Below are 70,716 nucleotides of genomic sequence, written 5' to 3'. Positions count from 1 at the left end.
ATGCAGTGACGCTGAAATTATACTAGCGCACTAATCAATCAGCAACATGAACCTAAATTACATTGGCGTAGCTAAGGGGGGGTTTGAGCTACCCCCCCCCGGAAAACCCCCCAAAAGAACGAAGGATCCAAAAAGTTAAACTTATCAGGTATAGCCTTAAGCATAAAGTACACTCGTAATCAATACCGTGCCGCGTTTTTAAGGCTGAAATATGGAAATAAATTACAGGTTTTTGTATACTATAAACCGGTGTGGGTCAAAGGTCAGCTTGCGCGAGGTATCCTGTGCATGGCATAAAAAACGTCCACTTTTTGGTTCGAGAGACTCGCCCCTTTGAGCAGGGCTGACGGCGGGCCAGCTAAATACAGGATGAAGCCTTGCCGCGAGGGTTGTTTTTAATAGGAGTGTTTATGGAGGAGCGCAAACGCCCAACTCCTGCAGCCCTGCGAGAGAAGCCGATACGAAATACCGCAATCATTACCCGCTAATCGAAGAGTGTGAAATGCAATGAAGCGGTGGACATATCCTTTTCTTATCATCTTCATGTCCCCCTCCCCCCTCCCTCTTCACCCTCTCTTTGCGAGGGCCATTCTTTTTGTGGCTCTGTAGCTGTTGCTGTTTCACTTACAGCGTTTCATCCTCCCTCTCCCCGCTCCAGTGCTTTCTTTTGAGAAGCTAACTTTATTTGGACATAGCAGAAGCAGTTTTTTTTAATTAAACGCCTCTTGTCACCGCTACGGCTTGAAGGCCATGCCAGGGCTGCTCTGCCATTATTATCCCTCGCCTTCTTCTGCTTTTCTCCGTCTGCCTCTTCTGCGTTTCTCTGTCTGCCTTTATTTGGACATAACAGAAGAATGGCCACAATAACGGGCTGCATTAAGCAGAAATGTGAATCTGTTGTTAAAAGAAGACAGAGAAAGGCCGGTATTGAACCGTCTGTGGAGACGTGAGTGTCCTTGAGAGCAAAATGAATATTTCGGCCATCTTTCCGTCAACACACGTGAGACGGTAAGAATGCAGACACACACACACACACACACACACACACACACACACACACCATCGTCTCTGGTCGCTCTCACTTTGCTCACTCCCCACGCCTGCCAGTTTTGTGTTTTTCCACAAGCCGCTGCTCTTCTTCACCATTTTGCTCGCCTTCTACGAATCCTTTGCATTTATTTCTTCATCCCTCGCCCCTCTTTTCCCTCCACCTGCAATGCAGCAGCACTTCCAGAAAATGATGATCTGTAAGCGGGTCCCACAGGAGTCGTCTCATCCAGGCGCTCCTGGCGCCCAGTTGACCAGCCAACCAGGACCTCTATCACCTGCCGGAATAAGCCAGGAATGACCGTAGGTTTCCAGAATCACGGAGCTGGAACATTGGGCCCAGCTGACCAACCAAGATGGAGTAGGCATTCCACTGAAAAGGAGGCTGAGCAATTCCGTAGGGATCACTCTGATGAAAGCCACAGTGGAGCTCAGTTTGTGAGTTACACACACACACACACACACACACACACACACACACACACACACACACACACACACACGATACTTTTATTCACAAATCAGCCATGCAATCTATTCCCCGAGACCTTAGACCTGTGGTGTTGGTTTTTTCAACCTTCAGTAAATGATGGCGCGAAGTGTCGGAAAGCCATCTTTAAAAGTGTCACACTATAGGAGCATCCGGGTAGCGTAGCGGTCTATTCCGTTGCCTACCAACACGGGGACTGCTGGTTCGAATCCCCGCGTTACCTCCGGCTTGGTTGGGTGTCCCTACAGACACGATTGGCCGTGTCTGCGGGTGCGAAGCCGGATGTGGGTATGTGCCCTGGTTGCTGCACTAGCGCCTCCTCTGGTTGGTCAGGGTGCCTATTTGGGGGGGAGGGTGAACTGGGGAGGGGGGGAATAGCGTGATCCTCCCACGTGCGATGTCCCCCTGGTGAAACTCCTCCCTGTCAGGTGAAAAGAAGCGGCTGGTGACTCCACATGTATCGGAGGAGGCACACTGCCTCCTGCAGCCCTCCCCGGATCGGCAGAGGGGGTGGAGCAGCAACCGGGACAGCTCGGAGGAGTTGGGTAATTGGATGGGTACAATTGGGGAGAAAAAGGCAGGGGGGGTGTTACACTATATAATATATATATATATATATATATATATATATATATATATATATATATATATATATATAAAACCTTTTATATATTATATTACGTTATGGTGAAGTAAGGGATGGGGGTTACTGTTATTCTTTTTGTTGTTATTTTTGTAAACTGAAAACTAAATCCTCCTCTCTGCCTACCTGCACAAGCTGGAATTTTATTTGTATAGCCCAATATCATAAATTACAAATTTGCCTCAAGAGGCTTTACAGCAACACAACATCTTGTCCTTGGGCCCTCGCATCGGATAAGGAACAACTCCCTACCAAGCTACGCATGGCGGACAACGAGAGTGTTACCGACTACATAATAAGGGCGGAGAACCTCATTACGGCTCTGAGAGATGCAGGCGAGACCATGAGCAATGGACTGATCGTAGCCATGATACTAGGCAGGCTACCAGACTTCTTTAAGCCGCTAGCCGTCCACATAACACCAAATGAAGATAATGTTAAATTGGCAGATTTTAAAAGAAGACTACGGGTCTATGAAGAGGCGGAGAAAATGAACACGGCAAGATCTACGGATAATGTGATGAAGACATGTGCAAGGCAAGGCCGAGGCCCCACCAAGACGCACGCTAGCAACAGAAAAGACGAAGATGCCAACGTGACCTGTTACAAGTGTGGAATAAAAGGGCACAAGGCAAAAGTTTTTTTTAGAAAAGTGTGGTGCAGTTACTGCAAAAATAACAAACACCAAGAATCCCTGTGCAAGAAAACGGGGGAACAAGATGGTGTCAGAAAAGTCATGGAGGAACAAAATAGTGACCAAGACCATCTCTTCAAGGCCAAGCACACAAACAACGACAGACCACCAGACAACGTGAAGATGCAAGGCGTCATGGTGGATGCAGGAGCAACATCCCACATCGTGAACAACATCGGAAAGTTTAAAAGCTTCGACAACTCATTCCAGCCTGACACCCATTCAGTGGAGTTAGCCGATGGGACCAAGTGCAGTCGAATAGCACAACAAAGAGGAACGGTGATGATTACGTCTGCTAGACAGCACCGGACGATAGCACAGAGCACAGCTACGGGATACACTGTACATGCCTTCATACCCACATGACATCTTTTCAGTGGCAAGAGCAACAAATGGAGGGGTGACAATCACTTTCAAGAAAGGGGGCAGTCGCACGGTTACCAAGGACGGTAGCAGGTTTGACATCCACGAGAGTGGAAATTTGTATTACTTGAGGAGAATGTTGACCAATGTAAAGGGTGTCGCAACATGCAAACGTGGCATGAAAATGTGGGTCATCGTAACCGCGAAGATGTACAAAAGTTACAAGGTGTAGTGAAAGGTATGGAGATAACAGGAAGTGCAGTCAGACCAGCTCAGTTATGTGAAGTGTGTACACAGGGCAGATTCACCCAGACGAGAAATAGGGAGCCAGACAGAAAGGCTAAGAAACCCTTAGAAGTAGCCCACCCTGACTTAGCCGGTCCCATGCCAACACCGAGCATAGAAGGGTACAGATATGCTCAGTGTTTTACAGATGACTACTCGGGTACCGTGTTGGTGTATTTTCTAAGGTCCAAGAGTGATACAGTGCAAGCCACAGAAAGGTTCTTAGCAGACATAGCACCTTACAGAGAAGTCAAGTGTATCCGTTCAGATAACGGCACCGGGTTTACAAGATTCATCGCAAAAGGCTACAGTCAGAAACCAGGAACTGACTACGAGGAGACATTCTCACCTACAGCCGATATGACAAGTGTAAGAGTGGTCATGCAGAAGGCAGCACAGGAGAACTTAGCCTTACACCAGATGGACGTTAAGACAGCCTATTTGCATGCACCAACTGACTGTGAAATCTATATAGAGCAACCAGGAGGTTATGAGAAAAAGTCAGAAACGTGTGAAAAGCTCGTATGCAAGTTGCAGAAGTCTCTCTATGGTCTAAAGCAGTCAGGCAGAAACTGGAACGCTATGTTACATACATGTTTGAGTGAAAATGGTTTTGTACAGAATCCCGCTGATCCCTGTGTGTATACAAGAGAAAAACATAATGGAAAGGTAATCTTGGAATACTGTCCTACTGAGCAAATGATTGCTGATGTAATGACAAAGGCAGCCACCAAGCTAAAGCTAAAGACATGTTTGCTCAAGACATGTTTGGCCCTTAGAAGTGCAAAGAGTGTGTTCTCATTGTCAAGGTAAAGAAGAAGCCTCATTTTTTGTTGTTTTGTTTTCCAGGTAACCCAGTGAGCTAAGAGCGAGTGGGGGTGTTAAGTGTTGTTATTTGGTGGCGCCCTTACTCACTGTATTACGGTACCAGCCGTATTATTGTTCTGTCTAAGGCAGTGTTTCTCGAATGGGGGTACACTGACCCCTGGGGGTACGTGGGGGTACTGCAGGGGGTACGCGAGAAACGTTCCAAACGTGTGAAAGTCTTTATCATAGTCATGAATAATTCACAAATGAATATACCAATATAATAAATTCAATTAAAGTCCATATTTTAAAGTTCAATAATCACCTTTCTGCAACATTGATGTGAACAATGTTGTTTCCAACAGCAGCGAGCACAATCACGTTATCAGTAGGCTAACGTTACGTCGACTGACGTCGTTCACTTTGACTCTTGGAATGAGAGCTTTCGATTTAATGTTAGCAAGCAAAGAAAATGGATAGGTGGTCGAATGATGTTGCGTTTACACAATTTACACAATGCAACATTGAAAGAGGATAAACAAAATTATAATGGACATAAAATTAATGAAGATTCACAATACATATATTATAAAAAACAATAACAATAACATTGCATATTATTTATTTATTCATTTTATTTTCTTTCTTTTTTTTCTAAAAATGTTTTGGGTTGGTCAGGGGGGGTACTTGGTTGAACAAAAATCTAAGCGGGGGTACCGTAGCCCAAAAAGTTTTGAGAACCACAGGTCTAAGGCTTCACAGTACATTCAGATGTGACGTCGCCACGCTCTCTGTGTGCGACAGTCTGTTGTAAGCTGGTTGTAAGAGTCGGCAGCAGAGAGCCGAGGCCTGCTGTATTTGCCTAAATCAATATGCCTCACGTTAAAGGCTAAAGAGAAAACCGAGCCAAGCTTTGCTTATCCTCCATACGCAGGAAGATTGCGCATCCCAGCTCAACATGTGCCGTTGATGCACACACACACACACACCAAAAACTTGTTTAGGTGCAGAGTCAAAGTCAGAATGGATCAGAGAAATAGGAGACTCAATAAAAAGCTCCGGAACAGACTCATTCCACCACAATTAACCTTTCGACTCAACACTCCTCAACAGAACGGCAAAAAATGAAAAGCTCTAAAAAAAAAGTTTTAAACTGTATGTTGTCGGATTTCAAGCAACAAGAGTTATCCAGAGTTTCAAGATAATACTCAATTTCCCCTCAGGGATAAATAAACTATTCTGATAGAACTACTGAGGACTACCGAGTCTGGGACCACCCAGCTGCTCTATGTCTGATCAATACGAGGAAGTCAATACACACTCGCAAATCTATACTTGTGGGGCCTCCTCACTGACTACATTCATTTCTCAGCCCTTAACCCTAACCTTAACCACGCAAACTACATGCCTAACCCTAACCCTTACCCTAAACTTAACCTAACCCCAATTCTAACCTTAACCCTAAAACCAAGTCCTAACCCTAAAATAGACCCTTTTCCTTGTGGGGCCCCATAAAATGGCCCCACAAGGTAGGGGGTTTCTGGTTTTTCTATTCTAATGGGGTCATTTGGGCCCCATTGGGTAAGAAAAACGAGCACACACACACACAAACACACACACAGCTCCAAGTAGACAGAAAGACAAGCAACTGGGTAAGTAAAGCAGAGAAAAGACGAAGAGGCTCAGACTGGGTGTTAGAGAGGAAGGTTTCCACCTGAGCCAGACGAGTACCATATCTAGCTGATAATGACTCGGATGTTTTATAAAGCTATGAGTAAAAGTTGGGGTTGTAAAAGAAAAAAAAAACCTCCATATCAGAGGGAGAAACCAGGAGCAGGCCTCCTAACCCATTTGGCTCAGAAGGTGTGTCGCCTCCAGAATGCTTATGTTGGGGATCTCTGCTGCACGACTTCATGAGGCTTATTCTTGAATTTCCACTGAATAAGGTGCATCAGACATTGTTGTTGTGGCTCTCTCCAGTCGTACCCGTCCAATTACCCCACTCTTCCGAGCCGCCCCGCTCGCTGCTCCACCCCCCCCTGCCGATCCGGGGAGGGCTGCAGACTCCTCCGATACACGTGGAGTCGCCAGCCGCTTCTTTTCACCTGACGGTGAGGAGTTTCGCCAGGGGGAGGATCACGCTATTCCCCCCCCAAACAGGCGCCCCGACCGACTAGAGGAGCGACCAGGATCACATACCCGGCTTCCCATCTGCACACATGGCCAACTTTGTCTGCAGGGGACGCCCGACCAGGCCGCAGGTAACACGAGGATTTGAACCGGTGATCCCCGGGTCGGTAGGCGACGGAATAGACCGCTACGCTACCCGGACGCCCCTGCATCAGACATTTTTTTTTTCCAAATTTATTTCCCTTTTTTCTCCCAATTTAGTGGCCGATCGATCCCTATTTTTAGTTCAAACGCCCACCCTCGTACCGCCTGCGTTCGCCAACCGCATCTCTCCGGCCGGCGGTCTCGAAGGAGACGCCTCGTCATGAAAGTGGCGAGGCGAATCCAGGCCGAACCACTGCTTTTTTCCCCCCCGACACACACAGAGATGCATTCATTTGACAAACACAAGCCGACTCTGCCGCCCCCCCCCCCACTCCCGAAGACAGCGCTGCCAATTATCGCCGCTTCACCGAGTCCGGCCATAGTCGGAGCGCCAGACATTTTTCATATCTTTACAGTAGAAAGTGAAAACTAATGTCTCCCAACTGAAACCGATACACTTCTGCTGTACTCACGACTGGGCGATGCTGCACTAACGGCTCGAGAGCCTGGCGGTAGGGGGCTTTCGGGTGGAAACGAAACCTCGAAACATGTGGACCTTCATTTCTGATCCTCCCCAGATGAAGCTAATCAGTAGTGACTTGGCAAGAGCCTTCTTAAGCCGGCCACTGTGAGCGGCCTCTTGGCTACGGTAGTCTCGGGCCATCATTCAAACCTCCGACACAGCCACCAAGGGCTCTTGACTCTCTCGCTCTCGCTCTCTCTCTCGCTAATAATGCAACACCACAACTCCTTCCACACACTCTTCGTGCTCTTGTCAGTATCCCGTTCACGCATGCACACAAACACACTCATTCCCGGACAAACACACACACACAAAAGGAAATGACAACGAATAATTCCATTTGCAGATACTTCACACTCTATAAGTGTCTCATATATGCTCACCGCACACACACACACACACACACACACACACACACACACACATATACAAACACAGACTCAAATAAAAAGCATCAGACAGCCATCTGGGGGGACACGCCATAAAGGTTTTATGGGGCTAGAAAGTGAAACATTATCTGTCTAGCCTGGGCACCATGATCCACCTATCTCCCGGCTCTTGTTTATGACCGGGCTTCCTCTTTCAAGGCCCCCCTCCCCCATCCCCACCTCTCTCTCTCTCTCGGCCCCGTCTCCCCTCCCTCTGTTTTCACCTCCACACTTTTGTGCGTTTCACCCCATCCCCTCTTCCTCTCTTGACCACCCCTACCCTGTATTGTCCCTATCCCACCTCCCCGTATGCTCCCTGTCCCACCTCCTCGCCTTCTTTTTTCTTTTTACCTGCCATGGGTCCATTTTCTATACTCTCCTCCTCCTCCTCCTCCTCCTCCCCACACACTCACGCCCTCCTGTTTTCTCTTCCGCTTGTCTGGCCCTCTCTAGATAAATATAGATAGATAGACGTGTGTGTTTGTGAAAATAGACAGCGAGAGAGAGAAATATAAAGGGGGAGAGAGTGATTGGGAGTGTTTATTTAAATGCTTGGATGCGTGTGTGAGTGTGCCCATATATGATAGTGTGCGTGTGTGTGTGTGTGTGAGAACATGTGTGCTGCACGTGTGCATGTGTCATGGTGGGATTGTGGCAGTGATTCCCCGAGGGTAGGGCCTGCTGCTGCCACTGTACTGCAAGAGATGTTGCTCCATATAGGTACAGGGGACATACTAGACACAACATGCTTTGCATACCAACACCTGTACACACACACACACACACACACACACGAACACACAAACACACACCCCAAAATGCATCATTTATATCTCGACTGCTCAGCCATACATACTCTACGACGCAAGGATGTCATCTATATTCCCATCACGGCCGTTACATCAAACCGCCGGCAAACACCGAACGCACAACCACACGTGTCCGGGGCCTGTTTTTCTTGTGTAACCAGCGTGTGGGCCAGGACTCGCTCCGGGCTACTAGTCTGTCCTTGAAAGGCAGAGCAGGCGCAGACTGCCCGAGCAAATAATTACCCCTCAGGACCGACACTCCTTCCCCTCGTCTATTCCCTTCTAATGTCTGCTGGGGGGAGGGGGGGGGGGCGATGGCGTGTGTGTGTGTGTGTGTGTGTGTGTGTGTGTGTGTGTGTGTGTGTACACCCATTCTAAATGACCTGGGCGATGTTCAATACTATCGAACAGCATTCTAATTTCTCACCGGTGAGGAGACGTACCGGGGCGTTGAGGTGAGGTCCACGTGAGTGGATTCCATGTGTGTGTGTGTGGGGGTGGGGGAGTGGGGTGGGGTGGGGGGAGGGGTGGTGGTGGTGGTGTAAGGTGTTTAATCTCAATAAACCCGGCTCCCTTTCAGTTCAAAATGTCCCTCCTTTTCACGCCCTCCATCTTCCAACACACCGGGTCAATAACCGAGCCGCACACAGACGTCATTCCCAGCAGAACCCGCCTGTCGTTGTGTGTCATTGTGTGTGCGCGTGTGTGTGTAACTCTATCTGCATTCAGGGCGTACGTGTCTCAGCTCCAGACCGACTACCTCGTCCCAGTTCCCTTAACAACCACTTCCAGGTGAGATGAAAGCGCGAGACAAACCCGACACCGGCCCGTCCGCCGCCTCCTTTCTCTAATTAATTGGTCTTTTTTTAAGGCAGGATGCAACGACGCACAACACAACGTGGATTAAAGGGTCCAGATTTAGATCCTGGACTACGTGCGGGGTAACGCTACGCGCGCTAGCCCAGTCAGCCGCAGCACGCCTGCCTGCCCCGGCACTTCCGCCTCTTCGAAATCCCCCTTTATAGTCCCCCGTTTCCCCGCCGGCACCCCTGCGATGAGCCCCCCTTCTCCGTCTCCCACTCTCTTCTAGCTTCCGTTACTCCCCTCCTCTCTTGTCCGTTACCCCGATTCTCCCATCTCTTTGATACCCCCACCCCACCCCCCACCCTCTAGGACGTACGTCTTCGTCGAAGGCTGGTGTTAATTAGTTTCGTCTTGCCTCTGTGACTAGTTGGGGTACCGTGGGAGCGGTTTGGAGGGGGGGGGGGGGATTGCGCGAGACTGTAATTAAAGACGGGCGAAGAATCGAGACAGAGGTATGGATAGAGAGAGAGGGGGGGGGATAAAGGAGAGCAATGGGAACACGTTGGAGGGAGATCAAAAACAACATTTCTAAATCCTCTATTTGTGCGTCGTACCAAGACCCGGTGACACGTGCGCGCTCGCTGGCTGGCTGGCTGGCTCACGCGGCCTGATTTCACGTTGCAGCCGAGACTCTCCGCCGCACCCTCGTCTGCACCGACCGGGAGAGTGACACAGTTTTAAAGCCATGTTTTATTTATTTTCCCGGGAGTTGGAGAACACAACGCGTTAAAGAGAGAGAAAGGCAGGGGCGTCCGGGCAGCGTAGCGGTCGGTTCCACCACCGACCGACTCGGGGATCGGTGGGTCCCCAGACCAGCCTCCGGATTGTGGGCCACTTCAGGCAATGATGCGGCACTGACGGCCTTCTTCTGGCCCTGGCAAAATGGATGTGAGCCTGAAGTGGCCCACATGTATAATAGCAAAGATGGCCCAAACATGCCAAATCACATGTGGGCCTTTTTTTGGCAAAGATGTGGTGCTCTGGGCAACATGTGATCTGGATGTGACCCTGAAGGTGCCCGTGTCGTAAACGGTGAATATGGCCTAAATATCATAAAACAAATATGGGCCACCTCTGGCAAATATGTGGCACATGCGGCATTGCTATGGCTTGGTTCTGGCCCAGATCTGGCAAACAGGAGCGGACCGCCCAAGTGCCATCATTCCACGCGGTATGTGGGCCGGATGAAAGTGTCGGGTGTGGGACGGGTCCGGGCCACAGCAATTTTACTATCTGGGTCGAATCCCCGTGTTACCTCCGGCTTGGTCGGGCATCCCTACAGACACAATTGGCCGTCATGCGTCCTGGTCGCTGCACTAGCGCCTCCTCTGGTCAGTCGGGGGCGCCTGTTCGGGGGGGGAGGACTGGGGCTCATAGCGTGATCCTCCCACATGCTACATCCCCCTGGTGAAACTCCTCGCTGTCAGGTGAAAAGAAGCGGCTGGCGACTCCACACGTATCGGAGGAGGCATGCCGTAGTCTGCAGCCCTCCCCGGATCAGCAGAGGGGGTGGAGCAGCGACTGGGAAGGCCTGGAAAAGTGGGGTAATTGGCTGGATACAATTAGGGAGAAAAAAGGGGGGATCCCCCTCCCCCCCCCAAAAAAAAGCTAGAAAAAAAAAGCACGTGTATGTTTCCAGTAAATGGGTGTCTGGTATGTGCAACCATTTCAAATATAGCTTGGAAGGCAAAAATTCGCAACACCCCGCAACAACACCTAACCAGCCAAACCCAACCCAGCAGCCCGCACTACACTACACCACTGCACCACACCAAACAGCAACCACACAACCTGCACTTCTCGAAAGCAGGCGGGCTACGTAAGTGTGAACCAAACTGTCCAATTACTTTGACGCATTCTGGCTGACTGTTGCTGTGGGATTGAAAAGAGCCCCGAGCCCCCCCACCCCACCCCACCCCACCCACACACACACACACACATATGCACACATCTCAGACAGCATAATGGCAATGGTCTGACATGCCAGCTCTGGTTCTTGTAATTGCCCAAGAGAATATAAAGAGAGAGAGAGACCGAGTCAAACAGGGAAGATGGAGACTCTGATAGAGAAACAGACAAGTGCACACGGGGTAGGACAGAAACGATGGATAGGAAGAAAAAGAAATGAAGTGAGAGAGGGAAAGCAGGACGGGAGGGGAAGCACAGTGAAGCAGGGAGGAGGAGGAGGAGGAGGAGGACGGGGGGGGTGTAAATTGCAGTTTTTAAAAGCATTTAGAAGGCTTTGCATGTGTTTATTGGCTCCAGAGGACTGCGAGGATGATGTGGACGATGATGAGAACAGCCACCGCCGAAAAGAAATTACTTCCCCGTTATCTGGCGCGCGCCCAGCATGGGCACGTGTGTGTAATGTGCCTCTGATCAAAGACCAGAGGCACATTACACACACGCACACACCGGCCTGCGCACACACAGACACGCACACGTGGGTCCTCGGGCGACGGCGGCCATTGTTCTGCGCCCGACATTTGACCTTGGTGTGTGCACCTGTTAAACTCTTGCCAATAATTTCCACTGCAGCGGGACAGACACGAGTTTATGGGGATGTTCGGCTGTTATATGACCCCCCAGCAAATCATCCCCCCCCCCCCCGCCCGGCAACAGCAAATAGCCCAATGACAACCTGATTCCGTCAAGCGATATCTATCTGCTATAAAAACCCCCGTTCAAACAGTTCAAACTATCGATCCGCGCGGTCTGAGATATAAAACTAAGGCGCACGCTGCATCGTAAAGACCGCCGTCTGGTTTGGACTCTCGTTATGTCGTCAGGGAGAGGAAGGAAGGAGGTCACTGAGAAAACATGGCTGTCATTAACAAAAAAACAACAACAAAAAAAGGGTAAGTAAAGCACACTTTTTGGACCGCATATATTGTCACTCCTCCCAAATATGTGCTAAGCTGGGGCTGGTCCGCAGTGTTTCCCAACCCGGTCCTCGAGGACCCCCTTTCCTGCAGATTTCCTTTGCAACCCTGCAACCCGTTTGTAGTTATCCAACCAATTAGCAGTGGATTAAGTCAGATTTTTTTGCACATCTTGCATAACTAAGTGCTGTGAGATGATTGGTTGAGTAAGTACAAGCAGGGCTACCTATGCAGTGGTGTCCATTCAATGAAAACCTGCAGGATAGGGGGTCCTGGAGGACTGGGTTGGGGAAAGACTGGGTTAGTAGATTGATAGAGGCAGAAAAACAGTTAAATCTACAAATACACAGAGGTGACCAGGTTTTGGGCCATTTCCCACAGCCGAGGCCCCGGAGAATGCATCCGCACACGGCAGGAGATAATGCATACTCTAAATTATTGACGGAAATGAAAACATCTTTATCCCCCCCCCCCCCCCCAGTGCACCCTCCCCCTACACTCACATTGTCCTGGCGTAATAGCTCTCTAATGGTACCAACGTTCAAGTTGGTCCCTCATTGATTTACTTCTCTGCAAACAAACACCCACCCGGGCTATACACACGCACGCGCACACACAGACACACACACACACACACACACACAATTACACAGACACACACACCGGCATGCACAAAACGCACACCCCTGAGAACTACATCTAAAGCTCGGCTTCAAATCATGAGCCTGTCGGTTCTCCCAGGCCCCGTTGCAGGGCAGGTGGCACGGTAGAGAAATGCTGACTCTGTAATTCATCTGCCCTCTTCCTCTCACCCCCTCAGCCCCCTTCTGTCACTCCCCCGACCCCCCCAAACCTGTCTCTTCAACCCTCCCAACCTTCTCCCAACTAGCATCTCTCTACCCCACCTCCCCACCCCCCCCCGTCTGTCTGTCTGTCTGTCTGTCTCTCTGTCCAAATGTTCCTCTACCACTTATTTTTCAACCAGCCTCACACAAACCACACTCTTTGCAATATCCTCTGTTGCCCCCCCCCCTCCCACTTACCCGTTTCCATTTTTTCCCTTCCTGTGTATCTCATCCTTCTCTTACAAACACTTTACATCTCTGAACTATTTCCCTTTTTTTTTCCAGCTCCACGCCGCAGCTTCTCTGTTCTCCTAGCTTTTATTTATTTATTTATTTATTTATTTCTCTTTCCTCCTAATTGGGCAGTGTGAGTCAGATAATGTGTGTTGGTGTTTGTGAAGGATAGATAGATAGATAGATAGATAGATAGATAGATAGATAGATAGATAGATAGATAGATAGATAGATAGATAGATAGATAGATAGAAGACATAAATGATAGATAGATAGATAGATAGATAGATAGATAGATAGATAGATAGATAGATAGATAGATAGATAGATAGATAGATAGATAGATAGATAGATAGATAGATAGATAGATAGGGTAGATAGAAAGATAGATAGATAGATAGATAGATAGATAGATAGATAGATAGATAGATAGATAGATAGATAGATAGATAGAAGACATAAATGATAGATAGATAGATAGATAGATAGATAGATAGATAGATAGATAGATAGATAGATAGATAGATAGATAGATAGATAGACATAAATGATAGATAGATAGATAGATAGATAGATAGATAGATAGATAGATAGATAGATAGATAGATAGATAGAAGACATAAATGATAGATAGATAGATAGATAGATAGATAGATAGATAGATAGATAGATAGAAGACATAAATGATAGACAGACAGACAGACAGACAGACAGACAGACAGACAGACAGATAGACAGATAGATAGACAGACAGACAGACAGACAGATAGATAGAAGACAAGAAAGGAGAGAGAGAGGAAGAGGGGGAAATAGAGCATTTACGGCCAAACAAAGAGCAGGCCTTAATAATTTACTCTGCCCTGCAGCTACGAGCCAATCACAGCTCATTGCTCCCACAGAAGTGAGAGATAGAGACAAAGGAGAGGGAGCAAAGGAAATACGGAATGATGGAGGGGAAAACGGTCCCCATGTCGGCACCGCGAGACTCCCTCAATCGTGGCACGCATAAGTCGAACCGTAAAGTGGGCTGAATGCTGTGACAGCTTCACATTCATAACGCCATTTTTTGTACTCATGGCTGAGGAATCCACTCCCGTTAATTATTAAAAACTGATCATGTTAATTACAGCACCGCCACGACTACGTCAGCCGACACCGAGCTGGGCCACGTCTGCATAAACGATCATTCACAAACACAAACGCACTTCGTTAGACTGACGAGCAGCGTTCCCCATCACAATGAGATTTATCTTTCCCTAGACAGCGGTCGCAGTACGACCGCCGCGCCCGCGTCCGCTTTTCTCTGTTTCCAGATAGTCGGAAATATTCATAATCAAGGACGACGGCTGACTTGACTTGGTGACAGCAGATTTAGTACAAGAATAGCTTGTTCAGGCTCCCATGTGGAACACCTTTCTTGCCGATAAGCCGCTTGCCACACACACACACACACACACACACACACACGCACACACACACACACACACACACACACACACACACACACACAAACAGTAAGAGAGCCGCAGCGCCGGTTTCCTGTCTGGTTCGTCCCCGGTGCGAGTGAACTAGATAATGACCCACAATTTCATTCTTTGGATGAAGCAGCACTCTGGCCTCATCCAGCGAGCACTCGTGATTGGTTGGCCTGAGGAAGGTCACCTCGCTCCGCTCCTCACCCCACCACCACCGCCCACCCACCAATCATCGATCTATAAACCTCTGAGACAGGAGAGAAAGAGGGAGATGGGGAGAGGGGGAGACCAGGGCCAGGCTGACAGAAGAACAGAATGAGACGTGCCAAAGAGCCGCGTTAAAAAGGCCATCAAAAGAATGCAAGAATAGTTTTTCTAGCTGGCGACGTTTTGGAAAAGTCGGTGCAATGCTAGCCACTGTCTCAAACCAATATTTATTTATTTTAAAAAAATTATTATTTTTCTAACTTTATTTTCTGATTTTCAAGTTTTTTGGAACAGGCTCAAGGGGAAAAAAGAACTACGCAGGGACGTCTTATTCCCATTCCACATAATAACCACGTTTTTGAAGGCAATATAAAGTTGTACACGTATATCTGTATAAATATTGCCGTTACAGCCAGGTAATACGCTCAATAAAAGGGGAAACCTTCAATAAAGTCGGTGAAAGGACTCCAGGACAAAGGGACGTTTTTGCGGGTTTTACATATTTCATATCGGCGCTTTTCTGAAGGTAGAAAGGTCAGCACCCTCCTCAACCGCTGCAAAAAATGATGGAGCTTTGTTTGACTTCCAGTTAAAAAGAGTAAGTCTGCGAGCTAGCAATGCAGCAAATGCCCTGCAAGGTTGTGACCTTACAGTTAGGGGGCGGTATGTTTACAGATTTGCCAGAATACATTAAATATACATCCCCAGTAACTGTTGAGAGAGGGGCAGAGGTGGACAACCCGGCTTCAGAAAGTCGAAGTACTAACCATGTATTTGCTCCACCCATGGACTAAACCAGCTGATTTCACTAATTAGTTCTCCTACCTGGCTGAAGTGTTGTGCTAATTAGAATCAGCTGTTTTAGTGCATGGGTGGCGCAAACACATGGTTAGTACTTCGCCTTTCTGAAGCCGGGTTCTCCCCCTCTGGAGAGGGGCATGCCCAGAACATGTGTCCCACCGAGGCTGGACTATGGCTGCCCCTCGGACACCCAGGGTAGGTGGTGGGAAAGAGTCTGGCAAGCTTGTCCCCTGAGTAGTGAAGACGGTGAAGCACCTTAAATTGAATTAAACCGTGTCGCATACACAACGAGGACGTGTGTATACGAGTTAAGCTGTCCCGCCACGCCTCTTCAGAAAGCTCTACACCAAAATCTCTCTCCCATGCAGTTTTTGTTTTGTCCCAGGATATCCGTTTTAATCCCTGTATCAGTGCGTAGATTATAGAGACCGGTTTTTTTTCCCAAAGGGATCTGGCTCCACAATAACATCTAACTGGCTCCTGGGTGGCAGATACGGAAATGAGGGAAACACTTTCTTGGCAAAACTACAGATTTGAAGGTATCTATAAAAAAAATGGGATCTGGGTATGTTATGGTCTTTGGTAAGTGTTTCAAATGAGGTGAACTACATCGCAGAGGAACACAAGTCCATTTCTATGCCAATGTTGAGATGCGTTATCTAACACAGATGATGAGAAGAACTGATTATTTGCTACTGGAAGAGGCCCGCTAGCATGCTTTAACCCAAAATGCCTCCTAAACTGTAGCCATATCCCAAAGTGAAGCTTTAACTACCGGGTTTATTTGTATGTTAAGATTATGTGGTAGTGGAGAGGTGAATATCGGTAGGGGATTGGATAAGACTTCCATGTGAACCCAGTCTGTACCGTTTAGTCTTATATGAAAATGCCCAATGTTTTAGATTGGGCATTTACATATAAGTTTTACAATGTTCGCAGCCCAGTAGTAACAAATAACGTTAGGCAAGCCTAATCCCCCTGTCTCTTTAGGGACCTCCAAGTATATTTTTTTCATCCTGGGGTTTGAATTGTTCCGGATGAATGATGAAATTAACCTATCTAGTTGTTGAGAAGTTGTCTTAGGTATGAATACTTGAAAAAGATAAGAGACATCTGGGTAAGACTGTCATTTTAACTATATTAATGCGGCCCGCTAATGAACTTGGCAGCGTTGACCGCTTTTTAAAATCTTGTTTTGTTCGTTCTAATAGTGTTTTAAAGTTATGGTTCTATAACCTCCCCATTGTATGGGTGGCTTTGATTCCTAAATATGTGAATACATTGTGTTCAGGTTTAAATGGAAAGCTGGAGTAGTCTCTATCTCTGTGGTTAATTGGAAAAAGCAAGCTCTTTGAATTGTTTATCTTATAACCTGACAGGCGACCAAAGTTATCCAGGGTAAGTAATAGTCTTGGTATGAATTCTACTGGGTTGAACATATATAAAAACAGGTCATCTGCATAAAGTGATACCTTATGCGATTTACCGCCTCGTGAGATACCTTTAATGCCATCCTCTGTCCCAAGAGCTATAGCGAATGGCTCAACTGCCAAATTGAACAGGTAAGGAGAGAGGCTGCAGCCCCTATGGAGCGAAAAATAATCAGAAATAATATTATTCGTCCGCACTGCGGCCGTCGGTGAGCAATACAATATTTTAATCCATGCTAGGAATGATGAGCCAAAGCCAAACCTTTCTAGAACAGCAAATAAATATTGCCATTCGATGCGATCCAATGCCTTCTCAACGTCTAAAGAAATCACTACTTCTGTCTGTTCTACAGAATGTGGTGTGTACAGTACATTGAATAGGCGGTGCTTTGAGGGGCTGATGGATGAAAAAATGAGAAAGAGAGAGAAGGTTGGTTGATGTGGGGATAGTGAATCAGGAAGTGTGGTGGGTTAGCAAAGAGGAAGTGAGGGCAGCTACTATGAAGAAGATAAAGAGTAGAAAGGCAGTTGGTCCAGATAACTTACCTGTGGAGACATGGAGGTGATTGGGAGGGATGGCAGTTGACTTTTTAACCAGACTGTTAACACAGTCTAGTTAAAAATGGATAGATAACACAATCTTGGAAAGTGACAGGATGCCTGAGGGTGGAGAAGAAGCATACTGGTAGCGATTTTCAAGGATAAAGGCGATGTGCCGAACTGTAGCAACTACAGAGGTATAACGTTGATCAGCCACGGCATGAAGATATGGGAAAGAGTAATAGAAGCTAGGTTAAGAGGAGAGGTGACGATTAGCGAGCAGCAGTATGGTTTCATGCCACGAAAGAGCACCACAGATGCCATGTGTGCTTTGAGAATGTTGATGGAGAAGTATAGAGAAGGCCAGAAGGAGTTACACTGTGTCTTTGTAGATTTTGAGAAAGCATACGACAGGGTGCCGAGAGAGGAGGTGTGGTATTGTATGAGGAAGTCGGGAGTTGCAGAGAAGCATGTAGGGGTGGTGCAGGATATGTATGAGGGAAGTGTGGCAATGGCTAGGTGTGTGGTTGGAATGACAGATGGGTTCAAGGTGGAGGTGGGATTACATCAAGGATCTGCTCTGAGCCCTTTCTTGTTTGCAATGGTGATGGACAGGTTGACGAACGAGATCAGGCAGGAGTCTCCGTGGACTATGATGCGGATAACATTGTGATCTGTAACGAGAGTAACAGCAAGAAGCCTGGAGAGGTGGAGGTATGTACTGGAGAGAAGAAGAATGAAAGTCAGTAAGAGCAAGACAGAATACATATACGTGAATGAGAGGGAGGACAGTGGAATGGTGAGGATGCAAGGAGTAGAGGTGACGAAGGCGTACGAGTTTAAATACTTGGGGTCGACTGTCCAAAGTAACGGGGAGTGCAGGAGAGAGGTGAAGAAGAGAGTGCAGGCAGGGTGGAGTGGGTGGAGAAGAGTGTCAGGAGTGATTTGCGACAGAAGGGTACCAGCAAGAGTTAAGGGCAAGGTTAACAAGATGGTTGCGAGACCAGCTATGTTATATGGTTTGGAGACAGTGGCACTGACGAAAAGAGGAGGTGGAGCTGGAGGTGGCAGAGTTGAAGATGCTAAGATTTTCACTGGGAGTGATGAAGAAGGACAGGATTAGGAACGATTACGTTAGAGGGGTCTATTAGAGGGACAGCTCAGGTTGGACGGCTTGGAGACAAAGCAAGAGAGGTAAGATTGAGATGGCTTGGACATGTGTGGAGGAGAGACGCTGGGTATATTGGGAGAAGGATGCTGAATATGGAGCTGCCAAGGAAAAGGAAAAGAGGAAGACCAAAGAGGAGGTTTATGGATGTGGGGAAGAAGGACATGCAGGTGGCTGGTGTGACAGAGGGAGACACAGAGGACAGGAAGGGATGGAAACGGATGATCCACTGTGGCGCCCCCTAACGGGAGCAGCCTAAAGTAGATAGTAGTAGATTCTATAGCATTTTTTAAAAAATGTTTTGGCTATACCAAGCAACCCACACACCCTTGCAAGTCTGGGCCCATTGCCTTTGAAACGTTTGAATCTGCCATTAAAAAAGCCCCGCATAGAAGGTAGGCCATCCCCTCAGACAACTGGGAGCTATTTTCAGCAGAAGTGCTGGATGAAAGAAGCAAGAGATGAGACTGTGAAAAGTAACCCAGCGATCAAGTGACTGTACAGAAGGGGAGAGGAGAAGAAGCTCAGTGGCAGACAGGGAGCCTCTCGGTCTTAGTGACTCAGCATTTATCATTTGGTAGTCTAATTACATGGGGGGGCATTTAGAGGACGCTGACACACCAGTTTATTACCTTCTAATTGGCCTTCAACTCTCCATGTTTTAGCACCAGGGGGCATTTTAGTGTGTGTCTGTGTGTGTGAGTGATTGAGAGAGAGAGAGAGAGAGAGAGAGAGAGAGAGAGAGAGAGAGAGAGAGAGAGAGAGAGAGAGATGGAAGTACCAGAGAGAAATTGATGAAAAGCTCAGATGACGCAGAAGTATTTGTGTGTGTGTGTCTGTGTGCATACATGTGCGTGCAAGCGCATGTGTGCGTGCTTGTGTGTGTGTCATTTAGTGTGTGCACAAATGTGAGCTATCAGAGACCTAATGCTAATCACCGTCGTTTAATCATTGCTCTTAGTCTGACAATGGCACAGTGGCCCAGTGGTTAGCACTGTTGCCTCACAGCAAGAAGGTCCCGGGCCTCGAACCCCAGGCCGTCCCAGGTCCTTTCCGTGTGGAGTTTGCATGTTCTCCCCGTGTCTTTGTGGGTTTCCTCCCGGAGCTCTGGTTTCCTCCCACCATCAAAAAGACATGCATGTGAGGGTTAACACTCCTGCCTGTGCCCCTGAGCAAGGCAATGGAAAGAAGAACTGGAGTTGGTCCCCGGGTGCTGCAGCTGCCCTCTGCTCCTATACAATAGGATGGGTTACATGCAGAGAACACCTTCCATTATAAGAATACAATCCCTTGTGAGAATACAATGACAAAAAAAAGAGTCTTCTTCTTCTTCTTCTTCTTCTTCCAAGAAGGTCCAGCAGCATCTTCACTTCCTGCGGCGTCTGAAGAAGGCAAGTCCCCTCCCCCCCATCCTCATCACATTCTACAGAGGCACCATAGAGAGCATTCAGACCGGCTGTATCACGGTCTGGCATGGCAACTGCAAGGCCTCCGACCACAAATCCCTACAGCGGATAGTGAAGACAGCTGGAAAGATCACAGGAGCTGCTCTCCCATCCATCCAGGCCATGTATGACGCACGGTGCACCCGGAAGGCTCTCAGGATCGTGAAGGACCCCACCCACCCGTCTCACATCCACTTCACCCTCCTACCCTCTGGCAGGAGGTACCGGAGCGTCCGTGCTGCTTCCACCAGACTATGCAACAGTTTCATTCCTCAGGCTGTGAGGTTCCTCAACAGCCTGAGCACTCAGACCTTCCACCAAATGACTTTTTGAGCTTCTTACTCGCCGTCCGTGTCAGGTGTGCTTGTGATGTCTAGGTCCGTGAGGTGATTTTTGTTTTTAATGCACTTTTTGTTTTTAATATTCACTGTGCGTTATTTGTTTTTATGTGGCACTGTGGTCCATGTGAAACATAATTTTGTTCCCTTGTATGTATGCAGTGGCGTCGTAGGGGGGGGGGGGGCTCGGGAAGCCTGGAATTAAAAGTTTGTTTGGGTTTGCAAATTTGTATTTCTAACTGATTAGTGTCATAACTTCAGTTCAAATTGGCTCAATCCACGGGCTGAGGGACTTAAAGAAAATAGCGGAGGCTCTCTGAGGCCCCTCTCACCCCTTACAAAAGGTGCAAAATGGTTTAGTCCAACCCTCACGAGCATCTCTCGATCCAGCTCATCTAGTCCTGTCGCGCATGACTGCCGATACAAGCACAGAGTCATGTCTTTCCCAAAGAAAGCAGAATCTGAGCTCCAGAAAAGAAAAGAAAAAAGGAAAGGGGGAGAAGGCAAAATGAGGGAAAATAACTGTTGAGCTCTGTTGCAAAAGACTGCTAGACGCTATCCCGGCAAAAAGACGTGTGATGCGTGAGAAACAAAAGCGGGAAGGGGCCCACCGAGACTGCTTATGTATAGGGCCCAGAATTTTGCACTGTGCCCCTGTATGAGACATGAGACATGCATAGTATAAGGTAATGACAAATAAAAGCAGTCTATGTCCAAGTTCGTCTAATGCATCATTCTAATCATTCCTTTGAAAAAGTTTAAAAATACACCACAGATAACTCAACGATATATATAAATAACGCTGAATAGAAGGGAAAAAAAACATCACAATAAACAAAACACACCTATACGTACAACTGTCTCTGGCTGAGGTGTGTGCCAGAGCACCGGACCAACCATTTCCCATTACAGCATCAGAGAGAAGGCCAAATTGATCCCCATCGCACAAGCTTTGTAGTAGCTCGACGTGACAGGAATAAGCACCTCGCACCACCAGCCCGAGAGAAAGACAGAAGAGAGAGAGAGAGAGAGAGAGAGAGAGAGAGAGAGAGAGAGAGAGAGAGAAGGAATACATTCATGTACACGCACGCCCCGAAATGAGCAATTCACGGGGACGGTAATATTCATCTTCACCAGCCCACACAAACACGGATAAAAATCCATCTCTCAAGCTGTCAGCTAGACGTATCATTCAGCCGAGTGTTACACCATTTCTGGGAGGCATCCTTCTATCCATCCCTGCTGTGAACAACACAACCCGTGTCAAAAATACCATCTCAGATAGGTAGAAGAAGAGAAACTGCACAGAAGTGGGGTCACAATCCATACTATCCCCCCACCGTGAAGCAAGCGGCCTGTCCTTTCCTCACTGACGGGCGATTCCCAATTGCTTAAACGGATTAAGGGATCAAAAACCCAACTTTGAAAGACTGTATTCCTCTCCTCGGCGTACACAACAGCCATCCCTCGTGTGGAAGCGGCGCCGTTTATTTGCTCTGTGCGGAAAAGGTGCAATCAGAGTACATTGATTTTCACTCATGGTGAAAAGCTTTTATTGACGTGGCATTTTTCTCCCCAGAAGTGTGGTGGTGGTGGTGGTGGTGGGGGGGGGGGGGTTACGGCAAGGGGGATTGAGACGGTAGGAGGAGAAGGCGGGGGTAAAATTGAGGAAAATCAAGGAAGTGAGACTTCTTCACCGAGGCCCAGCTCCTTGTTAAAGTCAAACCTCTTAATGCCTCGCGCCGCCCTCTGAAAGCCCGGGGAGATGTGGTCGATTTGACGAACCCTGAAATTCAAGGCAAACCTAACGGGGGGGGGGGGGGGGCGTTTAAGAGACCCGTGATGTTTCGCTCAGTGAAAGAAACAATCATGCGAGGGGCGGGAGAGAAAGACCAAAATTAGAGGAGCGGGGGGAAGTGGGTTTTAAATCTGGAGAATTTTCAAAGCCCCCGGGATGCGGACGGACGGACGGACGGACAGAGGTGATCGACAGATTAGCGCACGAGATTATAAATCTGGGAGCCTTCGGCACCTTTCAGGGTTCGCTCGTAAAGCATCATAATCTCTTCGTAAAGCGTTATAATCTCCCCATAAAGAGTCGTAAAGCTTAGCGATGGCTACACCTCTGGAGAGCCAGACGGCGCCTATGTGCTGACATAGCACTAAATCACCTTGCATTGAGACACCCCCCCCCCCACCACCACCCCAACTCCTCTCCTCCTACTAATGCCCTCTTCCTTTGTTTCTTATGGAGGGACTTGCTCGCCACTCTTCCCTCTTCCTCCTCTCTTTCCACAAACCTCTCACTGCCTCTGCTTGTCTTCACGCTCGTCTTCCTTTTTTGCTAGCTTGAAATATGCGGTCATTTTTGTCTGTCTGTCTGTCTGTCTGTCTGTCTGTCTCTCTCCTCTCTCTCTGTCTCTCTTTCTGTCTGTCTGTCTTTCTCCTCTCCTCTCTGTCTCCGCCTCACTCTCTGTCTGTCTCTCTCCATCTGTCCCTCCTCTGTCTCTCTCACTCTGTGTCTGTCTGTCTGTCTCTCTCCATCTGTCCCTCCTCTGTCTCTCTCACTCTGTGTCCATCTGTCTGTCTCTCTTGCTGTCTGTCTCTCTCTCCTCTGTCTGTCTGTCTTTCTCCTCTTCTCTCTGTCTCCGCCTCACTCTCTGTCTCTCTCCATCTGTCCCTCCTCTGTCTCTCTCACTCTGTCTGTCTGTCTCTCTTGCTCTGTCTCTCTCTCCTCTCTCTCTCTGTCTGTCTCTCTTTCTCCTCTTCTCTCTGTCTCCGCCTCACTCTCTGTCTCTCTGTATCTGTCTCTCTCCATCTGTCCCTCCTCTGTCTCTCTCACTCTCTGTCTGTCTGTCTGTCTCTCTTGCTGTCTGTCTCTCTCTCTCGCTCCTCTCTCTCTCTCTCTCTCTCTCTCTCTCTCTCTCTCTCTCTCTCTCTGTCTCTCTGTCTCTCTCTCTCTCTCTCTCTGTCTGTCTGTCTGTCTGTCTGTCTGTCTCTCCTGCTCGCTCTGCCTGTCTCTCTCTCTCTCATGCACTCACTCACACGCAATACACTTCACACACACACACGCACACACACACACCCCAACAGCCACACCCACTCACTCACATCTTCTCGTCGTCTACACACCAATGTTAAAGGGACGCTAGCGCATAAACAGTGCAAGACAAATGAGCTAACAAGGTCGGTTGGAGACACACAACGCATCTCCTCCTTCACACTACGCAGCTGCCAATAATGTCAGATGCTGAGTAACTGCCTGGCAACCGTTCGGCTCCCCTCTAGTGCAGACATTAACACGTATGTCATTCACAGACCATCCATCACCCGCCCCGCGTAGACAACACACGCAGTACAGACAACCCTGACCAGTAAAACCTTCATGAGAGTTGTCAGCAATAAAATGAAATAGAAAACAAACCGGTTGGTTAGCAGGGTCAGTTCTGCAATGTTTATGTGGGCATAGTTTTGTGGAGATGTTTTGATACTTGGTGCTGTGGACTGTGGAAGAATTGCAGTGTTGTGCCTGGTTACCACTCTTGTTTCTTTCTTTCCTCAGTTCTGCCTATCATCATAGATTTGTACTTATCTACCTATCTACCTACCTATCTACCTACCTACCTACCTACCTACCTACCTATCTATCTATCTATCTATCTATCTATCTTCCTACCTATCTACCCATCTATCTATCTATCTATCTATCTATCTATCTATCTATCTATCTATCTTCCTACCTATCTATCTATCTATCTATCTATCTATCTATCTATCTATCTATCTACCTATCTATCTATCTATCCATCCATCTATCTGTGTCAGGACCAGTGTTGGGGAGTAACAGCATACATGTAGCGGCATTATGTATTTGGAATAAAAAATAGGAGTAACTGTATTCAAGTAGTTACAATTTAAATGTATGGTAATCAGAATACAGTTACATTCTTGAAATTAATGGATTACTTAATTTTTTTCCTTTGGTGCCATTCTTATTTTAAGAGGACTGCGACACAAAATGCAGTGAGAGTGAAACCTAAATGTTAGTTCAACAGTAAAACAGTACGCTATATTTTCATCTTTGTCTGAGGTTTTTCTTTCCAACAGCTATGGAAATAAAGAAAAGGACATGGAAAAGTTCTCTTCTTTCTTTCTTTTTTTTACCAAATCAAAAATCATAGATCTTTTGTGTTTACATACTCTTCTAGCCCTTGTTAATATATATTTAAGGGGATCAAAAGCATTCAGCCAGTTGACACAATAGAAGAAACAGAATAGTCTACTCAAGTAAGTAGTATTGTGTGAATGCTACATATGCTGTTACACAAAATGTAAGAAAATATTAAAGTAATCCAAAGTATCCAGAACACGTTACTCACATTAAGTAATCTAACGGAATACGTTACAGATTACATTTCATGGCATGTATTCTGTAATCTGTAGCGGAGTACATTTTAAAAGTAACCCTCCCAACACTGGTCAGGACTAGCAACATGAAGGTCTCTATAAATGCGTTAGCCATTAAAGTGTGGGGAGCAAAATCCTTGTCCTTTCATTCATCTTAGCTGGAAAGTCGTTATTTTCATGGTGGAAATATAATCAAGTGTGTGTGCGTGTGTGTGAGTGTTTGTGTGTGTGTGTTTTCAGAATTGACTGAGACAAATGTTAGCAAGCTGACTGGTTTCTCCAGGGTTGTTTGGGACCGCCGCCACAAAATTCCACCACAAACTCTTCACGCTGAGAGTCTGCAAGCTGGAAGACCCGGGTCTTCCAGCTTGCAGACTGGAGCTGAATTTCAACCGACATACCGTCGGCCACAGATCCTCAAAAAGAACGAAACACTCACTTACTAGCCTACAATACACACACGGACACACACACACACGCACAACCTCTGGAGCTATTATCTTTATTTCACAGGGTGATGGAATCACTGCTTCACAGCATTGTTCTGCAAGCCTGCACCACTGCACTGTGTGTGTGTGTGTGTGCGTGTGTGTGTGTGTGTGTATGAACAGAGCGTGGGTGTTGATTCAAAAATCACGTAACACTATTTAAATACCAGTGAACCCAGTTATCCATGGTCTTCATTACATCCTCGTTGTGTGCATCTTCACAGCAGCCAGCGATTACGTGAGCACGTCCGGTAACAAGGCAGATGTGGGGCCTCAAATGTCAGCCTGCGGTACTGACCCTGGTAACCCGTTTGTGGCCTCCTCTTACGTAGCTCCTGCGCATCTAAATCCACAATCTCGTCACGCTGCTACGTCAAAATGTCTGAACTCGCTGCGTTAGATTGTGGAATGAGGCGGTCTCCCTAAAGAGACCACAGTCCTTCCTGTGGGACACCACGGACGGGTACAGCGCCACATTAGAAAGATCCTCATCGTTCCCAAGATTCAGTACAGCAACGAGTCTCCATATAGTAACAGCTGAGAAACCCCTCTTCGTCTCCAAAACGCTCTCTCTCTCTCACACACTCACACACACAGTGTTAGATTCTACAGCCTGGAAGAGGAAGTCGAGTTATTGCCAAGCATGCGAGCCACGAGTCTGAATTACTGCAATGATTCACCCGCCGTTTCAAAAATAAGATGGAAAAATGGCATAAACGAGTTCCTCTAAACATCCGCCTTTCAATCTAAAAGCCGCTTTTTCCAGCCAACCAACCTCAGGTGGGTTCCATGTACTCCCAGTGCCACGGTGTTAGCCTACCTAGCAGAGCCCATTTCAGAGTCTTTATTTTCATTGAGTGTTCTTCCTCTTTTGGGTGTTTATTTGGGAGCCTAAAAGATCGACCGCTTTTCTAAATAACGGTTTAGCACCACAACCCAGATAGCAAGACTGCTGCAGCCCGGACCCGTCTCGCACCCGACGCTTCCATCCGGCCCGCATACGGCGTGGAATGACGGCACTTGGGCGGTCCGCTCCCGTTTGCCAGATCTGGGCCAGAACCAAGCCATAGCAATGCCGCATGCGGCACATTATTTGCCAAAGGTGGCCCATATTTGTTTTGTGATATTTGGGCCATATTCACCATTTACCACACGGGCCACTTCAGGGTCACATCCAGATTACATGTTGCCCAGAGCACCGCGTCATTGCCAAAAAAAGGCCCACATTTGATTTGGCACATTTGGGCCACATTTGCTATTACACATGTGGGCCACTTCAGGCTCACATCCATTTTGTCAGAAGAAGGCCGTCAGTGCCGCATCATTGCCTCAAGTGGCCGACATCACGCGTTGTTGCTTCACAATTTCCGTCTTCCGTTGCTTGCTGGTCGCATGCGGTAGCGTGCCGCGTTGCCTACAAGTGTTCAAAAAATCACAGGTGGCATCGTTTGTAGGCATTTAACCTGCGTCGCTCGCATTTTAGGGAATGCGCGGGGAAAAAAAGCGTCACGCAGCTTCAGCTGGCAACAAAAGGCTGAAAGTGAAGTTTCTCGGTTCGGCAGCTCCCACTTTTAATTCCATCAGCTGCCGGCTGGGCCCTGAGAGTGCCGAGCCGCCGGAGAGCAGAGATTAAGCTGCACCTGCCAGGTGGGCTCCTCGCTCTGTGTGTGCATGCACGTGCATGCGTCCGTGTCCTTGTACCTGTCCTGACAAGATAACGCCGTCCGCCGGGTACCCAACCGACACATCCAAAGCGCTGCACTCAGCCGCCCGCCAAGATCGGCCTCCACCGTTTTCCACCGAACGTCTAATGTGAGGGCCGGCATCTAGGTTGGGAGCACCGCCCCTTGTAAGTAGGGTCAGAGAGAGCTTCCTGCCTTCATAAGGATAGATGTGGGCAATCAGTGCCTCTCTTTATAGTCTGAGGCCTGGTAGCTGTGTGGCAGGACTACCTGGTCTGTGCAGGTGAGGGAGATTTGGGAAGAAAGATTGGTTGTGTTATTTTATTGGCAGTCTAACTAGTTTCCTTTTTTTCTTTTTTCTCCCTTTTTCTCTCCCCACCTGTACTTGGCCAATTACTCCACTCTTCTCCACTTTTCTTGCATGTAGATTTGTAGTGCAGCTGTGTCCCGACTGATCCGGATTGATGTATGCTCTATAGCCCCACGTTGAAGAGGAAGGCTGCAGATAAATCTGGTCTTTGTTTAACATCATCATATCATATTATGATATGTCCAGTCAGTTTTCACCTCTCCCCTGTTCGAGCCGCAGTAGGCTACTGAGCCAGTCATCTTTACCGGTGCCACTTTTTAAGCCGAGCCCTTATTGAGCAAGATTTAAAGTAGTGCTCTACTCAAACACGTGTTTTTCCTCATATTTATGTCCCCTAAAATGTCTAGCCTTGCCTATACTGACTTGTAGCTGCACCACGTTTGTCACTAGAGCGATGTTTTTCAGCTTGGGCTTATGATTTTTCCTTTCTCTCTCCTTTTGGTCCTTCATTGCAGCAATCATCCCTTCTTATATCGAACCTTTAGCTGGGAATTGAATGCTCTTTTTGAACCTATAAAATCTGCTTGTGTCAACACAGCTAATTGAAGACTATTACGGCCGGTGGGTTTATGCAGAGACATTACATCGGTCCTCCCCGTACACTGTGGCGCCACACGAAGATGGGGAGGAGGAAAGAAATGGTGTGGAAAGTTCTGCTAGGCCTTACACACAGCCATTTCCTTTACAGCTTGGTGTTATGTTCAAGTCTCTTGTGAGTGATCCAGTAAACTAAGTCAGAGTTACATCAGTGGTGTATGAGAACTTGGTCAGCACGGATTCCGATCTGATGGACCAGAATAGCAAATGCTGCAGACCAGAGGCTGAAGCATGTTCGACACAAGCGGCGTATCTTTTCCTTAGCTGGCTTCACTAAGCCTTACCACCGCAGTCACGCTTAAGCGGTGTCACAATGGTGGTTTTAAGTTAACCCGGGTTTTCCTAATCTGGATATGAGCACGTTCACGTGACAAGGGGGCAGTGTTTGGACCATGTGACCAATCGCAAACATTGTTGAAGTTGAAGAACTAATTTTGTTTTAAGTTCTCATCAACCTCATTGCAGAAAAAGTCTAGAAACTCATGGGCTGTGAATGGTGAGCAGCTAATAGACGGCTGCTTTTTAGTAAGTTTAGACACAGTGCTTTTTGCAGCAGATAAAGCACGCTTGTATATTCTGATAAACACTCATGCCAAGATAGGTAAAAAACTTCCAATTTTGATTTCCGCCATTTACGTTTCAGTCTCCTGCAGGATCACTTAGGAGCATGTGACTCGTTGTTAAACAGGGGTGTAGGTCTCTTTAGTCACCTAGCTCCGGTAGTGAGAGGTGCAAACTGAATCGAGGAGACTAGAGAGGGCCACATTTAAGTCACTAGTGAGATTTTCAACAGAGTCAGTCTCTACAGTGAAAGGAGCCAAGACTTCAGGCAGCTGCTGGCCAAATGCAGCTACACAGGATGGACCAATGCGGTGAGTGGCAATTACATCTGTGCTGACATTAACTGGACAGGCCAATAATGCTTCATATTTGATGAGAAAATTATCTGACTCAGCAGATGTGGTTGGCAAGACATTCAGATCAGAAACAGCTATCCCTTTAGATGAAACCAAATCAAGAGTGTTACCACTGAAATGAGGCGACTGTTGAACAAACTGAGCGAACCCAAAAGTATCAGCTAGTGCCAGAAAGGCTTTACCCTAGAGGATCAGCAGCCTTATTCAGATGAATATTGAAATCACAGAGAATTAGTATCTCATCAGCATGAGTAACAAGACCTGACACAAATTCTCCAAATTCTTCAAGAAATAGTGAGTAAGAGCCAGGAGGTCAATAGAATATCACAATTTGGACTGGGCCAAGTCTATTCATGGCCGAGGGAGATGGACCCAGTACAAGAGCCTCAAAAGATTGGAATTTAGAGTCAAGTCCGGAAGATTGAAAATAGATTTGTAAATTAAGGCAACACCACCACCCTGTTTATTTACCTGAGCCACACGTACATAAGTAATGGGGTCATTTGAAAAAAAAAATTCTCAGCTGGCCTAGCATACGTAGCCTGAAGTCGAGTGACATCTTTAGAAGACCTTATTATCTGAGATTCGTACTTGGCCAATTACCCCACTCTTCCGATCCATCCCGGTCGCTGCTCCACCCCCTCTGCCGATCCAGGGAGGGCTGCAGACTACCACATGCCTCCTCCGATACATGTGCAGTCGCCAGCCGCTTCTTTTCACCTGACAGTGAGGAGTTTCGCCAGGAGGACGTAGTGCGTGAGAAGATTACTCTATCCCCCCCAGTCCCCCCCCCCAAAACAGGTGCCCCAACCGACCAGAGGAGGCGCTAGTGCAGCGACCAGGACACATACCCACATCTGGCTTCCCACCCACAGACACGGCCCATTGTGTCTGTAGGGACACCTGACCAAGCTGGAGGTAAAACAAGGATTCGAACCAGCGATCCCCATGTCAATAGGCAACGGAATAGACCGCCCCACCACCTGGACGCCCCATTATGAGGCCACTGCCATATAATCAAAGAAGATGTTGACCTTTATGTACAGAAAATGGAAAAATGTATTGAGGCTCTATTAACAAGATGAAAATTTTCTCTGGTCTGTTTACATAACATTCATGGTCTAGATGTACACATAACAGACCTCAAACATGATCACAGGCTATTGGACACTGACATCATTTGTATTACAGCAACATGGCTGCAACACAATGCACCACATAATAATATTGCAATGCCAGGATGGGCATGTCATCATAAAGGCAGGTCTCAATCATACAGCAACATGGCAATTTTCTCTGGTTTACAGAAAGAACAACATGGTGGTGTTGACTTCTATCACAAAACCCACACCATTTCTATCATTCTAGATGGGCCATGTAGGCAAAATAATAATGGGTAACTTGAATGACAACACACTTGTTTCGAAATCAATCGAAAACTTCATTCAGCAACAAGGTTACAGTCGTGTCTGTGAATGTTCTCATTCATCCAGGTCATGGTTATCCAAAGGAGTTGAATCAAGTGCAACTGGAGTTGGTATATATCCGTGAAGACGTTTCGCCTCTCATCCAAGAGGCTTCCTCAGTTCGTGCCTTTCTGACTAGACTTGGATGAGAGGCGAAATGTCTTCACGGATATATACCAAGTCCAGTTGCACTTGATTCAACTGCTTTGGAAAAGGTTACAGTCAAACTGTAACCACACCAACAACAGAAAATAGGACAGTAACTGATCACATTTATGTAAAAGACATTGATCCTACAATTGTCAATATACAAGTAATGTCCACGTACTAAAGCTACCATGAATATATTTCTATGGATTTCTTACTTAATAAGTAGGGCCTGCAACATTCATCACAAAGTAGATTTTTCATATTTCACAATTTTGTGAAACCGTGCTATCTAGTGTCCAGTTGGCGCCACTAGCTCCTAAGTGGGACACGGGAAACTGCGTCGGGTTTCGTGTTAATAGGACTGATTGTCGTATCCCCCTCTTGTTTGTAATGGTGATGGACAGGTTGACGGACGAGATCAGGCAGGAGTCTCCGCGGACTATCATGTTTGCGGATGACATTGTGATCTGTAGCGAGAGTAGGGAGCAGGTTAAGGAGGTATTCGCTGGCAAGAAGAGGAATTAAGGTCAGTAGGAGCAAGATGGAATACATATGCATGAATGAGAGGGAGGACATCTGAATGGTTATGATGCAAAGAGTAGAGGTAAAAAAGGTGGAGGAATTTAAATACTTGAGGTCAACTGTTCAAAGTAATGGGGAGTGCGGAAGAGAGGTGAAGAAGACAGTGTATTCAGGATGGAGTGGGCCAAGAAGAGCGCCAGGAGTGATTTGCACCAGAAGGGTACCAGCAAGAGTTAAAGGGAAGGTCTATAAGATGGTAGTAAGACTAGCTATGTTATATGGTGTGGAGATGGTGGCACTGACAAAAAGACAGGAGGCGGAGCTGGAGGTGGCAGAGTTGAAGATGCTAAGATTTTCATTGGGAGCGACAAGAAGGACAGGGTTAGGAATGAGCACATTAGAGGGACAGCTCAGGGTGGATGGTTCGGAGACAAAGCAAGAGGGGCAAGATTGAGATGGTTTGGACATGTGTGGAGGAGCGATGCTGGGTATATTGGTAGAACGATCCTGAATATGGAGCTGCCAGGCAAGAGGAAGGCCAAAGAGGGCGTTTATGCATGTGGTGAGGGAGGACATGCAGGTGGCTGGCATGACAGAGGGAGATGCAGAGGACTGGAAGAGAGTTTGAAACAGATGATCCGTTGTGGTGACCTCTAACGGAAGCAGCCAAAAGTAGTGGTAATAGTAGTAGTAGTAGTAGCAGTGGACTGTTACCTTGTTGTGGTGGAGAAGCTTCCATGGTCCTGTGATCTCAAGAGCAATGCCATCTGGTGCTATGCTCCTGGTAGGGTCAACCATAGTGGTAAGGTCAAGGGGGAGGTCCCTGACAAACAGCAATCTAACCAACACCTCAACGGTGGAATGGGCAGAGAATGATGGCTGACTTTAGGGAAGCATCACAAAGCCTGGGAAGGCGGATGACGGCTGTAGCAGAAATGGGCCCCCCATTCGGGCGTCCGGGTAGCGTAGCAGTTTATTCCATTGCCTACCAACATGGGGATCGCCAGTTCGAATCGCCGTGTTACCTCCGGCTTGGTCGGGTGTCCCTACAGACACAATTGGCCGTGTCTGTGGGTGCGAAGCCGGATGTGGGTATATGTCTTGGCCGCTGCACTAGTGCCTCCTCTGGTCGGTCGGGGTGCCTGTTCGAGGGGGGGGGGTAGCGGGATCCTCCCCCGCTCACTATGTCCCCCTGGTGAAACTCCTCACTGTCAGGTGAAAAGAAGCAGCTGGCGACTCCACATGCCTGAGGCATGTGGTAGTCTGCAGCCCTCCCCGGCTCGGCGGAGGGGGTGGAGCAGCAACCAGGATGGCTCGGAAGAGTGGGGTAATTGGCCAGATGCAACTGGGGAGAAAACAGGGGGGAAAAGAACTGGTCCCCTAGTCATCTTGGACTCCATGCCACTGCATCCTGACCCAGATCTGTCAAGGACCGTGTGGTGGCTGTATGTGCATCAGTCTCCCCGCCTTAAACAAAGTCATGCACAGGCGTCCTCCATAAAGGGAATCTACCATAACATCACGAATTAAGTCCTATGGTGACCAGCAAGTGGCGTCGGGGGCAGGATTGTGACATCTGGAAGCCCCTAGTCATGAGCCGGCACATCAGGCGGTGGGTGCTAGATTCAGTCGCTGGGCGCTTGGAACGAGGTAGAACGAGCCCTTCGGTAGCTGCACCCATGACTGAGCAGCCATCTTTAGGATTCAGTCTGCTCACCTCACCTGGGGAAGGGGCTAGAAAAGGTGCCCTAAAAACAGCCTGCCTCAAACCTCCTGACTGGATTACCACATACAGAGGGATCACCACATGCGGTCAGAAAAACATAAACATGAACTTTAGAACCTGGAATGTGCGCACACTGATGGATAGTGCAACTAGCGACAGACCGGAGAGGAGAACAACGATCATCGCTAGAGAACTGAAGAGATGCTGGATTGAAATAGCTGCCCTTTCTGAACCCAATGGGCAGATGAAGGACAACTGAAGGAGGAGAAGGGTGGTTACACTTTCTTATGGAAAGGAAAATCTGCTGATGAGCCCAGGATCCATGGTGTTGGATTTGCCATCAGGAACCAGATCATCAGCCACCTATCTGAACTTCCTGTGGGGTTCAGTGAGTGTCTCATGACCATCCATTTTGGTGCTTGCCAACAACCAGATGGCAACAGTTGTTAGCACCTATGCTCCTACTTTAGACTCTGAAGCGGAAGTAAAAGAACGCTTTTACGCCTGCTTAGACGAGACACTGTCAAAAATCCCCAAGGAGATAAGATTATTCTCCTAGGAGACTTCAATGCTGGGGTCAGATGAGATTAACACCTCTGGAAGGGCACTATAAGAAAGGAAGGCATCGGGAACACCAACACCAATGGAGCAGAACTCCATTGGAACAGCAGAAATGAGCTCAGTATGACCTCACCATCACTAACACAAACTAAAACAAGTTCGAAAAAGTAGGTTTCGCAAATTTTCCAATTTTGTGAAAAAGTGCCACGTAGTGGCTGATTGGCACCACATTTTGCAAAGAGACTCAGGAAAGAGGAAAGTCACTCAGAGAGACATGGGAAACTACTAAGCAAAATTTTTGGTTTATATGTGTGATTGTTGCCAAGATAAGCAACACTTCCTGTTTTGACTGCAACGTAGAGGAAGATATTCCTTCATAACTTTTGCATTTTTCTTTTCTTTTTGGATTATCAAACTTCTTTTAATATATTTTGATCATCGGGGTCCATAGATTCTAGGTGCAAAGTTTTGTGCAGATTGGGCTTACAGCCTAACAGGGGTGGGCAATCTTATCCAGAAAGGGCCGGTGTGGGTGCAGGTCTTTGTTCTAACCAGCTGATCCCACTAATCAACCAGTAGAGCCTTTGCTGAGGAACTTGATTAGGAGACACAGGTGTGTAACTGCTTGGTTAGAACAAAGACCTGCACCCACACCGGCCCTTTCTGGATAAGCTTGCCCACCCCTGGAGGAGGAGTTTCGAAAAAGTATGTTTCACATTTTACAACATTGTGAAAGGCGCCACCTAGTGGCAGATTGGTGCCAACTTTTACGCATAGCCTCAGGGAGACCTGGGAACCTCTTGAGCCAAGTTGTGTGTTAATAGGAGTGATTGTTGCCAAGATATGCAACACATCCTGTTTTGACTGAAACCTAAAGGAACTTGTTCTTTTAAAGCTTTTGTATTTTTTTTGGATAATACAAATTCTTTTAATAACTTAACACGGGGGTTCATAGATTCTAGGTGCAAAGTTTCATGAAGATTGGACTTACAGTCTAGGTAGGAGTAGTTCAAAAAAGTAGGTTTCACATATTTCGCAATTTTCCGGGGAAATAAAGTTTGTTGGCAGAAATGGGCGTGGCCGTACATGTGACGTTTTTGAATGTGAGATGTACAATGTGGGAGGGTACGACTACATGTACGTAACTTTTATGGTGTATGCTGCAGTACCGCATTTACTGATGGAATAATAATAATAATAATAATAATCTGAGTGATAACAATAGGCTTCCCAGCACTGCCGGGTATTGGGAGCCACACTGCTTTGCAACGTGTGGCCCCCAGCCCCCTCGGCTTGGCTCCCTAATAAACAATTCAAGTTGTGTTGCGTTACTTTTACTTTTGTCCTGACTGACGGGGTCGAAAGTCACAATGCGCAACTGCCGTTCAAAGTCGAACTATACTGAAGATCATTCCGTTTTGTACAAAGTAGCACCTGGTATTCCTAGAACACACATGGAAGCTGTTGATCACAACAACAGTTAGTTTCTGAGTGTAACGTTATCTTTAAAAATTACATTTATCTGAAAAGTGTTACTTTCGACCCGGTTCTTCCCTACTCATCAGGAAAAGCCAAAGGGTTTTGTTGGTCTCGAAAAACTCTTGCCTTCCTGAGAGACCCTCTCATTAGCCACGTACTGAGGCCCATGGGATCATCTAGGAACGGCGATGCCATTTTCCAAGAGAACTGATTGGTCAGTAGGCAGTGCTTTTACACATGTTGATCTGTTACCTCGAACCTGATCCGGAGCAGGTTACCCCGGTAACAAGGATACCCCCGTCGTGACACCTAAAACCCAGGGTTAAACCTGAAGTTACCCCGCTAACCCCAAATCCTGCTTCATAGTATAGGCCTCGGCTGTTCTCGAGAGTGAATCGAGAGTGAAAACATCCCTGAGCATCTTACAGGTCAGCAATAGAGGAGTCTCATATGGTCTGACCTGAGGAAGACTACTCGGCTGCCTGGTGGGTTGGTGTCAGGCAGGTCTCCCATCCTGTTCATAACAGTAAAAGCCAGACACAATCTACCACGGGACACGATGATTACCCCCCCCCCTCTGTTACATTACCTCTTCATCACTCTTCTTCCTCCCTTTCTTCCTCGCTCTCTTTCTCAGTTTCAATTTCTCTCCCTCTGTTTTCGTTCCGTCTCTCTCAGTTTCTCTCTTCGCCTCATCTTCTTTCTCCGTCTCTCTCTCAGCTTCTTCCTCACAAACTATACAGAAGACAAAAGCAATGAAATGAGCGCAAAACCCTAAACGAGCATAACACAGAACTAAGCAGGGCAGTTCTCTTTATCTTTTTTGTCCAATTCCAGACTTACATTATATGAGTTAAACACACAGTCATCTAACCCTGGGCTCCGGGACACCGGGTATTTCACAGTCTTACCAGAAAAGACAAATCACCCACATGTGCTGCACATATCCTCCCAAATAAACTCAGCGCCTCTGTAGAAACATCACTCCTTTCTCGTCACTCACCCCCAATCTTAGGCTCACACCCACGCATGTGCACATATATGTACAGCATCGACCGTCTTCTGTTCACCTCCGTCCTTCTGAGAAAATAACAGGAAATATATGAGGAAGTCGAGCGGTGATGCACCGTGACTGTGGATCTCGTTTCATCACAGCCTGAAGACACGATGAGTATCACCCGGCTCTTACACAGCCCAGGACACCTCTGAAAGGCAGCGTGTGCTCGTGGTTGTAAATGTAAGTGTGTGTATGTACGCTGTGGTTTGGTGCGCTGCATGTGTATTGCGAGTGTGCGCTTAGCAAAGAAGGAAGTATTCGGCGGCAGCCACGTGTCACGGGTCAATGTCAGAGTGAGCACATTTGTGTTCCCTCGTCGCGTCCCCCAATGCTTCAGCTATGACAAAAGCAGCGCTGACCAAAGTCTTCGTTCTGGTGATCCTTGCCTTCATCATCTGCCTCCCAGAGTTCTTCACGTTTTACAGAGGTGAGTGACCCACACTTGGCATGGAGGTCCTGTGCGTGTGTGTGTGTGCGTGCATGTCTCTTATGTGCGTCCGTACGTCCACGCGAGTGTATGTGTGCGCACCTGCATGCACATGTGCGCAGCCTCACGTTGAGACGAGAACCTTCGGAGCTTTAGAGAAGATCAAATGGTTTGCACCGCCTCGCCCGCACTGCAGCTTTGGCGAACGATAACCGATGAGGACTTTCACTGCAGGAGCCTTTAAAAGAAGAAAAAACAAGTGTTCTTCATTTCCGCGCTCTTCCCTCTTCTGTCTCTCAATCTCATTTTGTTTCTCTCAGAGATTTCACATACGGAGGCATACAGTCTTGGAACGGCAGGATCCGTTCACCCGTTACATGACCTTAAAATCCCCTAGAAGGAATCGAAAAGCTTGTTTTCTCTTTGCGCACAACTCGTGCGTTCACACGGGTGCTTGCACGTTTACCTCGGCGGCACACTTCCTCCCTCTCCGCAACTCTGCATCGAAGAAGGTTGAACCAGTTCATCTGGATATAATGTTTATGGACAGATAACGTTTCATCACTCATCTAAGTGACATCCTCAGTCACTTCCTCAGACTGAAGATGGTTACTTAAGATGAGTGATGAAACGTTATCTGTCCATAAACATTGTATCCAGATGAAATGATTCAACCTTCTTTGATTCTCTTAACTGGATTATCGAGCATGCATCAAGACACAAGTCTGCATCCTTCTCTTGCCCCCCCCCCCCCGTCTCAGTATCTTAATGGATAGAAATGAAATTTCTCATTTTGGGATCAATGCTGTTAGACCCGGACGACCTAGGCCAGTGGTGCCCAACCCTGCTCCTGGAGAGCTGCCCTCCCGCCGGTTTTCACGCCAACCCCGATTTAACACATCTGATTCAATTAATCAAGGTCTTGGTCAGTAGGTATAGAATCAGGTGTGTTAAATAAGGGTTGGAGTGAAAAAACGGCAGGACGGTAGCTCTCCAGGAGCAGGGCTGGGCACCACTGACCTAGGCATAGTTTGCTCTCTTCGTTTTCCCTCTCCTCCTGACCTGAACTCAAGAACCCAAATTAGAAACAAACAATATCTCCATTCTGCAGCAGTCTAAGATTTCTCAATGGTGCGTATGTGTGTGTCTGAGGAAGAGGACGAGAGAGAGAGCACTAGACTCATAATGTGCCTTTCGCAGGCACACAGACACGGCGACACCCGAGAGCGGTGGTGTTTCGGTCATCTAATCTCATCCGTCTTTCTTTCCCTTTAGTTTCAAAGGTGAATTTCCTCTGCACTCCCTACCAGCACTCGGAAGAACTGAATCCAGCGAGGAACGGGGAAACAGCGGGGGCACGGGAGGAGGCCGAGCTGACCCGGAGGGGCGAATTTGACCCATGTCTGACTCTAGAAAGTGGAAACCAGAAGCCTTTCGGCACCAGAAGAAACTGGAGTAAAGGAATGGAAGTTGGGTCCAACTCCGGCGGTAGAAGTGATCCTGGCGTCGGCTGGTTTGCATGCGAGACAGACGTGGATATGATGGATCTAAACAATGACAGCTTGCTGCCAGGTGGGCAGATCACCAGCAGGGTCTTTTGTTGCTTTATCTCTCAGTCAGCAGTCTCTAACCGCATGGGATTGGGCACATGGGGCCGTGTACACAAAGGTTTTCACTTCAACCGAAAATCCCCCATCTGATTTCACTACCGAGAACCCGCCTTTGGTTGACGGCACGCTACTTTATGAAACCAGCCTCAGTGTAGTGCTCGGCTGCAATCAAACCTTGCATTACGTCACTCTCGATAGTTCAGGTTTGGAGACTGATCAGCCTTTTCAGGGCCCGTTTCAATAAGATCAATCAACCAATCAGTCACGTCAGCCGATCAAAGTTTATGTAACGTGGGTGTTCGCAGAGGGCGGCGTGGTGGCGCAGTGGTTAGCGCGGTCGCCTCACAGCAAGAAAGGTCCTGGGTTCGAGCGCCGGGGTAGTCCAACCTCGGTGGGTGGTCCCGGGTCGTCCTCTGTGTGGAGTTTGCATGTTCTCCCCGTGTCTGCGTGGGTTTCCTCCGGGCGCTCCGGTTTCCTCCCACAGTCCAAAGACACGTAGGTCAGGTGAATCGCCACACTAAATTGTCCCTAGGTGTGAATGTGTGTGTGTGAGCCCTGTGATGGTCTGGCGGCCTGTCCAGGGTGTCTCCCCGCCTGCCGCCCAGTGACAGGCTGGGATAGGCTCCAGCATCCCTGCGACCCTGAGAGCAGAAAAAGCAGTTTGAATAATGGATGGATGTTCACAGAGGCCGTCTCAAAGCACTGAGCAATAAAGTACAACGGACCATAGAAAAATATGGGAGGAAACTAATCCAATAAGAGACAAGAACAGGAATACACAAAGTGACCATCACTCAGATACAAAATAACATATTTCAATCAAAGTAAAAAGAACGGTGGACAATCAAGACACAGTTACACACAATTCAATCTTCCGTTCAGTCGTCGACACCACCAACTCATAATCTATCCGTTTGTCTGAAGGTTTAAAGGTGACAACAGAGGTGTCTGTTGTGGTCCACGTCGGGGGAGAAGGCTCCTCCCTGCATCTAAAACTGTACGGCCAGGTCCCCCACAGCTCCCTGCACATCCATCCGCCAGGAGAGAGAGCGGAGGAGGAAGACCACGAGGAGGACCAAGTGCAGAGGGATTTCTACTGTTGCCTCCCTGTACCGCCCACCCCAGAGACAACCAATCACAGCCGTTGTCTCCTTCGGCTATCCAACGAAACACTTTTCACCTCGACGGAGAGGGCAACGCCGCCGTTGAGATTGGAGAGCAAAGGTTCGCACTAGGCCGAAAGACCAACAAAAAAATCTCTTCCGCTTGCTTTGCTCCCAAGTTGCCATCGCTTCACTTGACTTTCGCTTGGGAAATATTCACATCGCTGCGCCGAGATGGAGAATAGATGAGATCGGAGGGATAAAGAATAGAAGACGAGGGGAATGGAGAAAAGAGGATAAGATCGGTCAGGACAGGGGAGTAAATCAGTTTCGTTATCATGGTGGGGGGGGAGACACATCCAGCATCACTTGAGCCCGTTTTGTCCCCCATTCAGTTCAACAGAAACAGTTCCCTGGGCTCCAGCTTTGGGCCCCCCCCCCCTCTCTCTCTCTCTTACAGGACGATCAGTCAGTCTGTCCAGATTTATAATTCATCTTAATCCACTGCATGTCCAGGGCTCTTATTGATTCTGGCTTGGATTCTGTCTAGTCTGCTCTTCTGCACTCCCTCATGCTTAGAGCCACCGCTAACAAATATTTTTTTTTAATATCACACTGAAAGAATGATGAAGTCAAACTGAGTTCTTTTCTCTCTCCATCCATCTTGCTTTCAACTCTCGGTCCCATTTCCAGACACCCCCCCCTCACACACACACACACCTTTTCTTTTCCTATATTCACTTTCTCTCCAGTGTCTCCTTTACTGCTTCTTCCTCAACATCTTTACCACCCCTGTTTGCTCTCTGCCGTCGTTTTCTCGTCCCTTGTTTCTCCTTCCCCCGTCTCTCTTCCTATCCCTCCCTCCGACTAGTCTTCCTACTCTCACTTGTCAACTTCTTTTCCACATCTTTGCATCGCACTTTCTCCAAAAGTGTCTTTTTTTATTTTGCCCCGCTTCTTATTCCCCTCATATTCTGTGGCGGAGCTTGTATAATGAGAGTCCCTTTGGGCTTCCTGTCTGACGGTATTATCTGTGTCTGCGTTCGTCTCCGCCTCTCCTCCCACCAGGTGAGTGGTGGTGTGTGTTCAGGGTGCTGTGGCTGGCTCTGCTGTGTGTGGTGCTGCTGATTGTGATCACCGCAGTGCTGGGGCAGGTCTACAGACAGAGACGTGGCGGCATCAGTGAGACTAACACACACACACACACACACACACACACACACACACACACACACACACACACACACACACACACATACGTCTTTGTGAGGAGCCCCATGGACCACATTCATTCCCTGGCCCTTAACCCTACCCAACCTTAACCAGTGGAAATACATACATGCCTGACGTTAACCTGAATTTAATGCTAATTTTAACCCTAACTCCAGGTCCTAACCCTAAATCACACCCTTAGAGAAGTGAGGACCGGCCAACATGTCCTCACTCGGCAAAAATGTCCTCATTCTGATGGTTCAAAACCCAAATCGGTCCTCACAAAGATAGAAGCACAAGAACACACACACACACACACACTCTCTCTTCTGGATCGCCACCTTGTTGTGGTGGAGCAGCTCTCTCTCTCTCTCTCTCTCACACACACACACACACACACACACACACACACACACACACACACACACACACACACACACACACACACACACACACACACACGATGCCACCCAGATAGCATCCAGATCCACTTCAGGCAATGATGCGGCACTGACGGCCTTCTTCTGGCCCTGACAAAATGGATGTGAGCCTGAAGTGGCCCACATGTGTAACAGCAAATATGGCCCAAATGTGCCAAATCAAATGTGGGCCTTTTCTGGCAAAGACGCGGTGCTCTGGGCAACATGTCATCCGGATGTGACCCGGAAGTGGTCCCGTGTGGTAAATGGTGAATATGGCCCAAATACCACAAAACAAAATAATGGGCCACCTTTGGGCAAATAATGTAGCACCCGCGCCATTGCCGTGGCTTGGTTCTGGCCCAGATCCGGCGACCAGGAGCGGACCGCCCACGTGCCGTCGTCCCACGCGGTACGCGGGCCGGACGAACGTGGGCCGGGCCGCAGCAGTGTCGCTATCTGGGCCCGAACGCGCAGCCGCACGTGAAAGTTCACCGATCCCCCCCCCCTCTCTCTCTCTCCCCTCCCCCCTCCCTCTCTCCTGTCAGAGAAGCCCGAGGTTTTCCAAGTTCGCGGCTACCGCGCCAGTCCCCCCTCCAACGGTAAGGGACGCATCAGCTTAGCTAACGCACCACTCCCGCATGGCCCCGCAAAACCCACTTTCTCAAACTTATCTCGTCTCCGTTATGTGCTCGCACACCTCGCCGCTAACGTTTGTCCTCTTCCCGCAGGCTCCGGTCCGTCCTTCGGGGGGCATCCAGGTACGTATTTCAGATGCTGGTTTTAGCTTTCCGTCCAGCGGAGGAACGTACGAGCGCAGCGGCGGCTGGCTAATTATCGGGGGGGGGGGGGCGCCGTTTACCTCGGCTATACATAAGACGGTGGGTTGATTGACAGTCGAGACGAGGCGTGGTGGTGGGTGGGAACATGATTGACAGCCACGAGAATTGTCCAATCACGTTAGATCGAAAACCACGGAGACAACACCAATTCGCTGCCGATGAAAGTGGGCGTGTCTGGGGCGCGCAGAACTGCGCCCCCTGGAGAATCCGAAGGAACCAATCAGACGGCAGCCTCGGGTCACCTGCTCGCCACAAGTTTGAGGGCTTACATAAGGTATTGTAGCGAATTCGGGGGGGCAGTCCGAGATACCGTCGCCACAACCGGGACGGGAACCCGTATTTCCTGCACCGCAAGCGACAACGTTAACCAGTCAACTAAAGGGTCCGACCCGTTTGTCAAGGACCAACGTGTCTACTTATCCATGCACGTTACAGTATGGTTTGGCCGGCGCCCCTCACCCAGGAAGTGTGTGTATTCAGACCATGGATGTATTATAGTAGAACTATTAATAGTACTATAATACATCCGTGATTCAGACAGAAATCAGCCAAATACCATCCATCCATCCATTATCTGAACCGCATATCCTGCGCTCTGGGTCGCGGGGATGCTGGAGCCTACTTCCAGCAGTCATTGGGCGGCAGCCAGGGAGACAATGTCGACAGGCCGACAGGCCGTTGTAGGTCCGAGCTTTTAGTCGACTGGTTAACGTGGTCTGCCGTGGTGCGGGAGATCAGAGTTCGCGTCCTGGCTGCGGCGGTTCCCAGGCTGCCCCCTGAATTCGTTGGAACTAATATTTAATGGTTGCTGACAGGCGCTCACCGGCTGAAAAACACGTTTATTTCACAATTATTTGCATTATACAATTAATTATAGTTAACATGTTTAAGTAGATTTTCATCTCTTGATGTTAGAAGGGGGCGGAGCCCCAGAGCCCTGTACTGGCCAGCCACCACTGGTTCTGACCATTGTTGGGACGCTAATAAAAACAGAATTGGATGCTTCTTCTTTTTATGCTACCTCCCATTGGCGTTTTATGATCCATAACAAATAACCTAAGATTGAAATATGAATGTATTGTATAATAATGATAACATGGGATGTATATTTCAGGAGAGATGTGCACAGAGATGATCAAACCAAAAGGTAAACGCCTCTTGTTCTTCAGAACTGCAATACTCAATGAAACTGTGACAATTTAGATCCTCGGGAAAATAGTTTGATTCATTAATTGGCTGAAAAAACGGAAGGTGGTGACAAGGAGTTTACCAGAACGGATCCAACTTCGACTTCAACACATTCAGCAAAGTGAGATTTTTCACTACGAGGAGCTGAGATTTGTCTGTTGCCTTACAGGAAAGGCCCGTGGCTTTCTGGAGTCCCACTGTGGCCTAGGTCTGTTGTGTAACTTTTCTAACCGTAAGACAATTAGCTTAACCGATGACTGCATTCCGCATTTTAACATCACTTTCATTTTTCTTTCCAAATCTAAAGCGCTATTCCCCATCGAAGAGGTTGAATTGTCAGGTAAAGAATTAATCAAATGTACACTCAACATGCAAATGCAATCACACACACACACACACACACACACATACACACACACACACACACACACACACACACACACACATATTAGGGGTGTTGCGATATACCTGTATTGACGATAATCGTGATATTTTAAAAAAAATTGATACTGTGGTGACCCACATCTATATAACGAGAGACATTCACCTAAGAGGACGGTGTACCTTTAAGGGAAGAGGCGAGGGGTCAGATAATGCACTTCCGCTTCCGGTTGACAGCTCAGCGTCGTTGTCGAATGTATGACATGCCAAGTTGGAGCTAGTAAACTACCTCGACTACGTCTACGCTCACGTCTCCTGTCTCGTTGTTTTCTAACTCCACAATATCATGTTAATCAGAATCATAATACTTTATTCATCCCCGAGGGGGAATTTGGTAATAATAATAATACACATACGATAATATCGTGTAACTAATCCAGCGCCTCTTCAGTCATTTCTGTTTCTTTCCATTCTCGCTGCCCCCCCCCCCCACACACACACACACACCCCTGACATGACACCGTGACCTGTAACTAGCTAGCTAGCTAGCTACTACCCCAGTGTGTGGCTAATACTGCTGCGCAAAACCCTGTCATGAAAAATGGAAAGAGGAAAAACGAAGTAAGGACATGGTCAGTGGACACTAAATGACAGTACACCAGAGTGGCTAGCTGTCAGCATGTGGTCTCACACCCTGCTCCCCACAAAGGACTTTCAGGTGACTCTGTATTGATGGCGGATGTTAGGCCTTGTGGAGCTTCTGTTTATCAGTTCATCTGGTTACCTCTTCACTATCAATTAAGTGTTATTGTTCTTTCTGCATACTTTTGTAGTTACGGTTACAGACACTCTCCCCACCGTCCTACACTCGTATTTTGAGTTTGATCCATTTGCCAGAAAAAGAGACAAAACACACAATAAACAAAATTAAAGGTGAACTCTTTTGGCCACGATAATCGTGTAGCGAAAATCTGATATCGTGACATCCCTAACATACACCCACACACACACACATACAAATTAAACATGTTATCATGGTGATTATGGTTATTATTGTTGCTGTTGATAAGAATGAGGCTCATAAAGCGTGCATCTCTCAGACCTCTCAGACACCGTGCTGGATGGAGAGACGGGCTGTCATTCATGTGACGTCACCGGAGACTACAACCGTAAGCTACCACCTACTGGCTCAGTCATCCCCCGTCACGTACACATCACTGTTGGAATCACTAAATACCAAAGTATAGAAATAATGAGTTTTCTCTGCATGAGTATTGCTATTAAATGTATATTTCAGTGGTTTGTAGTCTTTGCCGTGATAAAGTCAAAACAAAATCAAACCAAGCTACATTTTGATATGTGATTATATGAGTTGGAATAAAGCTTCTCTATGTCTGTAGACTTGACAGTTTTGTACACAAATTCTGTTGGCACTTATTACTGATACAGGTGCCTTCAATTGGAGCACAAACGGGGGAAAAAACAGGGATATCAGCCCTATCCATGCTGTCTCTCACCTCATCAACCCTTTTCTCTCCGATTTTCCCATTCCCGTCTGTTTACTCCCTCACCCTCACCCTTTCCCCCACCTGTTTACTCCCGATCCCTCACCCTTCCCCTCACAGCCAAACTGCATCATCGAGGCCACCCTTCCAGCTCCTCCTGTACTGAGGAGCAGGCCTAGCGAGGGAACGGCCCCCGTGAGCGGAATGGAAAAAGAAGGGCGGCATAAATCTATCACGGCCGGCTTCTCACCAAGCTCTTCAACATGACGACAATAAAAACACGAGTCACTGAGACGGTGGTTAAAATTTGTTCATTCTCTTACATTTCATCATCCGACAGTCAAATGGCACTTCGTTAGAGGGCTGTAATTATTTAAAATCACACCAGAAAACATAGTCCAAGCCGGGATACATCGTTCTGAGCACCCAGACATTTTGCAGTCCCCTGTATTCTTCATTAAGCATCCCGTGGCACATAAACACCTACAAAATAGCCGGGCTTACTAAAGCTGGCTACGGTTGGAAAGGTCTCCGACGCAACATTTTCACTGCTTCTCTTGTTTCAAATTGGTTTGCTTGTAATTGTGCATTAAATGAACGTATTTTTAAGGGGGAGAGAAGGAAATATTAACAGAGAAGCAGGAAAGAGGACTATATCTGAGATCTTTCCATATGACCATGAACTGGAAGGAAGGAGCCAATGTAGGCCGGAGCGTTAGTCATTCTGCGTCTGTTGAGTATAATAGCAGCATACGTAGCATTACCGTCACAGTAACTCACCGACATTTTATCCTTACCAGAATTCGAAAAAGGGGGTGTTGTCTAGGTTACAGTATTGTGATTTCAACCCGTTCTCTCAGATGACGGCAGAACACAAGGCCATGTCGCTTCATTTGGTTTAACATACAAAAACAAATAGCAAAAACAGTGGTGTAATCACCAATACTGGCACTTTGATTCAGAAAAAACCCCCAAATCAAATTGCATATTGACAAATAAAACTAAAAAGTCACTAGTGTTAGTTATTGTTCTAGTCCTGGTAAAACAATGGACCATCATGACATGAGCACTAACAAAAAAACCCCAAAAAATTAAATAAATAATTAATGCTGAAGTAAGCAGAATCTCTCCATAAGGAAATGATCAGAACTCCATTTTTGGTGTAGTGTTTTGAAGGAAAATGGGGCCCTTGCCCTCGGCCCTCGTTCGGTCGATCCTTGGTTTCGCTGGTTGCCCACAGCTAACGCAGAATCAGCTCAAGTGTTTGGTCCGTCACCGCTAAACGCAAAAGCCACAAAATGACATTCACATGTGCAACACGGAACAGCCGCACAATAAAGCAATGCCACATGAAAGAGGGGTGGGCCGTATTGAGGCCCCCTACAGTCTACCTTTCTACATTAGCTAGTAATCTGCAAAACATAGCATCTTCAGTCTGTATGACACTGCAAGATAAAAGCATTAATATAATATTTTCTGTATACCTCACTGTACAATAGTTACATGAAGAGAAGCTAGCATTGCAGCGGGTACAGTAGCTGTGTGTGTGTGTGTGTGCGCGCGTGTGTGTGTGTGTGTGTGTGTGTGTGTGTGTGTGTGTGTGTGTGTGTGTGTGTGTGTGTGTGTAAGGCGGGTAGTTGGAATGAGGACTAGTGCTGAGTCTGGGCTGGCGGCTCTGTGCTGGTTTTGGACTGCTGGGTTTGGATGTGGGAGATCTGAAGGACCGGCAGCAGCAGCTGGAAGGCATTCTGAATGTAGTTGGTGCTGTTGGAGCCCTGTAGACCCAGAGATCCATCGTTTTACTTGTTATTATTTCCTCATCATCATTGCTATCAATTCTGAAACTGTTATCTTCATTATAGATTACAGCATTTACCAATAGCAACTTTATCACAGTAGAGTTTTCCATTCAGCCAGGCAGAAATGCATCCTACCACCTTGTTAACAAACTTAACAGGCGTTGTTGTCAGTATCCTGAACGGTGTCAAATCTTCATCACAACTGTCATTATTAAAGCTACAATCCTGAAAATGGTTGTTTTTGTTTAAAGAGCAAGTAAACTTTCGATTCTAGCCCATCGCTACTCCCTCACATTTAGAATAAAGATCTAAAGCATGTAGCTGTAGAGGACAGTGATGGAGGTGTCCATGTATAAAGGATATAAAGGGGTGTAGATGTAGAGAACGATGATGGAGGTGTCTATGTATAAAGGATACAAAGGGGTATAGATATAGAGGACAGTGATGGAGGTGTCCATGTATAAAGGATATAAAGGGGTGTAGATGTAGAGGACAGTGATGGAGGTGTCCATGTATAAAGGATATAAAGGGGTGTAGATGTAGAGGACAGTGATGGTCTTGTTTTTTTATCTTTTACTTTTATCACCAGGGCAATCAGTTTTACCATCACAGGGAAATACCCACATGTTTTCAGCCCAAAAAATGACTACCTCTATAACCACCTGACACCTACGGTGATATTGGTCATTGCATTGGTGTTTGCCCCAGTCCCGAAGGGCCACTCGAAATAAAACCGAGTCATCAATTTTGTTACAACAGCACTTAACTCGCCTCACAACAGCAACAGCACGGCTGAATTTGAGCTTTCACTGTGGATGCTGTACTATGTTGGTAAAGGTCTTGTACCAGCGTGCTCTCTAATATCTGCTTGATAACCACAATTCTACTTCCTATATTAGTGGGAAGATGGCGGTGTGAATTCACGTTTGCGGCAGCCTCACCCAGCACCGGTATAGGATGATGGCGGCGCGAACTTATGTTTGTGGCGGCCTCACCCAGTGCTGTCCATGCAGTGTCTTTGTCCACGTCTAAGTTTGTGTCTTCGTTTGATGGCTGGGAGAGCTGGTGCTGGATCGGCTGGGAGAGCTTGGTCTGCAGCGTCCTGTGGGCCCAGGGACCACAGCCCTGCCCGGAGCTGCGCCCGAAGAGGAAACACCGAGGGTGGTCTGACAGGATGCGTAAGCGGGGCAGGCTAAGCTAACTGCTAGCCCAGGCAGACTGGCAGTTCCGATAACACCGAGGACAGGCTGGCGGCGGCCTCGCCTGGCGTTGACTGTGTTTTTGGTGTCGTCGTGTGGAGTGCGGAAGGTGTGTCAAAGGTGTCTGGCTGGGAGAGCTGGTGTTGGATCGGCTGGGGGAGCTTGGTCTGCTGCGTCCGGTGGGCCCAGGGACCATGGCCCTGCCCGGAGCTGTGCCCGAGGAGGAAACACTGAGGACGGTCTGACAGGATGTGGAGGCGGGGCAGGCTAAGCTAACTGCTAGCCCATGCAGACCAGTACGACAGTCATCCTGGCGTTTGCTCTTTCGTTCTCTTGGACAGTGACATTTTTTTTTTTTTTATATGTTGGATATATGTGTCCTTGTGGTTTTGATATGTGTTTTTGTCTTTGTGTTTGCACTGCTGTGGGCTGGGGGAAACGACAAATAAACGCTTCTGATTCCCGATCCTACTTAAAACCCTTCGCAACCTGCCTTCTTCTTCTGCACTGGACAGCAAATACGTACTTCCCATCATTTAAACACACCAGTGATGATGGAAAGTATTTGCTTGTAAGAAAATCTTTGGGATTGTAGCTTTAAAAACGTCATCACTGTGGCAGTGCTCATTATCATTATTACATCAGCTGTAGCCTTTATAAACACGACCCAGACAACTCGCCAAACATGACAGCCTTTAAAAGAACTGTAACGAACATTACCATAATGTCTAACTACACTATATCAGGACACATTAGAGGATTTTTACCTCATGCAGTACGCCGTCTACCAGTGGGTTCAACTCTTCTGCCTTCCTATGTGCCTGAGAGAGAGACGGACAGATTAAGAGGGAGAAAATGAGAAATGAAACACGGCAAAAAGCGGAACGTTGGGAGTTAGCCTTATCGGCTTCTTCATGTGTCTCAACAGTTAGGTATCAATGTATATGCAGATGTTCACGCTTCCTCCCCAGCTCTCACCCCCCTCACCACAAACACATGCAGAGAGATGCACACTTTGATTATCTCTCTCTCTCTCTCTCTCTCCCTCACACACACACAGCCAAACTATTACATACCCCGATAGTAAGCAGTGTATCAGAGAATTTTGTGGCCAGACATCCCACCTCTTTACACATTGCACATGTCAACCTGCAACACAAACGTGAATTGCATCAAATCTTACTCCTTCACATTAGCACATACAGTATACAAGGGCACATAAAGAAATGCACATGTGCACACAACGCACACATCCACGTTACACAAATACGCTCAATATGTTCATATATATATATTGCATATGTTAACATATATGCAATCTGCCCTGGAGTGCTAACAAATTAGCGAAGACACAAACACAGTACAGACACACAGGTAGACTTAGACACAGGTATAGGCAGACAATGAATCACACACACACCCGCACTAATACACACGTACCTGGTGAGAATGTGTGCCTGATCCCTCGCTGGTTTCTCCAGGTCCTGGCCATGGAGGATGAGCTCTGCCACCTTGTGGAGCTGCTCAATACTGCGAGCTGTCACCTCAGCCAGACTGCCTACTGATAACAGGTAGACAGCCTGGGCAGAGAGAGAGATACAGACAGACAGACAGACAGACAGACAGATAGATAGACACACAATATGAATACATCTAAGAGATAAGATGATAGGTGGTAGCCAAATTGGGAGAGGGGTCTTAAGTGGAAAAAAGAGGGAGAATTATACAAAAAAACTGATTACACCTAACACAGACATGCTCATTGGCTGAATCACAAGTCACAAAATTAAAGCTGTGTTAATTTCACCTCCACAGTTTTGGGGTTGTTCTCCGTCTCATTCCCCTCAGCCTTCATTTCTCTCTCCTCTGCTTTCTCCCCCTCCGCCTCTCCTCCTCCTCCTCTCTCCATGATTTCTCCAGATGTGGCCTCTACCCCCGGCTGCTCGTCTGCTTCCCCGCCGACCGTTTCCGTAGTGATGGGCTGTCCCAACTCGCTCACCCAATCATGAGCCCTGACTCGAGCCTGGGGGATGAATAATCACCACCCGTCAAGTGCTGCGCGCGATGAGGTCACGGAAGTAAACCGTGGTATGCAAATGAGATGGAGGTACAGCGTCATATGCCGATGTGAGGGCATAGATGGTAGGTATTTTCTGCAGAAGTCTGCTGTAGGCTTTTAAAAACATTATGGCCTTTATGAAACTTCATTTGTGTATGCATGTGCACATTTCTCATCCGTCTTTTTTTCCCCCATGCGCACAACACGTGGTTCTCTTGAGTTCTGCACAAGAGATGTTCTCAGATACACATCTGATACGGTGTCCTTGGCCCGCCATATCATTTATCCTATCAGATTCATGTCAGAAACAGGCTTAGGGGTCAGGGTTACGGCTAGGCTTAGTGTTACGGATGACCCGAGAACATCTCTCCCTTGCCGAGATTTATGTGTGTGTGTGTGCTTTATCTGTACTCGGATGTGCATTTATGAATGTATGTTTGTCAATGAGGGCGGTCACCTTGTTGAGTTTGTCCGGCGTGGCGGCGATGTGAAGCTCGAAGAGCAGCTCGGTGAGAGTACTCACAAACTCCTCGCCATCAGCAGCTGAGACAGATGGACGGACAGACAGACAGGCAGAAACACACAGAAACACACACACACACAAAGATACACACACACACACACACACACACAAAGATAGCGTTCCTCTATCTGGGAAGCATTTGTTAAAGTCGCTGATCCGTGACTTATGAGATAGGAATTAATTTTCTACCACATGCCATAATACGTTTCACATCCCCCATGCTGGGACCACGTCGCCCATCCACATAAAATTCACATTAGGCCCAGAACTTCTAGTACAGAGGAAATTTGGTGCATTTCAAATTCATGTTAAATTAATTCAAGCGCATCAATCTTTAAATCGCCCGTACCTCTGCGGCCTTATTCCTCACTCATACAGCAGAACATGCAGATTTCCGCGAGATATTTAGGTGCGATACAGCGCTGAAAAATTGCAACGTGATTTCCTTGTTTTATTCTGATTGAAATGGGATTTATGATGTGATGTAAATCTGTCAGTGGCCACTGAACACCAACGCAGCATCAGGCTCCATTTAAAATCCTGTAGTTCAAAGGTTTTTTTAAAAATTTTTTTTATCTACGCTCTTTTCAGCTCGGGTTGACTGCTGTGACATTTCCCGAGGCAAATGCCATTTATTGTAAATTTACATAAATTTGTACTATCAAGAGCGACAATGTGGCAGCTGAGACGCAATAAACCTTTTAGGTTTTCTAGACTACTGCGGCATCCCTTCGACGGGATATTTCACTTTGGTGGAATAGTTTGTCGTTTTTTTGTACAGACTACACTGAAAAAGATCACAGAAGGTGTCCGCCCCCCATCACGAAAACCCCCCGAGAATCGGCTGTCACTTTTTGTATTTTAAGAGCTTTTCTTCCCCGATTTTAGACAGTGTATTCCCAGACACAAAAGGCAACGGGTTTCCTTGGTATGCATTACAGCATTTGCTAGGTATATGAAGTGAAAGTTGAAATTTGGTTCTCAACACAAGTGGGGGTTGGGGGGGCTATGGGTCCGAAAAGTGTCCCAATTATTGACCAATCACAATCTCCTTAAAGGCCGTGTGAGCTAAATACTAAAAATAACTACCTCGGCCCAGGTTAATTAAGTTGGACCAGGACACTTTGAAACCAGATCTAACAGGAGTGTTGAAGCGGACCTCGGGTTTAAGGCAAACTGAGCCTGAGCCGGTGCTCAGAGACCACCGCTACCTCCAGCAGGTTCAGTTGGGTCACTCACACAGGGGGGTAGAACAGTGTATTTGGGAACTTAGATCACCATTATCCTTCGTCTCTCCCTCCTGCCCTTCCCGCCCTCCTTCCTCTTCCTCCATCCCCTCTTCTCCCCTGGTGAAGATGTCCTTGATGACAATCAGCTCTTTCTTCAACTCCTCCTGCTCCTCCTGCTCCAGCGAAGACAGGAACGCTTGGACCTTTTGAGACGAAGAAGCCAAGAGAAAGCCATTGTGTGTGCGTGAGAGTGAGCGACAAGACTGGACGTGTGTTTAAAAGAAACAGATGTGGGAAAGGAGCAGGAAAACCTCGTGGGGATGGGGGATAAAGGAGCATTAGAGAGTGACAGAAAAGCCCCGAATCTCACGGTGCTGTGCGTACTGGCTTTAATACTAAATATCGGACAGAATCTGTTTACGTGAATGTGTACTTTATGCTCGTCTGTTTGAAGACTTGTGTACCGTACCTTGACGTCACTCTCACTGGACAGAATCTCTAAGGCCTCGAGATGCGATAGGCCCTGGTAGTCATCAAACAGGATGCCATAGTGAGCTGTGGGCTCACTGATCGCCTGGTTGTCTAGACGCGCCCGCTCCTTCTCTTTGGCCTCCTTTAACATCTGAAGAATCACAACACAACCTCAATATGACAACTGTTACAGGCATTTCTCAAAAAAATTTGAAAAAAAAAAAGAAGATGAAACTTTGACGATTACATCAGGTAGAAATGGATTTCCTCCAGCAATGGAAACTTTTAGTATGGATAAGAAAAAAGCAAAAATAGTGGGGTACCAACTATCGCCACATCTGCAAGCAGGGGTTGTTTTTTTGTATCCATGTGCAAAGCTGGAAACAGCATTTATTTGATACAATCCAAACAGTTCATATTGTTTGCATATAATTTGTATCATATAATTTGCAAATTATATTTGCAAATTATATGAATTTTCCTACAGCGGTCAAACAGCCAGCCAATATACCAAAACAGAGTGTATATAGTATGTTAGCCAATGTAAATATTGCATAGCTAGACTAGAAAGCTTCCATAGCTTACAGACAACTTAGAAATCTGCCACCAAATGACACAATTGCTCGTTTTAGGTAATGAAAGCTGTGATAATGGTTGGTAAATGGAAATCCAAGGCTTTACGAACAAGGGATCATGAATTGCATACTCCTTTCTCCTAATTGGTTTGTGACTACGTAAGACTGTGTGGGCGCAAAAAAAAAAAAAAACTGTGTGGGCAGCCATGTTTATTGTTGTAGTCCCAATAGAGATTGTATACAGAAAATGTACAAAAAACAATGTGCAGAGCACGCCGATATGAACTGTATGTTTTTGGTTGTTAGATCATTTGATTCCATTGGATATATTTGGATCCTTTGTAAGACACATTTTAGCAAGGACGTGCACAAGGCTGGGCTAAAGTTGCCTAAGCAACAGCCCATTTGCCCTCTGGAGGAGGGGTTGAGCTGGCCCTCTGGAGAAAAAAAAAACATTGTTTTAATTTTGCTGTTGTGGCTGCATAAATACGAGTAGACCACAACTGCTAAAGTTAGACCAAACTAAACTTTTATTACTTTTTGATGGGCATGCCTCCATGGGAAACAGAGATGGGGCGGCCCAGAGCCGGAAAAAAAAGAAAAGAAAAACATGACACAAAGCGATGCCCTATGCCCCCTGTCATGTGACACTACAGCATCCAAACTTGGTATTGCTGATGTTGTGTGAGGGCTCCAGTTGTGTCTTTTGAAGTTGTTGAAAAGATTAACAACGAATGGTATAACCAATGGGATTCCCTGTGAATAAAAGTCTTCAACATATGCTTCCGAACAATGTGCAGCTTGTCATGTTTGCATCATGTCGCACAATATTGCCTAATATTATGCAATCACAGAAACCAATCTTAGCTAGCTAGCTAAGCTGGCAAACATAGGCAGCAGGCTACATGTGAGATAACTCCTCAGTTACGACCTTTACGTTAAGTGTGTGTTCTGTAGAGATACAGGGATCTGATGGTTTTGACTGTTGAATCCTGCTATATTAGGTTTTGGGAGGTGGCGAGTATTGGGCCAGATGTCCTACCGACCAAAAGGAATGCGAAGCGGTGGGGTGGCCTCTCGCTTCCTGGTGTAGTGATCACCGCGGGTCCATCAGGACCTTAGCATATGGCTGCTCCTACGCAAATGTGTCCGCAGCAGCACCTTCTCGTGGTACCTCCTGTTTTTACAAAGTCTGCTGTGGGGTGACCAGGTTCCCGGCGGTATAACCGGGTGGGTCAATTGTACTCGTTAGCCTTGGTTGGCAGCCAATCTAGGAGAAGGACAACTCTGATTTCAAACCCGGGTAGATGAAGCTCGTTAGCCTTGTCAGGCAGCTCATCTAGGAGAAGGCAAACTCTGATTTAAAACCTCCGCTGCCTTGTGGGTATACTCATCTATGGGAAAGGCTTCAGGAAGAAACCCTGAGGAAAAATCTGCATCCGTCTCCATTGCCAATTGTCTCGCTAGTCTTGCCACTGGTAGTAGGTGGTCTCGAACGAGAGAGTGGGGTTGATGATGTGCATCTCTTCCTCACTTTAATCATCACACAAGTCATCTGTCATCCATCACAGGATGACTAGATGGTCCTCATCGCTGCGACGGACAAATAATATTAGGTATTGTGCAGGCTAGACTACTTGGAGATGGTAGGAAAGCACAAAAACTCCTCACAATTTGTAATACACAAGTCATATGAATAGGCCAGGTTGTTATAGCCTTGCTATTGTTGGGGCTAATGTGATGATACCCCCAAACTTCAACAGATTCTCTAAGTTGTATGTATGTCTGTGAAGTGTCTTTGTGGCAAATGCTTTGTTAAAGTGCTACAGAAATAGAATAAAATCAGATTGAAAACAATAAGAGCACTTTGCCTGGCACTGTCTTTATATTATTGTCTCTGTAAACTTCATAGACAAAAATGGTTATTATTGTAATCCAGACATTCTGTGGTACTCACTCATGGCGATATGAGATATGAGTACTATCAAATACTTGGTTTTGGATGATACAGTGAAGCATATTAAATTTCCATGACTCGAATTTTTAAAAAAATCTACTTTTACATGTTTATTTTACATGATGTATACAATATCAAATCAAAATCATCTGAGTTCAAAAAGAGTTCATGTTTGAAGTTTGAATATTGTGGTTTCCCCTTTTTTGGTTTCAAAAATTTTTGGTCAAAGGTTCAGTGCTTTTACTTCTGCTGTCTATCACAAGTAATTAAATGAAGGACCATTGCGCCATGTTGAAACAGTGTGATCACCATACATACATAGTACATGTTTTACAATCAAATTGATACATGACAGTGCTAAGCTCAAAACACAAAAGCACATTGCTGCTTAAACTAGTTTACAAGAAACTATATCTGCAATAATGTGTTAACTTACAATTTCATTGATCTTTAAAATCTAAAACAATTTATAAATTCAAAATTGACTTGTGGCTGGTTAAATGATCATATTTTACACCATTCAGGTACATGCTGATGGGTGACACCTAAAATCGAGGTGGGGGGTGGCCCTTTTTTCAGGTTAGAGCAACAGCCCCTCAAAATGTCTGTGCACGTCCCTGCATTTTAGCATTACTAGTCTGAGTGAGAGAGATGTCAGTTGATTATCTGTGATTATGCCCAGTGCAACCTGTGTGTGTGTGTGTGTGTGTGTGTGTGTGTGTACCTGACTCAGAGATGCAGTCTTCTGCATCAGAGTCTTGGTTTTTCTGAAGCCTGGGTCGCTCTCAGCTAAGACAGTCATTGTCTTCTTCCCAATGAACTCCAGGGCATCCAGACCACCACTGATTACTGACTTCCCCTTAGAGAGAGAGAGAGAGAGAGAGAGAGAGAGAGAGAGAGTTAAAAAAAAGAAAAGAAAGAAAGAAAGTGCGAGAGAGACAATAAAAAGTGAGTGTTTGTATGTGTGCAAATGGTTTTGATTAACATTGAGCAAGCTAGAGCCTACAAGCATATAAAAGAAAATGTGTGTGTGTGTGTCTGTGTGCGTGCATGCGAATGTGTACACTCACAGTGTTCTGCACAGCGTGTGTGATGGCAGAGAAGACGCCTCTACCAGGAGCTACGGTGCTCAATGAAGACTGAGCGGTGTCAGGCGTGGTGTCCTCTCCTCCCTCTCTTCCTCCCTCATTCTCCCCCTCCACTCTTTCTTCCTCCTCCTCTCTGGCCTCCTCCCCTACTGAGGTCTTGTGGAGGCGCAAAGCCTCTCCTGCTTTCTCCTTGACCGAACTCAGGCTTTGACCTGCACAGAAAGATGCATGCCCACATATTATATACAAGTCTGACTCCTTTGTTTTTCTGTCTCTCTCCTCTCTCTTGCTCTTTCTAATCTACACCCACAGACATAAACTGTGAGTCTATAAGCTACCACACATATGTCATCATGATCACCTATTTACTCATACCGACCCAACACCTACTCAGACAAGGAGAGGAGACAAATGTTGATGGGAAAAGGACAAGAGAGAGGTACCCATGGTGGATGTGGCGCTGGTGAGAAGAGACTTTCCCCATGAGCCCCAGCCTCCCCAAGCTTTCTCCTTCTCTTCAGCGTCGGTCTGGACAGTGACACACACACACACACACACACACACACACACACACAAACAACGCCTTTGTCAAACACACTGCGAAAAATCAATGCATTGTACTGTGGGGGAGCTATAAGGAGTGTTAAAAACAACCAACAAAAGTCATCTTTACCTTGACTTCCCCTTCTACAGCGCTCATTTCTGGTTCCAGGCTCACTGGTTGGTCACACTCTATCACCTGGCCTTCAGCTGCGTGCTGCGTTTGGTCAACCGGACCATCTGAGCCATCGCTGCCGGTCACATCCCCTCTGGTCGCCACTCTGGAGGACTCATTGAAGTCTCCAGCAATGAATGGGGTTTGGGAAGGGGCCGGTGGCGCAGAGGGATCTGTGTGGGCCCGCGGGGCGGGGATGTCTGCGGAGGGGTCTGCGTCAGCCTGAGACATTGTGTTCTGGAGGAGGACAGTCAATTTCACATTTCAGTGGTAAAACCGTTTTTCCTTCTTCTTTTAGAAAGCTCAGTAAAACCTTTGGAGAAGGGCGGGCGCCTTCTGTGTCAGTCCACAGCTGGCTGGGCTGACACAGAAACACGCCGAAGAGAAAGAAACCCGGCGTATTATTTCAGGTGCGTGGCGTCACACTGCCACCAAGCGGTAACATCTTGCAACTACACCCAACTTAATTAGTTTCGTCCACCATAATAAATTGGGACGCAGTAGTAAAGCGTCCACAAAAAGGAAAGGACGTCATTGTTGCCGTCAAAAGTTACGGTGCCCCCCCCCCCCACACGCGATATTTTCATTTTAGACTCGATTTAGAAAGTTCCCAAACGTCCGAGTTTGAGAGGTCGGAGTGCGATCGCACAAACGGCCCCGGGTACAGCGCCGTTTCTGTTGACGCCAGCGAGCCCCTCCAGCCCGGCCAGAGAGAGCCCCCCCCGCCCCCCCGCCGAGCATCAACAACAACAACAACAACACCGCCACGGTGCCACTGTTGCGACGTGACAACCGCCTAAAGCAAATACTGTGTATGAAGCGGGCGGCTCGGACGAGACCACTTTTCTAACCCAGTACGAACAGCCGCGCAACTTTAACTCGCAGTAAAAACGCGTCCGTTTTCGCGACGTCGCTAAACGCAAAGGAACGCCGCTAAAGGCGGGCGCGTTGCCGCCGATCGGGGCTGGAAAAAAAAAAGGAGCCGAAATGTTGTTTTTTCTTTTTCGTTTGCGCGAAAATGACGCTGCAACTCACCGCTGCTGGGTGACGGCTCCGGAGCGCGCGGCACGTCTTCCGCCCCGCCACGTCGGCAGGGCCCCGTCGGCGAGCGAGCCGGGGGATGACGTCACCGCGGACGCAAGGCGCGCGCTACGGCGGCGCAGGGTTTCCTTCGGCGCGGCGAAACGTTCGGTTTTGCGTAAGAGTTGGAAGGGCAGTAGCCACGACCCGCGGGGTAAAGTAATGAAAACGCGCCGCGCGCGCGCAATAGAACGATGTTGATATCGTTGTTTATGTTCTATTTAACCGTTTTTGTATCCCACCGGTACCGGCGGCTCGTTGGTCTAGGGGTATGATTCTCGCTTAGGGTGCGAGAGGTCCCGGGTTCAAATCCCGGACGAGCCCTCGATTTTTTTCTCCTGTCTGTGACGTCTGCCCGCTGCGTCTGTGCTCGGTGTGTTCCCGTTATGTGACTACACAGCTTCTCTCCACCCCCCCCCCCCACACACACACACACCAGAGACTCACTGCAACGTGTCGCAGATATTATCAATAACTTTATTTACGGGTATGTATATATTTTTTTTGTCAAAATAATATGCAAAACTGTTAATAGACCAGTACAGTATATGTTCACAGTTTAAAACGTTCCCTTTGAATTGCCAACTCTAGATTAAAAGAGATAAGGTTCCATATAACCACAACTTTATAGAAATGTATAATATCCATTGTTATAAGAGTATCAAAATCATGCTTAATAAAAACCTTTACTTGCCCTTTCAGTCTAATAATCAATTATATAAAATATATTACAACTTACAGAATTTGCGGCGATACAAAAACATATACAAGCAAGACCCCCAAAGAATATCTACAAGATATAGATCAGTTGAGTCGCTACATTCAGTGTGTGTGTGTGTGTGTGTGTGTGTGTGTGTGTGTGTGTGTGTGTGTTTTCAATGTGTGTATGAGCGAGAGTGGGAGGGGGGGAGAGAGGGAGGGTGCGAGAGGGCGAGGGAGGGGGGAGAGAGAGAGGGAGAGGGAGCAAGAGAGAGAGCAAATGAGCGAGAGGGAGGGGGAGAGAGAGGGCAAGGGAGAGGGAGAGAGAGAGGAAGAGAGAGCAAATGAGCGAGAGGGAGAGAGAGAAAGGGCAAGATGGAGGGGGAGAGAGAGAGGGCAAGGGAGAGGGAGAGAGAGAGGGAGAGGGAGCAAGAGAGAGCAAGAGAGAGCAAATGAGGGAGAGGGAGGGGGAGCAAGGGAGAGGGAGAGAGAGAGGAAGAGGGAGCAAGAGAGAGCAAATGAGCGAGAGGGAGAGGGAGGGGGAGAAAGGGAGAGGGAGAGAGAGCGAGAGAGAGAGCAGATGAGCGAGAGGGAGGGGGAGAGGGAGAGAGAGGGCAAAGGAGAGGGAGAGAGAGAGGAAGAGGGAGCAAGAGAGAGAAAATGAGCGAGAGGCAGAGGGAGGGGGAGAAAGGGAGAGGAAGAGGGAGCAAGAGAGAGCAAATGAGCGAGAGGGAGGGGGAGGGGGAGAAAGGGAGAGAGAGAGAAAGGGCAAGAGCAAGAGCGAGAGAGAGGGGGGGCGGTGGAGGAAAAGAAATAAGCAAAGGTCCACTCCCTTTCTTGGCATCATGTGAGAAGTAAGTGAAACAAGTGAGCACACGGATGTTTAATAATCAAAATCAAATCGATGGAATTGTCAATAGAGTAAAGTCGATGTAACTAATTCATTTTTTTTTTGGCTTTGGGAAGGCTTTTCTTTACGATATAAAGTGCACATTTTCCTGCGGACATGTACAAAGACGCTATGTACAAAATTATTTTGCCCATCAGAAGTATATATATATATACACATATATATATATATATAAAAACCATTTGTTCCAAAATGAGTGCCACATTCTCTTGCTTGCTTGATCGTTAACCGCTAGCACGGAAGCACAATAAAGTATGCCCTCCTCAGAAGGTGTCCACTACGTGAAGGCCTTTAGAGTACATAATCAACACAACAATTTTAAATATTGATTGCTTAATTAGGTGACAATTTTCATTCGACAATTGGATGCGTGCAACAGCATCTCGGAAAAAAAAACAAAAAAAACAAAAACCCTTAACCTGTTCCTGACGACGAAAATCACGAGCAACTCTCTCCGCTTTTGCAATTAGTACAATTTTTTTTTCTTTTGCCCCGTATAAAAAGTGTCAAAAAAAACAAAAAAAAAGCACAGAATATCACTGTGTCACAGCACAAACCAAAAGTTCATATCACAGATACATACGCTTGATACAAGAAAAAAAATTTTTTTTTATGGCATACATTTCATTGCTTCTACCCTTAAACCAAGCAACCGGTGTCTTTCCTCGCTGTACAATAATGCCCGTTTAAGCAAGTAAATCGTTCACATTTCTAAGTACAAAGAGAAGAACACTTCACTTTGAGAATGGATGAGACCAATAGTCCTCTTTTGACCCAAATACCAAAACCACACAGGCCTTAGCTGCTTTCAGTAAGTGCATATTTTCTTGTGCATCTTTTGTGTAAATGAGTATTCATAATAAAGTGTGTGTGTGTGTGTGTAAGAGGGACCGAGAGAATGAGAAAGCGAGTAATAGCTAGCTGTCTGTTAAGTCACTTCATGGTACAAGCTTGTAGAGGCAGATGAGGTGTGTGGTGCTATATGGCTAAGTGGCTATAGTACATAAATATATGGCTATATAGTAGATAAGGCCTTGCCTGGCTACGTGTGAGGCTGTACATGAGGATGAGCTAGCTAGCTAGAGCAGAAGCGGTACTGATGAGAGCAAGGTGGATTTTATATGACACAGTAGGTACGATATGACAAGTACATTCTGAAGACTTCCCCTGTGGGGGAAAACAGCTTTCACATTATATTGGCCTTGCAAGTGGTTGAAAGTGTTAAGAGTTGTGTGTGTGTGTGTGTGTGAAGCAGAGAGAATATTTGTGCGAGAGACTGCGATTGTGTGTGCGGGAGATAGTTTTGTGTGTGAGTGTGCACAAGAGGCTGCGTGTGTGTGTGTGTGTGTGTTTTCTCTTCTTTATTTTTCTGTTCGTTTAAAGTACACGATCCTTTTTTATAGAAATTGCGAAACCTTGCGTGCGTTAGCCTGCAAGGAAAGAGAAAAAGAAAGAGCGCTTATTTACGAAAGTAAAGCTCGAGCATGGCTGTGTGTATCGGTCGGTGTTTCCTCTTGGCTGAACAGACTGCTGTTCTCAGTCCAGCTGAGATGCTGCCGCCCCTTCCTTAAAACTGGCTCGAGGTCACGTTTGAGGCCTCCATTCCTATCATAACGGTAGGGTGAACTGATGTTAAAGCTTCTGAGGAGTAAGGAGGGGAGGGGGGGGGGGGTCGCAACTATTTGAACAGAAGGAAGAAAGCACAAAGTTTTAATGGATGAGTGGATAGAGGGGTGGCTTGGTGATTAGACGAGTGGACTCCAGCTCCCAGTTAGGCGTATAAGGTGATAGGGTCTTAACTTGCACCCTGAGGAACATTCTCCACCCCCATCCGAGCCTCACGGTCGAGGCCAGATCTTAAACCCCTACAACCGGTAGCGGCACGAGTCCGATTATGTCGATGGCGTTAAGCTGCTACCAGGCTGCGCTGCTCGCTCTCAGAGGCGTTCACAGTCCTGTGTGCGAGTGGTTCACACGAGAAGGTGGCGCTTCTTGTGCAGAGCCAAGTGGTCGGAACGGGAGAAGCTGCGTTCACAGTCGGGACACTGGAACGGTTTGACACCCGTGTGCTTGCGGAAGTGTCTCGTCAATTCGTCTGAGCGGGCGAACTTCCATGTGCAGCCTTCCCACATGCACTTGTAGGGTTTTTCACCTGCGCATAGCCAAGAGGGGACATAAAGAAGGTCATAAAAACGAGCTCTCGCACCAACTGAGGGCCACTAGGGCACACTAGGGGTAATCAATCATCAAGGCTCAGCGTTTTCGGTTTTTATTTTTCAAAGCCATCCGGTATTCCAAATTTCGCCACAAGGGGCCACTGTTACACAACCTCACACGAACAGGAACAACTTTTGGATCCGCGGAAACGTAAAATCCGGGTGAAAATCAGTGTAAGCCCTTTGAAAAAATCTGGGAATTTTTCGGCGAAAAATCAGTAAAAAACGAAAACGCCGAGCCTTGTCAATCATGCGTCGTGGAGGGCCATATGTACGCGTATGCCGTGGTTTTTCGTACAACCCCAACACTACACCAGCGGCTTTCAATGGCAAGTCCTCGCCTGTCTGGCTAAAGTTGTGTTAGCTAGTGAAATCAGACAGTGTAGTGTTGGGCTGGGTTGAACACTGACCTACAGCACACACGGCCCTCTGTGGCACATGGTTCGGTACTTGACTTTCAGGTAACTGGCCCTACTGGGGATCGAACCTCTCACCTGTGTGTGTCCTGCGGTGCGCTTTCAGGTGGGAGCTTTTGGTGTACACTTTATTGCAGCCCCCGAAATCGCAGCGGTGGATTCGTCTCTTCTTCAGCGAATCCGGAGATTCGATGGGGAGAGGATGCTTAGTGCCTGAGTGAACGATTACCGATGGGTTGTTGCCCCTGAAGGGAGAAAGATGGGGAGAGAGAGAGAGAGAGAGAGAGAGAGAGAGAGGGAGGGAGGTTAAGAGTCATTAGAGGTTTATAACTACTATTTAAGTGATATCATCTCGTCATGTGCCACACTTGACCAGCAGGGGGCGATGGTGGCGCGCAAGTCGAACCTCTCGGGACTCGAAACGAACGCAGCTCACTGGTTTATTTACCTGCTGTTATTCTCTGCGGAAATCGGAGTTACACAATGCCATTTTCACCCCACCCCCCACCCCCCAACTGAAAGGAAATCTACTGGGCCAGCTGTGTGGCAGTAAAAGGAACTTTAACATGAAAACACTTCCTGCCTCGCCCAATCTGCCATGTCCTCCCTTTGTGCAGCTTTTTTTTTCTTCTTTTTTTTTCATTCGCTGAGCTCAGACCAGGAATTTGACGTCGGTCAGTGTGCCAATACAGTCCCGAAACATTAACAAAAAAAAAAAAGAAATCCATTAGTAACACGTTCACTTGATGGACTGCACTGCACTCAATTCACTGTACAGCTCCCTGCCAAGGCGAATAAATACACAAACTCACACAGTACTTTGTATTTACGAGTAGTTAATGACATCTATTCCTACGCATCGGCACCCTCGATTATGTAACAGGGAGGCGTGTGTCTGTGTGTGTAATAAATGGTTGTCTATGCGATAAATAAAGCTATACAACGGAAATACACAACAAAAACGTGTATTCTACTTCGGAAAAGGAGGGAGGACGACAGAATAAACGGGATAATTAAGACAGCCCCGGGCTTTATTGTGGCTAAACAAAAACTGGTTGTGTATTCGTGCGTGTACGTGTGTGTGTGTGTCTGTCTTAAGCGTTTGTTGAAAGCCGGTATCAGGTACTGAAACGTGAATCCATTTCTTGCGGAAAGGAATGCGCCGAAAATCCCCCCCCCCACCCACACACCCCCCCATCACACACACTTTAGGCCAACCAGTCATCATGTACAGTTGCCGAGCCTGACCCATATAGCGCGCGCACACACACACGTCGACACGGCGCATGTGGCAGCATGTTCTGAGCGGCGCGGCGCGGCGCGGCGCGGCGCTGACAGCTCCGGACACGCCCACTTCCTTTTCAGCACCCAGTCATACCGGGCCTGACAAGCGTATGAGACGGTTCCCAACGGCAGTCACCTTGACACCGCCAGTGGGTGCCGACGGATTAAACGCGTTTACATCCCCTGCCGCCCCCCCCCAACACACGCGCACACACGCGCGCGCACAAAAACCTACTGGCAACATTCCATCAGCCCCGATACCCTCAATTATACCTTCCAGGAAAGAGCATTACTTGGAAAAGGAGGGAGAAAGACTGGGGCAAGCAGGAGGAGGAGGAGGAGGAGGAGGAGGAGGGGGAGCGAAGGGCCATCGTGAGGGGGAAGCGAGTCACGAATGAGGACAATGAGTGTTTAAAGAAAACAGGAAGAGCGGAACGGAGAGGAAACGGGGAAGAGGAACGGCGCGGGGAGAGGAGTAGGGGGAGGAAGAGGGGGGCCGAGAGGAGGGCGAGGGAGAGGCGGCGGGTTATTAAGAAGGCCGTTGCGATGTCGTAATGTCTGTCAACAAACGAAAAGGATGATGTGGGGAGGGGGAGGGGGGTGTAAGATAATGGCTGAGATAACGAGAGAAAGGCAAGTCACGCGAACGACAGGAGTATCACGACGCGTCTCGTTTGCGCGGCGTTTCGGACTTCCAGGAAGAAAACGTGCCCATTTGACCGACTCCGGTTGGGCAGGAGCGGGCGCCGCTTCGCCGGTCCGTCCTCATTTCAAGCATTTTTTGGCGCCTTGCGGTGGAAGCGGAACACACGCAACTTGTCACTCGGCCTGCCCCGCCAGGGACTGGCCCCGCAGCCTCTGTTTACGTCTCGCACCGAGTCCGTGTTCACACTTGCGGAAGAATTTGGGCACGAAAAACACCACGACGTTACCCCCCCCCCCACACACACACACACACAATTCATTGGCGGATGGAAAATCGAGGTAAGTCTCGAGGGAGAACCATCCTAAGGGTAACGAGCGTGTGACGTCCCCCTGCTTTCCCCCCCTCCCCCTGTGTGCGTGCGTGCGTGCGTGCGTGCGTGGTCACGCGTTGCATCGTGTGCGCACTACTCACTCGCCGTAGGCGTGCGCTATGCTGATGACCGACGGTGACGTCATCTCGCGGCTGCCGTAGGAGTCGTGGGCGTGCTCCGAGCGCGGCTCCGTTTTGACAGGCTTGTTCAGGTCGTGGGCCTCGCCGTGGAGCTCCGGGGGCTTTGCACAGGGAGCTGAAACAAAACGTCATCGCCACAGATATGAATTAGCATTTATGCAAATAAAACACACCCCTTTACTATCGTTCCCACGGACCCGACCGATCTTCACACGGGAACTTGTTCCAAAATCCTGCGCGAGCTTTCGAGCCTCGGATCCTCTCAATGGGGAAAGGGTCGCGTGCGCTGCCGATTGCCGGGACCGGAGACAGGCCTTGCCGTCACGTTCAGCCCACTGTTGACATTATCTGGCTCAAAGATGCCCCTCCCCCCCCCATAAATCCATGGTCGGAGAAGGCTTTCCTCTCCTCTCTGTGGGCTTGACCCTTCACCGCATTCTCGACTTCTGGGTTGTGATCACAGGCGTCCGGGTAGCGTAGCGGTCTGTTCTGTTGCCTACCAACACGGGGATCACCGGTTCGAATCCCACTATTACCTCCCGCTACAGACCCAACTGGCTGTGTCTGCAGGCGGGAAGCCGGATGTGGGTATGTGTCCCGGTCACTGCACTAGCGCCTCCTCTGGTCGGTCGGGGCGCCTGTTCGGGGGGGGAGGAGTAGCATGAGCCTCCCAAGTGCTACACCCGCCTGGCGAAACTCCTCACTGTCAGGTGAGAGGAAGCGGCCGGCGACTCCACATGCCTCGGAGGAGGCATGTGGTAGTCTGCAGGCCTCCCCGGATGGGCAGAGGGGGGTGGAGCAGCGACCGGGACGGTCCGGAAGAGTGGGGGTAATTGGCCGGATACAACTGGGGAGAAAAAGAGGGGGAAATCCAACAACAACAACGACAAAAAGTTGTGATCACAAATTTACAATGGGGCCAGAAAGGAAGCGCTGCCATCTTCGGGCCGGATCACGTCGACCATGAGCTGAACGTGAAGACAAAGCGTGTCTGCGGTTAAGGAAAACTGGACGGCGGTGTTGGTCCTCAGTGCGATCGGCAGTACAAGCGATGCTTTCCCATCACGGACTCATCTGATCCTTCAAGTGATCATGCCTTTATGTCCTCTTTCCGTCAATCATGTGACAACAACTTTACAAACTCAGAGAGAGAGAGAGAGAGAGAGAGAGAGAGAGAGACAGAGAGACAGAGAGAGAGAGAGAGAGAGAGAGAGAGAGAGAGAGAGAGACAGAGAGACAGAGAGAGAGACAGAGAGCGAGAGAGAGAGAGAGAGAGAGAGAGAGAGACAGAGAGAGAGACAGAGAGAGAGAGAGAATGACACACACACACACACACACACACACACACACACACACACAGAGAGAGACAGAGAGCGAGAGAGAGAGACAGAGAGAGAGAGAGAGAGAGACAGAGAGAGAGACAGAGAGAGAGACAGAGAGAGAGAGAGAGACAGAGAGAGAGACAGAGAGAGAGAGAGAGACAGAGAGAGAGAGAGAATGACACACACACACACACACACACACACACACAGAGACAGAGAGACAGAGCGAGAGAGAGAGACAGAGAGAGAGAGAGACAGAAAGCGAGAGAGAGAGAGAGAGAATGACACACACACACACACACACACACACACACACACACACACACACACACACACACACACACACACACACACACACACACACACACACACGGAGCCAGGGAGAACGGGCAGTCTCACCTGACTTGTGTTCCCTCACTCCGTGCCGCGGGTGGTGATGATGGTGATGATGGTGAACGTCGTCATTGGAAACGGCAGGGCTGACCATGATCGGCTGGTGCAAGTGGAGGGGGGACGGGTAGAGGACAGGAAGGGGCTGCAGCATGACCGGAGACAGCATGACCCCCGACCCTGGGAGGACCCCAGAGCCCGGACTAATCAGAGGAGCCAGCACAGTGGGATAGGAGAGTGCGGAATGGGGCGGGAGGTTGAGAGAGGGGGAGGAGCGCCGCTGGGCTTGGGCTGGGGAGCAGCTGGGCGACGTGCGGCTCCCCGAGCTGTAGGGGGAAGGGGGAGAGCTGCGCGGGGACGCGGGGTAGGAGGCGGAGGAGCACGGAGGGGAGGAGGAGGAAGGAGTGGAGGAGGAAGAGGAGGGGGAGGAGGAGGAGGAAGAGGAGCGCTTGCTGAGCGACAGGTCCACGGGCTCCAGCTGGGTGTGGGAGAGGGTGCTGGGGGTGTGGGAGTGGGAGTGGGAGTGCGAGTGCGTCTGAGACTGGGCGAAGGCGTGAGTGTGTCCAGGGTGGTAGAGGTGGGTCGTGCTGGCCAGATGAGAGAAGATCACTCCGTAAGCCTCTGGGGTTTTCACCAGTGATGGGTAGAGTGACTAAGAGAGAGAGAGAGAGAGAGAGAGAGAGAGAGAGAGATGAGAGCGGAACGAAGGAAGAGTTTGAATAACAGTCATAACGAGCCAAACAATCTAAGTAGGCTGCAAAAAAAAATGAAAGTTCAATTTAGGTGCAGCTACCTGTTGTTACTCAGAGTGCTGCATGTGTGTATGTGTGCATGTGTGCACGTGTGTACGTGTGCACGTGTGTGTGTGTGTGTGTCCATTAGTGCGCTAGCTGGCGGCGTTTATGTCAATTGTATGCAAATGTCCACTGTTACAACAGCCTGTTTGTCCAGGAAGAAGTGGAATGTGGGAACCAGTCTGTCTAGACACGTACCAGCAGTGTGATACGTGTGCGTGTGTGTGTGCGTGTGTTTTGTGCATGCATAGTGTGGGTATGGTGTTTATGTGCATGCGAGCGTGAGCTTGTGCGTGTGAGCAAACACGCCCACACACTGGCCGGCACACACACACACACACACACACACACACACACACCCCGTAAAGGACACGTACCGTCTCCATTTCTGTCTTCATTGGGTAATCATACATCAGCATGGCTGCATGGGCCCGGCTCCTGCAGAGGAACAGACGACCGGCCGTCAGTTGACACGCTCGTGACGCTCATAATCGCGTCTAAACACACGCGCGATGGCGGAGCCGGCTGAACTTCTTTCATCCGGGCCTCCGTCGGCGATGGCCGGCGATAAAATAGTCCGCATTTTTCCCCTTCCGATTGCAAACTATGTCAGATGTCTTTTACGGTGGGGGGTGGGGTGTGGGGGGCGGGTGGGACTGAATATTGCAAGGAAGAAGAAAAAAAGTTTGCAAAACTGCTTACTGATTTTTATTGCACCATAAACAAACCGCAGGAACAGACACACACGCGCGCACACAGACACGCACACACACCAAAATAGACTTATAATAGAGGACGTGTTGACACGAAGATGACAGGACGACGTCCCTGACAGAAGAAGGTGATGTGCCGGAGACACAAGAGACAAATAAATCAGCTAAAGTAGAGGGGCAAGTGAGAGGAGGCTTCACATTTAAGTATAGGTGGCTGAGGTGTATGCGCGTGCCTGTCTGTGTGTGTCTGTGTGTGTGTGTGTCTGTATGTGTGTGTGTGTGTGTGTGTACAGACAGAAGCTGTCCACATTTACGCGTCACCTCCTCCTCTCTACAGACCCCGGCTCGAGAACAACCCCCTCCCCCCCCCTCCTCTCTCCTCTCTCTCACTGTCAGTTTGTATCTGGAGACAACCCACGCAGCCCCTTTGACTGACAGTCCTATAAAACTGGCCGGGAGGCGATATTATGAACCCTACATAGGCCTCGCCAAAATCCCGTTTCTGGCTTTGTCACGTGTGCCCCACCGTAGCAACGCGAAAATATGTTGTTATGGGGTTAGCGCTCATCAAGGAAACGCTGTACACCCACAATTTAACCTGTCTAAGTTATCCACAATCAACATTAACGTTTTTAACTCAATCTTTGCTTGCTCCACGTTTGAGCATAGGATACTTCACCCCTTATCATGACTACAAACAAAACGAGCTCCTATATTGTAATAATATGACTTTTACATTTATACACAGGTAACAACTTACTGATCAGCTTTCTTAAATGTGAGAAAGTCTATTTATTAGATATATGTTCATTTTCAGACAACTAACGTTACTTACCTCCGTTCTGTTGTTGACAGCCAGCAGTCCAAAATTACAAAAGCAGCCAGCTGTCCAAAATTGCGAAAAATACAAAATTACAAAATTGAAGGTAGCTAACGTTAGCTTTGCTTCGCACCGAGTTGATAGTTGATTGTTTCCTTAGCAACGCAGCGGAAATCCGGCGTCCGTTCGCGAGATTTGGGACAGGGTACGGGATTTTGGCGAGGGCTATGTAGGGTTCATAATATCGCGGCCGGGAGGGCGGCGTGCTGGCCCGCTTTACGGCGCGGCGTTTTGCGACCTCTCGGAACTCGACCTGCGGCAAGGACCGTAGGATGATTCTGGCTCCACATTGCCGATTCTTCTCCCAGTTGTACTTGGCCAATTACCCCACCCTTCCACGAGCCGTCCCGGTCTCCGCTCCACCCCCTCCCCTCCCCCTCCCCCTCCCCTCTGCCGGTCCGCGGAGGGCTGCAGACTACCACGTGGAGTCGCCAGCCGCTTCTTTTCACCCGACGGTGAGGAGTTTCGCCGGGGGGGACGTAGCGCGTGGGAGGCTCACGCTATTCCCCTCCAGTTCCCCCTCCCCCCCATTCCCCGAACAGCAGAGTTGTAAAAAACCAGGTCCAGAAAGTAAATGTCCAAACCGTGTATTTGCTCCAACCACGTTACTAAACCGGCTGATATCGTTAGCTAGTTCCGCCTAGCTAGTTGAGCAGTGGGCGTTGATTTTTTTCCGTACCCGTTTTCCGGGAACTCTGCCTCTGATTGGCTAGTACTCGTTGCCTCCGTCGATTAGGTTGGTTAAGGATAGGGTTAGCCAATCAGAGATAGAGTTAGGGGCGGGTCTTCCCGGAATCCAGGCGAACGCTCTCTCTCAACGAGTACTAGCCAATCAGAGGCAGAGTTCCCGGAAAACGGGTACGGAAGAAAAAAAAAACCACGCGCGCAAAGCGGCGGTGGCTAGAACCTGCTGGTGTAGTACGCGAGCGGAGCAAATACACGGCTTAGACCTTTACTTTCTGGACCTGGTTTTTACACCTCTGCCGAACAGGCGCCCCGACCAGAGGGGGGCGCTACTACTGCAGCGACCGGGACACGTACCCGCATCCGGAGGTAACACGGGGATTCGAACCGGTGATCCCCGTGTTGGTAGGCAACGCAATAGACCGCTACGCTACCCCGGACGCCCAGTCTGTCAAAATTTTGCCACACACACAAGCACGCGCGCGCGCGCACGCACACACGCACACACACAGAGCAGAACAGCATGATGAAAAGCCCCTGAGCCGCAGTTGATTACAGTGTGTTTGCACGGAGGATGTGGGAGGTTTTAAAAGGCGGCTCCGGTACCGCGGCTCTGGTTACCCAGGTGTGTCTGTAATGGCCGTGTTTGTCCACAAGCAAGCGCATCACCGAGTGCGCCTGTGTGTCCATGTTCGCTGAGGCATTACGACAATGTAAACCGCCAGAGTATCTACTAAGCATTACCGCCATCTGTGTGCGTGTGTGTGTGCGCGTGCGTGCGTGTGTGTGCGTGTGTGTGTGTGATGGTTAAAGTCCACAGTCTGGAGACAAGTAGCCTTTAATTATTAACAAATGAGCAAGAACACAGACAGTCAGTCACACCCAATCCTCACACACACACATTCACAAACAACACACACACACACACGCACACACACACACACACACACACACGGATGGACGGATCGAGACTGATAAACAGGAAAGAAGTGGTTGTCAGGTCAGCATGTGATTATGAAGACTGAGCTCTCATCCTCAGCTTGACTCCAAATAAACCGACAGCCTTTCAGATGTGGACTCTGTGTGTGTGTGTGTGTGTGTGTGTGTGTGTGTGTGTGTGTGTGTGTGTGTGTGTGTGTGTGTGTGTGTGTGTGTGGCAAAGTGAGGACCTTTTGGCCAGTCCTCACATCTTTAAGGGTCTGATTTAGGGCTAGGATTTGGGTTTAGGGTTAAGGTTAGAATTAGGATTAGGCTAAAATTTGAATTAGGATTAAGTTAAAATTAGAATTAGGATTAGTTTAAAGTTAGGATTAGGATTAGGATTAGGTTAAGGTTAGAATTAGGATTAGGTTAGAATTAGAATTGGGATTAGGTTAAAATTAGAATTAGGATTAGGTAAAAATTAAAATTAGGATTAAGTTAAAATTAGAATTAAGATTAGTTTAAAGTTAGGATTAGGATTAGGGTTAAGGTTAGAATTAGGATTAGGTTAAGGTTAGAATTAGGATTATGTTAAGGTTAGAATTAGGATTAGGTTAAAATTAGGATGAGGATTAGGTTAGAATTAGAATTGGGATTAGGTTTAAAGTTAGGATGAGGATTAGGTTAAGGTTAGAATTAGGATCAGGTTAAAGTTAGGATTAGTTTAAGGTTAGAATTAGGCTAAGGTTAAGGTTAAGGTTAGGGTAAGGGTTAGGGAATGAATGTAGTCGGCGAGGGGTCCTCACACAAATAGAAGTACAAACATGCGTCAGGGGGGTGGAGGGAAAACCAATTCACTAGAGTATCGCGATTATTTTTTTAACGATTTTTAATCGATTTTAAAAATCCTGAATGGGGAATCGGGAAAGGACAGT

At 47.8% G+C, this 70,716-nt stretch overlaps 3 protein-coding genes and 1 non-coding gene across 6 annotated transcripts; 2 read left to right on the top strand and 2 right to left on the bottom strand.

Annotated features, from left to right (window-relative positions):
* The first annotated feature begins 36,121 nt into the window (after positions 1–36,121).
* LOC130112726 (uncharacterized) lies at positions 36,122–44,978 on the top strand. The gene is made up of 11 exons (XM_056280201.1): positions 36,122–36,441; positions 37,717–38,013; positions 38,976–39,275; positions 40,223–40,336; positions 41,334–41,387; positions 41,517–41,546; positions 42,742–42,774; positions 42,985–43,023; positions 43,123–43,155; positions 44,297–44,365; positions 44,822–44,978. The coding sequence occupies exons 1-11, from the start codon at positions 36,354–36,356 to the stop codon at positions 44,878–44,880; spliced, it is 1,116 nt and encodes a 371-aa protein (XP_056136176.1). The 5' UTR covers positions 36,122–36,353; the 3' UTR covers positions 44,881–44,978.
* A 20-nt stretch (positions 44,979–44,998) lies between these two features.
* On the bottom strand, positions 44,999–57,590 carry fam114a1 (family with sequence similarity 114 member A1). Of its 3 annotated transcripts, XM_056280199.1 has the most exons (14): positions 57,352–57,590; positions 56,275–56,553; positions 56,045–56,129; positions 55,584–55,813; positions 55,238–55,372; positions 51,980–52,132; positions 51,521–51,713; positions 50,216–50,301; positions 49,507–49,722; positions 49,140–49,279; positions 48,776–48,848; positions 48,467–48,520; positions 46,305–46,476; positions 44,999–46,258 (listed from the first exon to the last, which is right to left on the bottom strand). In XM_056280199.1, the coding sequence occupies exons 2-13, from the start codon at positions 56,545–56,547 to the stop codon at positions 46,351–46,353; spliced, it is 1,764 nt and encodes a 587-aa protein (XP_056136174.1). In that variant the 5' UTR covers positions 56,548–56,553; positions 57,352–57,590; the 3' UTR covers positions 44,999–46,258; positions 46,305–46,350. The 3 variants fall into 3 exon arrangements, with proteins under 3 accessions (XP_056136174.1, XP_056136173.1, XP_056136175.1); XM_056280198.1 differs by having other exon boundaries at positions 44,999–46,476; XM_056280200.1 differs by having other exon boundaries at positions 44,999–46,476; positions 51,560–51,713; positions 57,352–57,589.
* Positions 57,591–57,648: 58 nt separating this feature from the next.
* On the top strand, positions 57,649–57,720 carry trnap-agg (transfer RNA proline (anticodon AGG)). Its single transcript has one exon. It is a non-coding gene; the product is annotated as a tRNA-Pro (tRNA).
* Positions 57,721–58,606: 886 nt separating this feature from the next.
* Positions 58,607–67,208, bottom strand: klf3 (Kruppel like factor 3 (basic)). Its single transcript, XM_056280023.1, has 5 exons — positions 66,961–67,208; positions 65,799–66,441; positions 64,039–64,192; positions 61,716–61,882; positions 58,607–61,157 (listed from the first exon to the last, which is right to left on the bottom strand). The coding sequence occupies exons 1-5, from the start codon at positions 67,000–67,002 to the stop codon at positions 60,976–60,978; spliced, it is 1,188 nt and encodes a 395-aa protein (XP_056135998.1). The 5' UTR covers positions 67,003–67,208; the 3' UTR covers positions 58,607–60,975.
* Positions 67,209–70,716: the final 3,508 nt, after the last annotated feature.

Source organism: Lampris incognitus, chromosome 5 (assembly GCF_029633865.1).
Source record: "Lampris incognitus isolate fLamInc1 chromosome 5, fLamInc1.hap2, whole genome shotgun sequence".
Lineage (NCBI taxonomy): Eukaryota > Metazoa > Chordata > Actinopteri > Lampriformes > Lampridae > Lampris > Lampris incognitus.
This window is presented reverse-complemented; position numbering and strand designations above follow the sequence as displayed.

Bases quoted from the DNA above. Each gene is read 5' to 3' on its own strand.
- fam114a1 (XM_056280198.1), bottom strand. From the start codon at position 56,547: ATGTCTCAGGCTGACGCAGACCCCTCCGCAGACATCCCCGCCCCGCGG. The intron at 55,373-55,583 runs GTGAGTGTACAC...TCTCTCTCTAAG, and splicing joins CACACGCTGTGCAGAACACT to GGGAAGTCAGTAATCAGTGG. The intron at 49,280-49,506 runs GTGAAATTAACA...CTCTCTGCCCAG, and splicing joins ACAACCCCAAAACTGTGGAG to GCTGTCTACCTGTTATCAGT.
- klf3 (XM_056280023.1), bottom strand. From the start codon at position 67,002: ATGCTGATGTATGATTACCCAATGAAGACAGAAATGGAGACG. The intron at 66,442-66,960 runs GTACGTGTCCTT...TCTCTCTCTTAG, and splicing joins TGAAGACAGAAATGGAGACG to TCACTCTACCCATCACTGGT. The intron at 61,158-61,715 runs GTGAGAGGTTCG...GGCTATGCGCAG, and splicing joins GCACCGCAGGACACACACAG to GTGAAAAACCCTACAAGTGC.
- LOC130112726 (XM_056280201.1), top strand. From the start codon at position 36,354: ATGACAAAAGCAGCGCTGACCAAAGTCTTCGTTCTGGTGATCCTTGCC. The intron at 38,014-38,975 runs GTGGGCAGATCA...GTTTGTCTGAAG, and splicing joins CAATGACAGCTTGCTGCCAG to GTTTAAAGGTGACAACAGAG. The intron at 42,775-42,984 runs GTAAACGCCTCT...GTTGCCTTACAG, and splicing joins AGAGATGATCAAACCAAAAG to GAAAGGCCCGTGGCTTTCTG.